The sequence below is a fragment of the Pinus tabuliformis genome, chromosome 4_2, assembly GCF_031772625.1.
Source record: "Pinus tabuliformis cultivar Carrire ecotype Pingquan chromosome 4_2, CPIR1, whole genome shotgun sequence".
NCBI lineage: Eukaryota > Viridiplantae > Streptophyta > Pinopsida > Pinales > Pinaceae > Pinus > Pinus tabuliformis.
Window position 1 is genome coordinate 445023922 of NC_142304.1, and position 72089 is coordinate 445096010.

The window sequence follows — 72089 nt, forward strand, 5'->3', positions numbered from 1 at the left end:
TAAAGGAGAATAGAGATGTCATCTCTGGTTGAGAGGGAGCAGTGTTGGACATCACATATGCATTCCCCTCTTTCAGTAATGAAGAGAGAATGGAAGAGGATTGGCTAAGCATCTGTGGTTTCCTAGAGGATATAACATGCAAGAAAGGAAAGGGACTGACACTCTATGAGGATGTGACAGGTATCCAAGATAAGAGTGATCGAAGAGGAATGATATTCTTTGAGGACTCGGGATTGGAGATCCAAGATAAGAATATTCTTAAAGGGACATACCTTGTAGACATCTGGATGGGGTATGTACCTTTTGGAGGTAGTGCGGTATCACACGTAAAGCCTCCCAATGGTCTTGATTAAAGAAGAGATTGTCTAGTTAGGCCTCAGGGATAATGTTGGTCATGATGATGATACTTATAATATGGCTTATTAAACCGAACCTTCTTGTGAGAAATATTCAGTTTGAGATTTGATGTTGTACTAGTTGTAAAATTATGAATACCTCCCTAGTTAAGAAGGAGTGCTGAGAAATGTAACTAATTTCGGTCTTCATAATTGTTGTACTAATTTCAATTTGTATCATATGTAACAAAAAAATAAAAATAAAGAAAAGGTTATTATTATTATTATAGCATGGGATTCATGCTCATTATTAATGGTCTTCTAGGTAAAATCATGTTCTTCGTGCTTCTAGGTTTTGTTAGGTCTTAGGATTTATTGTCATGAGTCAAAGACAAAAACATGTTTATAATACCCTTTTGGGAAATTTTTAATTGTCAATTTTTATTTTCATTTTTGAGTCTAGAAAGTCTTGGAAGCTCCAGAAGTACATGACAATGCTGGGAACATCAAGTCCACCTAAAGGATGGAATTTTACCCCTTGAGAAGGTTATATAAGGAAGCAATTCGACTTCATTTGGGACACATTCAATTCACAAGTTCGATCTATCAAGAAAGAGTTTGATCTATAGCTGGGAAGCTATTAGAAGAAGAGAAAAGGTTTAAGAGAAGAAAGAAGGACATAATTTATTAGTTTTGGGATCCATTTCTCTCACACGTGTGAAGATCTAGCGTTTATGGTGTTACATAAGGAGGCCAAAATTGTAGGTCGAAGTGCAGAATCTTGTAGCTGGAAGGGAGAAAACCCTATATTGACCTCATTGACCTCGGGAGAGTTATCTTTCTCTTGAAAGGACTCAATAGGAGGTTGGATTAGGGTTTCCATAAGAAGCTACAAGGTCAAAATTGTAGGGTCAAAGTTGCACATCAAGTTGAAGTATTGAAGTTGGTAGGTCAAAGTTGCATGATTAAAGTTGGTTGGTGTAGAATTAGGGAAGGATGTGAGGAAGGGATGGCTTGGTACTAGGAGAAGGACTTGGTTTAGGGTTTGGGTGTTTGTATCTCATTTGAATAATATTCTAAGAAGAGAAGAGTTTTCGGGTTTTCCCCTTGGAGGGGTTTTTCCTTGGTTGAGAGCCTAATATCCGCATCATCTATTGTTGCAGTTTATGTTCTTAATATTTGTTTAATGAAAGATCTAACTAAAATAATACAAGAAATATAGTAAGTTCACAAGCAAATATTAAAGCTAAGGAAAATTAGATTAATAATTGCCACTTTCCATTTTCCAACATCTTCCACTAGTTGTAAGGCTTTTTTATAACTATTTTACATCAAAAAAATATACAATATATGTAGGTGGATACACCAATTGTAGAGGAGAAACTACTTCTATTGCATCATATAATTTGACCTTAATTTCCTATGCACTTTCATTAATATCACTTTTAAGGGGGGACCAATAAGGTCAAGCAGGTGGTAGTTGACCATCTCTAAAGAAATCCTTTTGATATGTAATATTTCTCACATTAGATGAATAATTTCTTGATTAAAACTTAAAATTTGTTACCATCTAGTGGTGCAAAGTGTACAACCTCTCCTTGCATAAAATTTGAAATTATTGGTCACATAAAATACGGATACTGGTGTGTGTAGCTATGATAGCTACAGTGAGCTCAGATTCCACAAAAATATGTTACCACAGTAAGCTTAGATTCCATAGACAGACAACACAAAATCTTGGCCTTCTCTTCTAGCTTGAGCTAGGTCATACAAATCTCTCCTTGTTCTTTTGTAATTTTGTATTATTCTTTCCTTAAATACTTCGTAGATTACATATATGAATGAATTTTATGTTACGTGTGTGAATTCCCTTGAGGAGGAATGAATGTATTCTTTATATAGTCATAAATGGAGCCGACTTACCTTTAGGAGGGTAAAATTGGCCAACATGGAGATACAAATATAATATAAAAGTTTGATTTTCCTTTTTCTTTTCAATTTCCAAATGGGACATGATAAAAATAATTTTCTTTTGATTCAAAAATGAATTCTTCTAGCATGATGAACATACTTTAGCATAATAAAATCAATATAGATTATGAAGACCGAACCTAGTTACAAATTCCAATAAATGGGCCATCGATTACTATTTTCCATATCGATTGTTTCTCTCAATTGGAAGCCTTTTTGTAGGTTGATACACCAATTGTAGAGTAGAAAATGCTTCTATTGCATCATATAATTTGACCTTAATTTCCTATGCACTTTCATCAATATCAATTTTAAGGGGGTATCAATAAGGTCAAGCAGGTGGTATCTGACCATATCTAAAGAAAGTCTTTTGATATGTAATATTTCTCACTGTTGGACACCTAATCCTTAATGGCTTAGTGTGGAAGCCGAATGGACAAAAGGAGTCCAAGAGACCTTGGGATGTGAAACCCAACAGTCACATATTGTACTATAAATGTATATCTCTTGTTAATAAAAATTGTACTCTCATGATTTATCTTTCATATTGTTCTTGCTACCCATGTGTGTTTAACATGGTATCAAAGCAGGCGTATTCCTGCCCTGCATAATTATTTTGAGCCATTTGTTTTATGGCCTTTATGTGCAGATCATTTCATGAATATTTTCTCAGCTAAATTTTAGCTGCAACCTGTCATTTCTCCAACGCCATTTTTGGCCTCTCTCTGCCATTCTGAATCTGCTCAGTTGTAATAATCTGCTCTCTGTGTGATAATGGGTAACGCTTGGTATTCCCACCGAATACCTACCCCTACAGTGCTGTGAGCGCTCCATTGCCAGCATTCCTACAGTGCTGCTAACGTTTCTGTGCAGCGTGAGATTTGACAACGGAAATCTGGTATTACACTGCCCCCAGCCTGTCTGTCAATTTGAATAATTAAATTCCGTCTCTGCCTCAGAAACGCCAGTCGACCTCTGCGCATTCCCGATCTCTTTTATTTCGGAGAACTCACCGGGATTTATAAAACGCTCCACCATTCAGCCGTTATTCCAGAGGAAATTCACAGTGTTCATGTGCATTGTATGCGAGGAATTGAATTGGGTATATATGATTATTCGTGGTGTATCGTGACCTGCCCGATCTAGCTATCCAGACAATCTTGTTCACCTTGTGTTTCCCATAGCTCCAGAGTTCTATCCTGCATGTTGCATTTATGATTTGGGTTTTTCAGTCAGCTTAATTTGGGTACAGCTGGGTCTATTTGTGGGTGTAGTGGGCATCATTTTATGATCAAAACCTCTGAATTGCTGGGTACTTTTCCTTTTGGGCTTCAGTCTGATTCTGCTATCTGGTCGAGTTCTGGCTGGGTATTTTTTCAATCTGCAATCTGGTCGGATATTTTTAACTATTTGCCAATTTCCCACAAATTTGTTTTGGATCTAATACCTGACTATGCTGAGGAAAGGAGAATGACAAAGCGTTGTTGCTGAAGAAGACCTCCACGCAGCGTAACCATGGTGCCTCAACTATTGGGAAGCCAAGCCAAGTGAAGGGAGCCCGAGCCCGTGCGTTGATTAAATATTAGAATCCTTGAGCTGATATAGTCCTGTGGATTGAAGTCAAATGCTGCATTGAAGATCGATAATACGCTGGTGTGTTACTGTTTTGAACGGGCTTGTATTACCTCTCTGCTGCGCTGACTATGGTCGTGGGGTTTATCCCATACTCCGCATGATATACAACTGCAAAAAAAAGCTTAAGCACTTCTCCAAATTAAGGTATATAAGCAGTTGAACGCTGCTTCGATTAAGGTATATGAACGTTGTTCCATATACGCAGTCCAGAACCTGTTAACATATATACGCAGTCCAGAAGTTGTTCCTGGTACTCGCTCAGAGAATGTCGGTTTATCTAGATTGACAGTCATTGTGTGAATATGGCAAGCTGGCTAAACAAATCAGAAGGAAGTGCGGTTCTATTTTAAGCTCATTATGACCGTATAATATATGCTATTGTGCCTGAAGATAAGTAACATATTTTAAAGGATCTGGTTATATTTGGATCCAAAACTCTTGTCCCAGAAAGATGCCTTTATGGGTTTTAGGCATGAAAATTAGCATTGTATTCAAATTAAATCTTACAAAGAGAGATAATATGAAATGTGAAGCTACATGAGTGATTCTATCAGCGGGGTATAGATCCAATCAGTTTGATAATAGATCTTGTCCATAGTAGGTTTGATCAAGTGGGTGCATCGTGACATGGTGCATGCAAATTGCTTTCGTTGAGACATAGAGGAAAAGGCGTTATGAAAAAGAGGCAAATAAGAGGGAATGTAGCCGAGACAAAGCCTGCCAGCTTTTGATTGTTGAAGCATGGGCCTTTTGCTACACTGCTTTACTTGAAACTTGCTTTCAGCTTAGCTTTTCCTTTAATCACTAGTTCTTGTACTACAGTTTTAGCCGGCAAGGATATTTGCTATCCTCTCGACAGAACAAGAGGTTGTTTATGACGTTCATTAGATGAATAATTTTTTTGTATGATTGCTGTTGTGTACTTATAGATGGAATTTTATTAGCATTGTATTTTGTCTTGCTCAACTTCAAATGGAGCAAACCTGCTCTTCTTTCTAAAGTTATTTACAATAACAACCATTTTTAGATTGCTAGAAGTTAGTCTTTTGGTGGCCTATGGTAGTCTTTTCTCTCTGTATAAGTCCACATCATATACCACAGTTAACACTGTCTCATGTGACTTTAAGTAACGCTACCTCCATATCACGTTGTGAGTTTCCACCTAACAGTGTCACGGTAAAGGGTCCTCACATTATGGTGTGTTTTTAATTATGATTGCTTCGATACGCCATTAACGAGGAGAAACAAAAAGGATGTATTATTTGGATTTGGCAACTTGAGCTTGGAAACAAGAGCTTCCTTAATTCAAGCTATTCGGTTGATGAAATTTTCTGACGGAGGCTACACAAAATTTTGGAGCTCTACAAGTCGGATCTCTAGTTTGGTACGAAAGTAGGAGGCGTGGTTATATATATTTGAGTTATACCAACCTCTCAAATACTTATGTTTAAAAGCAGTCAATTGTTCAGAAGATTCTGTGCTGTCATTAATTCTGCAGGCTGCTGAAGCAACTCAGAGTCAAAATCGTCTGACGGTGTTACTAAGGGCGATGCAACTTTTGGTTGGGTCAATTTGTTACTGTGCTTCAAGAGATGCACTCACCGAAAATTCTTTGACAGATAATATTTCCTCACTTCTTGAACATGTATCAATCAGAGTCTAATTTTCTGGGATGTATTTAGGTATTCCTTGCTATCAGCAGAGTTAGCTGCTCGCTCATCAAAGTCGGATGCAATTGCAAGAGGCTGATGTGTTAAGGAAGGCCACAAGCTTGGCAATTGTAAGGTATTATTATTGATATTCATTGCAACAACAGGTATGAATATTGAATAATATAATGAAAATCTGAGTATTAATAGTTGAATAGACCATTGTGAGTGAGCGATAGTGGCAACAAGAATATTTTTTACCTCTTAGTATGAATAGTGTTGGAGGCTAGAAATCCTTCCAGCTCGAGGACCAGTGAATCAGGGAGCGAGGTGTTGAAAGGATCAACGAGCTTAGTGAAAGGACATTGGGTGGAGAAGGAGTGAAAAATTTATATGGTGTATGGTTGATAAAATATAGAAGCTAATCTCATTTCTGTTGGGGTCTTGTCATTGCTGGAAAAGAAGAGCTTGTGGGCTGCAAACCTGTCAATCTGAAAATTATGTTAAGGCAGTAATATCGGGCTTGCTGTGTAGAAATTGAGGCACAAGACATTGTGAAGTGAGAACATGAGCAGACATAGTGCAAATTAATTCTTGTTGAGAAGTTGGCAAATTAATTTTCTAAAACCATTATTGTTTCTACAAGTACATTTTTGGTCATTTATTGATTTGATTGTTTGAATAATGGAGAAAAATCATGGATTATTAGAGTTATTAAGCACTCTAATCTTATCTACTGATGGAAGTACAGTTGAAGTCAACAAAAACACTCTCAAAGATATTCAAACATCTTTACAACTTGCACAAGAAACCATTGAATTTTTGCAGCTTGAATCTCAGCTACAGCAAGAAGAATTAAAACAGAGGAGTCATCACTCTGAACCTGTTTCTGTTCAGAACAATGAAACAGACTCCCATAAACAGCAAGACAATATTGTTAAAGTTCATTCAGATCCAGTGCCCAATAAAGTAGCAGTTGTACATGCAGATGCAGAAACTCAGTCTACACTTCCCAAGCCCATCATCAGACCTTGGGAACAGCTTGTCCACAACAAGCACAAAACTGGTCTTGGATATGACAAGGACTTGTCCTTTCATATTCTAGACTACTCAAAGCCCATTTAGTTTCAGAGTGTTGGATTCATTCATGACAGTTCACCTGTTCTTCATGACAGTTCACCTCCAGCTGTTCCAGATTTTGTTCCTCTTCCGCAACAACAACAACAACAGATTATAAAATGCCAACACTGTGACCGAGTTGGCCATATGAAAGATCACTGTTTTGATCTTCATCCATGTAAGCACTGTCATAAAACCAGTCATTCTTCAAACAAATGCTTCAGAAACAAACGTCCTGCAAGAACAAAGATTCATCTTGAATGGATCGCTTCTTGGCAATGGGCATCAACAGCCAAGAAGATATTCCAAACACATGTCAGAACTTGTTCCAGAGTATTGAACAGTCTTGCAGTTGAGTTTTCTCCATCATCTCACCTTGTATCTGACAGGAGGGGAAATGATGGTCATCTACAAGCTTCAAAGTCACATCAAGCGAACCTGAGACACAACCTGCTACACCAGTTTCAGAGTTGTAGCCAGAGAAAAATATGCCCGTGAACATGCCTTCAGTTGGCAATCTGGGACACTTCCTCTAGCAGAAGACTTCAGCTTCTTGCCAGCTTCGGCAGAATTCTAGGAACAAAATGGGGGACACTTCCTCTAGTAGAAGACTTCAGCTTCTTGCCAGTTTTGGAAGAGTTCTAGGAATTGCATTAAGCATTCCAGAGTTGTTGGTCATCCTTAAACCATCACAAGTTGAGACTTCCCTTTTCAGGTTGAAGTTCTCCGTTTTATGCAAGGTGAGACCTCCCTTTCATGGTTGAAGGTTTCCCTCTTCAAAAAAATAGGAGAACTTCCTCTAGCAGAAGACTTCATCTTATTTCCAGTTTTGGAAGAGTTCCGGGAACTGCACTAAGCGTTCCAATGTTGGTGGTCATCCTTAAACCACCATTTTTTATACCAACATTTCAGAGAGCACATTCAGCCTAGTGCTGCCATGCATTTTTGCACATTTTGTATTACAACGCTCTTCTTGGACTCATACATAACCCTTCGGATTAAGGGGGGGAATGTTGGACACCTAATCCTCAATGGGTTAGTGTGGAAGGCGAATGGACAAAATGAGTCCAAGAGACCTTGGGATGTGAAACCACATATTGTACTATAAAAGTATATCTCTTGTTAATAAAAATCGTACTCTCATGATTTATCTTTCATATTGTTCTTGCTACCCATGTGTGTTTAACACTCACATTGGATTAATACTTTCTTGATTAAAACTTAAAATTTGTTACCATCTAGTGGTGCAAAGTGCAAAACCTCTCCTTGCATAACATTTGAAATTCTTGGTCACATAAAATAAGGCTATTGGTGTGTGTAGCTTTGATAGCCACAATGAGCTCAGATTCCACAGAAATATGTTACCATAATAGGCTTGTATTCCATAGACATAGATGAATCCCATAAAAAAGAACCTGGAGTTAGGGGCAAGCATGGTTCTCTTTTGCATCCCAACTAGAATATATCAATATAGGATCATCTTTCTGATCATCCTTTCACTTCCAAATTGAGTACTCTATCATGTTTCCTTGCATTCATTAGCAAAGAGTAACTAAAAGTCAACTTTGCTTCTCTAAATTCTAAAGTATTTGAGTCTGGAAACCCTACTCAAATCACTCTCTTCAAACCCTAAAAGAAACGAGATATGCTAAGAGACCTAGGGATGAATCTAGGGTTTCATGCCTAGGGCTATCCAACTCTCTCAAACTAGCCAATAAATATCAACCCTTTTCAAGGGAAATTATTGGCTAGGGAAGGTTGAATTTGGGGCTAATGCACCTCTTGCTTACTTTTAGAAAATTATCATTCTTTTTTGTACACAATTAGTGGAACACTGAACAACACAAAAAACACATCAAAATATGATAATCAACTATTTATCTACTCTAAATATTAAATGGTTAGAGAGATTGTCAACACAAAAAATCAAACAAGTTGAATTAAGATGTTTTAGCTAGGATGTGAATTTCTTATTGACTAAAGGATTGAAGGGAACTCATCACATACATAATTTGAGGCAAAAATTACTTTGGACTGATTATTCAATCATTTTTACCAGATTTATTTTCTTTAATTTCACTATTTTGAGGAATGTTTATGACAGGAAAAGAAAATGTTTTATTTCGTTGAAGATATATTTCATAAATATTGGAAAGGGTTGAAAAGAAGGTAGGAGATTATTTGTTTAAATAATTGAAATAACTTAATGTGAAATTGATTATTTATTTAAATAATTGAAATATATTTTATTTTGTTGAAATATGTAGTATGGGGGACATGACCACGATGCTCTTGATTAGTTTGATGACAATGAGTTATTCATTTCTACCAACCCAATCATAACAATAAATGAGCTTGTGGTTAGAATGAACAAAGAACTTGTTCATTTGATTCACATTAGAGATAAAAATATTTAGATTAAAGATAGGATCAAAATATTGAACTAAGATCTTTAGAGATATCAAGTAATAACCATATTTTACAGTGATTTTTTTATGTCATAAGTTGAATTTGAAAGTTTGTTTTTTAACTTTTACATTATCTAATCGATTTATTTTTTTCATATATATGATTTTTTGGCAGAGACACCACATCATTCGGCCACCATGAGCCAACTTTCAATGGCAGAGCATGTCATACATGAGAATCCTCTAGCAGAAGAGGAGCTCAGGGTAACCATTCCAACGATGTCAACTAGTGCACGAGGTAAAAAATTATATTTCTAAGGTTTTTTTTAGTATTAATGAACTACATCAATGATATTGCCTTTGAATGAGTTCTTTGAATTTTTGGGTAGCCTCACCTTTTCTTCATGTAGAAAGAGAATAACGGCAACCTCGATGACGTCAGAAGTACATGAGTAGGTCATAAATGGGAGCTACAGAGGCCATGAGAACCGAAGTGGAAGAAGGAATTGATGAATTCAATTCTAGATTATGTTCAAAAATAAAGAAAAGAAAAGAAATGATTGTACTAGTCATATCATTAGAAACATTGCATACTATATTATGAAAACATATTTTTGATGATAAAATTTATTGATATGAAGTATTTTGTTTCTATGATTAATGAATGAATGAATGAATGTTATATGTTATTAACTGATTTCTATATGTTTCTTAATGTACAAAACCACATATGTTTTGCTAGCATGTATGCATGAGACTTAATGTGTTGCTATCAACTTTTTTTTATAGTAGATAGATTGGGTACTGGGGAATGGAGCGTGATGTTGGTGGCGGGGGGGGGGGAGGAAGGATTGGCCATAAGCTCTTCCACGTTCACCTGGTTAGCCATTTTCAGTAGAGAATAATTTATGATTTGGATAGTCTTGGAGAAAATCTCCCTCGTTCCAACAAATGAACAACTAAGTCAACATCGACTTCACTATTGTGTCAAATTGAGGAATGTTTTCTCCAAGATTAGAATACTCAAATAAATTATTTTTGCAACCAAGAGAAGCTCATTTAGGTATTCATGCACCTCAGTCGTGTCTAATTTTTATTTAGTCATAAATATGTTTCTTAATTTTTATTTTTTTTTGCTTATTCTTTATCTACCTTTAACACATTTTATGTTCATTGCAAGTATTCTTATTCCAGAAAGTTGGTGTCCACAAATGTAACATGGTTGAAAAGCAAGTGGATGAATTTCTCCTCTTGAGCATCCATTCCCTATCAGGTGTGACCCTACCTTTTGTGTTTCATAAAATATATCCAAATATTGTTTATAACGTGTGATTGTCCTATTGTTATTTTTATGTTTAAGATTTTGTTATTATTGTTGTTCTTGCACAAGTTTAAAAAAATCTTGAAATATTCAAGAACTACATCTTGTTGTTGAAATTCTAGTGCAAGATAGAATTAATTATCATGATAATTACTTTTGACATATATGTGTATATTTTTCTCTTAGTATTCATTTCATTTAGTTAAGTCATCAAACAATTATACATTAATAAATTAGTCGTTCAAATAGAAATCACAATGCATAAGAAATCAACGACAAGAGACACCAAAAATCAGGCTAGAAGCTAGGGCAAAACCCAAAAGGGGAAAACCTAGAAACCCTTTCCTTATAGAATTTTTTGTCAACGAGAGAAATCCAAGCCATATACAAACTAACCAGTAGAATTCAAATTTTATTCTCCAAAGTTTCTAGTCACCACTTGAAATTGTGACTTGATTCTAGTATTGCTTGTAAAGGAATGAATTTGCATGCCTTCCTCTAGGGATGCCAACCCAGTACATGTTTAACAAAAGTCGACAAAAATAAGCTAGATTTGATAACTTTTTTTTTCCGTCACACAGATTCTGTCATCACTGTGGTTTTCATTTTACAACATCGTTAACATGTGCATCGTTCCAATAATACATCCCACATGCAGTGGAGTGCATCATCTAGAATTTCGGTCCCCAAGGTTGGTGGTAAATCTATCCTTGTAGCTTCCCACAAGTTGGATGTGCTACTTGTCAAACCTGGTGCAACACTCTCAGGATCAGAATTTGAATCATATGCTATGCACTTAAGTAGTTATGGTCCTTGGTTTAATCATCAATAAGTCTTGTCACCTTATTCTCCATGTGTCCCAAGGTTCTAACACCTTATACACTTAGCTCTCATGCCAACTCTCCTAAAATTTCCATGGTGGCCTCCTCAAGGATTTTGGATCCCAAGTGGTGTAGCTTCTTGGAATCTCATAATGCATCCACATGACCTACACTAATGCTAGACCAAATCACTTGATCCTTCAAAGGATTCTTAGTGAGGTTGACAACTTCCTCCTAATTCCCCATGATGTATTCCACATGTTCTAAGTCTAGCATCAATGGTGGCAATTTCACCCTACATCCACCTTGGCTACTCCTATAGAAAACCTGCTATGGAAACCCCATCCTCTCATCACAATCCACAAACATTCATTTATATTGTTGTATTCATTTACTCAAATAGAATATTCTCTAAGAATGCCTAAATTGACAAGGAAATCTTCTTACTTTAAAAAAGTATGGTTTCCCACAGATTTCTAGTGAGTTAATTGGGCCTTACAATCCTCATTTTGAGATCCATGTGTTATTTATGTTGATTTTGGGTAGCATCATACGTGATATAGCCATGAAATTTGTTGGAGAAGCTAAGGCACATGAGATCTCGAAGACCCAAAAATCGTTTGGAGAAATTCCACCCAGAAGTGTATTAATATAAAATGGGTGAGAAAGTTCTAAGTAATGATGATCAAGCTAGATCTAATATTAGCCATTGATTAGGGACTTAATCTTGGCCGTTGAATCATCAACAAGAAAAGTATAAGAGGAGGCTTAAGGGTCAGTTGGAGACATGCCAAGAGAGATCAAGAATTCGATTTTCTGGGGCTGTGTTTGCTGAGGAAATCGAGTTAGAGATCAATTGAAGTGAGGGGTAGTTCAACAAGGGATTTCGATCCAAGGCTGAAGAATACATAACAGAGAGGCAGTGAAGTGCCAAAAGAGGCAGCGCATGCCCAAGAGGGGCTAACGCAGAGGCTTGAGGAGCCAGTGCAAAGGACGCATAGGGGCTGTAGGGGCTGACGTAGAAGCCATAGAGGCTAACGCAGAGGGTGTATAGGGCTTCAGAGGCAGCATTGGGAGATTATGTGGGGAAAACCGGGAGATGATCAACAGATCCCGAGCTGGGAGAGGGTGACATAGTTCCAGAGTAGTGCTTGGAGAAGCTTTTATTATCCAACACAAGGAACAATCAAAGTCACTATGGGATTGACCATCCGGTTGCTAATTTTCCAGAATATCTATCTCCAGAGAGATGTACTATTGCCAAGGATATTCTCTAAAGGGTGAGCCATTTCTGGCACCTTAGTTGTATTCATAAATCTACTTAATAATAAGACCCTCTATATGCTGCACTGATTTTCCCACATTGGATTTTTTCGGGGACAATTGTCCAAAATTAATGGTATCCCTTGTGTGATTGTCTCAGTTTATTTCAGTGCATGACATGTATATTTGTGAAGGCTTCATTTGTGTTTAATTCAATGCTTATGCAATTAAATAACTTGTTAATGTAAATAACAAGTAGGAGATAATAAATCAGAAATTGCAGATCGGGTTTTTGATTTGTTAGATTCAGGAATTTTCACATGGTATCAAAGTGAATGCAGATCAGAGGCGACTGAAAACACCAACCAAGAAATCTAAGAGTTTGCAGTAGAGAAGCAGTTGTCCCAAGAGACAGTGTTGTTCCAGAGAGAGATACACAAAAGGAGGAGAGACGTAGCGCGGAGAAGGTGACCCAGAGGCTCACGTAGTTCCTGCGCCAACATTCTAAGCCAAGAGAGGAAGACATGTAAATGGGAGGAGCCTACGTAGTAGCTTCATCAGCCGTCCAGGCCAACGCAGAGGTAGAAGGAGGGAAGATCAGGCCTACACAGTGCCAAGTCATCTTTCTCAGCCAGGAAGGATTAACGTTGTGGCTAGGAGGAAATGATCCAGCTCTCACTGTGATTGTGCAGAGCCAGAAGGGCTCAGATTCTTCGAGTTTTCAGGGCTAAGGGAGCTATGCATATTGTGATTTGAAGAGATGGCGGGAAATTGTTTCTGTCAATACATAACACTGCCTAAAGAGACTGGACCAAGGTAGATGGAAGCACTACCTCGACAGATTTCTAGCCAAGAAATCTAGATCGAGGTTATAGCAACAAAGGAGGATTGGAGAGGAGTGATTTGATAGTTGGCTGGAGGATTTCTGAGAGGGAAATCAGGACTCTGAGGTAGTCTAGAGAAGAGGAGTAGAGATGGCAGTGGACGGATTGAGGGATCGAGATAGATTGGATGGGGCTTCTAATTTTGTCACCTGGAAGGCCAGGATCCTGAAAATCCTGGATAAACATCACATTAAGGACTATCCCTTGAGAACAGTAGTTGTCCTAGTTGACCTTGATGAAAATTAGAAGTATGAGGAAGCCCAAGCGAAGGTGAAATGCATGATCCTAGACGGGGTTAAGGATCATGTAATACCACATATCGTTGAGAAGAACATAACAAGGGAGATGTGCAAGACCCTGACCACCTTATACCAGGGATCTTCCGTGCAACGTAAAATGTTGTTAGAAAATCATATGAGGTCATAGCATATGCAGAAAGGAGAGGATATAGATCCCTTCCTTCTCAAGTTGTAAGGGATTCGCGACCAGCTTACTTATGTTGGGTCTACACCGGATCTCGAGTTCATGGTCAAGATTGGCCTGAATGTAGTCTCCGAGGAGTGGGATACATTTGTCCAAAGCATTTTGGGCAGAGCGACTCTACCCAGTTGGGAGATGTGGGAAGCTCTTCGATAGGAAGAGATCATGAGAATGACCCAGGTGGGGAGTAGTGGTAGGGGAGTTCGAATCAAGAAGGAGGAGGAAGAGGATGCAGCTCCAAAAACTGCGGGACAACAAGGGGTTTAGAAGAGGAAGAAGAAAGAAATATCCAAGGTCAAGTTCTTCAACTGTGGGGAGCTGGGACATTATGCATCTCAGTGCCCCAGGAAGAAAGGCAAGGGAGAAGCTTCTTACTCAAAGGTTTCTCCAGCAAAGGTGGAGAAGGATTTCAAGACTAATGATGATTGTGTCATGAGTGCTCATGCGCCTCTAGAGAAGAGGTGGGGAGACATAGAGTTGTAGTCAAGAGGACTACATGCACGAGAAGGATACTTGAGGTGCCAAAAATCATGGATCACATTTGGATATGGGAGCCCTTAACGACAGTAGCATGATGACAAGTATCAAGTGGAGCAAGGTGTGATGGAGCGGCAAGGGAGTGCTAGAGTGCAGAAATCTATAGCAGCGCAGTGGAAGTTGCAACAGTGTGAGAGGCACAAAGGTTTTTGCAGCAATGCAGTGGTAGTAGAGGGAGCACAGGATAGCAGCAGAGGTAGCTTCAGAATCACGAGGCTTCCAAACTAACCAGGATGTCATTGATTGGGTGAATTTAGTTACTTACTTCTTGGTAACTGAGTTGCAGTGCAATAGTTAGCAGTGGTAGTGTTATGGGCAGCATGAGGCATCATTTTGAGAGGGAGTTGTAGTACATATGTAGCAGTGGCAATGGCAATGTCATGGGAAACAATAAAAGAAGTAATAATGTAGTGGATGTGGGGTAGCTGGCCAAGCATCAACATAGAGGACCGATGTGGAGGATCAATGTGATGATTCTATGGTGAGGCATTACTAGAGCACATTCCTCACTAAGAGGGAGTGTTGATTATGGGTAGCATCAGATGTTCTCTAGCCATGAAATTTGGTGGAGATGCTAAGGAATATGAGATCTCCAAGACCCAAAAATCATTTGGAGAAATTCCACCCGGATGAAGAGATATTAAAATAATTAATATTTTTAATGGGTCCCTAATTCTAAACTTAGGAAAATAAAACTATTAATGTGTATTAATATAAAATGGGTGAGAAAGTTCTAAGTAATGAGGATCAAGCCAAATATAATCTTAGCTGTTGATTAGGGAGTCAATCTCGGCTGTTAATAATCAACAAGAAAAGTACAAGAGGAGACTTGAGGGTTAGTTGGAGACACACCAAGAGAGATCAATAATTCGATTTTCTGTGGTTGGGTTTGTTGAGGAAATCGAGTTAGAGATCAGTTGTAGTGAGGGGAAGTTCAACAAGGGATTTTGTTCCAAGGATGAAAAATACATAACAGAGAGGTAGTGAAGTTCTGAAAGAGGCAATGCAGGCCCAAGAAGGGATGACGTAGAGGCCTAAGGAGCTAGTGGAGAGGACGCAGAGGGGCCGTAGGGGTTGACGCAAAAGTCGTAGAGGCTGATGTAGAGGATGCATAGGGGTTCAGAGGTAGTGCTGAGAGATTCTGTGGGGCATACTAGGATCTGATGAATAGATCCTGAGTCGGGAGAGGGTTATGCAGTTCCAAAGAGGGTGACGCATTTCTAGAGTAGTGCTTGGAGAATCTTTTGCTATCCAGCACAAGGAACAATCAAAGTCACTGTGGGGTTGATCACCTGGTTCTTGATTTTCCGGAATATCTGTCTCTAGAGAGAGGTACTAATGCCAAGGATATTCTCTGAAGGGTGAGCCATTTCTGGCACCCTAGTTGTATTTAGAAATTTGCTTAATCATAAAACCCTCTATATGCTGCACTAATTTTCCTGCATTGGGTTTTTTGGGGGACGATTGTCCAAAAATAACAGTGTCCCTTGTGTGATTGTCTCAGTTTATTTCATTGCATGATTTGCATATTTGTGAAGGCTACATTTGGGTTTACTTCGATGTTTATGCAATTAAATAACTTGTTAATGTAAAGAACAAGTAGGAGATAGCAAACCAGAAATTGCAGTAGGGGTTTTTGATGTGTTAGATTCAGGAATTTTCACACTTTAATCCACAATTTAGAGCCATGAGCTCTTGGTATTTAAGAATGAGGAAATCTATGTTGGATTTCTATTATACAAGCCAAAGTGTGTGATGAAATAGGAAAGTGAGTAGTCAACTCAATCAAAATCTAGACTGAAGAATCTACAAGTGCAATACCAAGAGCTTGTCTTCTACTTGATCAACATATGTGAGTTGTTAACCTAGTAGCAGAAGAGTACTACTATAGTGACCCATTTTATCTAATTACTATGAAAAAAAACTTATTATTTGAGGGTGATGGTTTATAAATGACCTAGTTTTGTGTTTGTTATTATGATGATAAAACCCAATATTTTATTTTATGATGAGTATTTGATGATAATTTAATGGTTTAATTATTAGTTTATGTGATACTTAGATAACATATGATGAATTAACCTAGTGGATTCAATGATCATGATTTTATTTTCTTTATGATTTTAATGAGATGTGGACATATCAATATTTAATATTTTCCTAGTGGGAAGGAAAATGACAAGAGTGCATTGAAGTGAAAGTTTGTCAATGAGTTTTGGACTCTAGATTGAATTAGGAATAATAATTATTTTGGTGAATGTCTTTTATATATTTGATTGGATTATGAAAAGTATTGATGAAATGAAGTAGGGAATATAGGAATATGGAACATGCTTTCCTTCTTTTTCTTCCTTCAAATATGGTGTCGAATCACAATTTCTTCAAGCTTCTCCAAAGAGACATAGATCAACTCCTTGCAATGTAGGATTTTATACTATAATTATAATGTCATAGATTCATATCATTCTTTAGATTTCAAATAGAAATAACTTATGCTCAGATCTCAATAGTAGGGTTTATCATCCACGATTTACTAGCAATAGTAGACCCCCTATTCAAGCTTGGATCCTGTCATAACTTCAGTTACAGATCAATGCGATGGACCAGTCATAGATTTATATCCCAATACAATCATCACATATTCATAGGTTGGTCCATCTTGGTCAACATAGATAGGTTGGTAGATCATCACTTTGGTCCATATAGATAGAGAGACAGGTAGGGTTAGGCTATACACCAGGGACATGAGGCTTAATAACCCCAGTTCACTAACCCCAAATACAAAGAGGGTATAGAATACCATATATATATATATATATATATATATATATATTCTAGGAGAAACCAAAACACATGGTTAAAAATTTGATAAATTCATGGTATAAGTAAATTAACTCTGTTAGGAACACCAAGAGCCTATAATCAGATTCTCATGTTAAAATAAGCCTTGACACAATCCATTCCCATGATAAGTCAAGAATCTACTGCTTTTTATCCCTATCCCACTCCACCATACACTCCCACACCCCTAATTTAGGTGCTACCTACTCTTGCTTCAATGCCTACATACTTAGATGGTCAGGTAGTAACCCATAATGTCTTTAGCTACACCACTCACACAACTCCCATAGGAAATCCTAAAGTGGTGCCCCCATTTATTAATGCTAATATTTTTGTGGGTACTCCTTAGGAACAACAAAATATAACCCAAATCCATACTCCTAATCCTAAACGGGATAATATGCAGAAAATGGTACATAAATGAAGTAATGAAATGCTAAACAAAGGAAAGTTCCTCATAAACAACCTCAACATACTACCACCAATCAAAACTGGAACTTCCACATCTAGAGGACAAATTAACAGTGGAATGCTAGACCTAATAATTGTGGTAAAATATTTAAAGAAAGAATGAGATGGGATTAGAAATGACTAATAAAATAATATATAGAAAAATAAACTGAAATATGATATAAACTGATTCCTACTTAATAACCCAGGTATTGATATATTGCAGTGAACAGAATGATAATGAATAACATGAAAATGTAGATCTCCAAATTATATCGTTGATTATAACAGTTAAAAGATAATTAATTCAATTAAATAGTTAATTGAATTAATTATAAGCACATTCACATACAATTTTCGTAAAACTTATACTCATAATCAACAAAAGAAATACATCAAAAGTGATAAAATTTCATTTGATAATCATGAGCACAAGTAATAAAACATAAGATCAGTTTCCAGATATAGATCAAAGGAAAACAGATGATAAAAGTACCACTTCTTCTCTCTTCGTAGATTTTGGAATCAAAAGATGATTCAACTTATATTAAAGAAAGGGTTGTGTTAAAAAATGTAACAGAGTGTTTCTTGCAAAAATTTAGAACCCTTTAACCTGAGCTCAGGAGGCTCTTAAATAGTTTTTCAAAATAATAGAGATAATAATTAAGCCTCTGCTATTCTCTCAACCAAAGTGAAACAACTTAGAATAAAATATATATTAGTTACAAATTAAAAGTAAAATGATCAATTCGATTGATCTGTTGTAGATGAGGAGGAAGTAGGCACTTGCCATTGATGATGAACTTCTAGACTCGATGCTATCTTGGGAGGAGAATGAGGTTTTATGTTAATTTGACAACAGAAATCATGAGTTTTCAAGGGTGGTAACAACTGAGCTGCTTGTTAAATAGTTTTGGTTACTTGCAAGTAACCATGTGGTTTAATCAAAAATTTCCAATTCAATTCAAAATCCACTTTTACCAACTACTCGATTCTTTTACTGCATTCTTCCCTATTGCTTAGCCACCTTTGTTGTAATACAACTGCCCTTGGAAAAACATCCTCTTCATCTCTTGATAACAAATTTTCTTCCATGAGTGATTGGGTGATAGATTGAATGATTGAACTTGAAAGCTCTTGAGCATCATTAACCAATCTCTTGACCAAATATATTTTGTCTTTCCATGCATGAAGAGCTATGGATTTTTGCATCTCAATGATCCTCAACAAGTTGGGATAGAATCTCTTAGAATCTGCCTACCATTCTAAGAGTTCACTAAGATTACATTTGGAATCATCATATTGACTCTCAATATCAACCATTTCATTGACCAATGCATCAACAAGCTTTTTTTGATCCTGTATCAGACCTAGCTTACTGTAGAGAAGTTGTTGTTAATGTTGAAGTTGAAGATTTAGCTCATTGGCTTCATGTTTGAATTTAGCAAGGTCAAAAGAACTTGAGTTAACTTTTTCTACCTTCTGCTTCAATTCATTTATTTTATCATCCCTCTGCTTAATTTCAAAGTCATGCTAAATTTTGACCAAGGCAACCTGTACTTGTAATTGTGACTGAAACTATGAAACCTCTTGTTCTAAATGTTGAATTCTCTCCTATCTTTCTTTTATGAATTATTTAAGTCAACATGTTTTATCTATACTAGATGAAGCACAATCCCCTACATATTGGGCTAATTCTTCAAATTTTTCATGAGGAGTGGTTGATGCATCTTTCCAAATCATTTCTAATGAAGTAGCTTGCAATGTAGTGCTTGTTGTAGAAACCTATGTATCAAAAACTTTCCTCTTCTTTTTTTTCTTTAAAATAACTTTATGTTTAGGACTATAAAATACTTCAATAGGTGGAATTTCCTAAACATTCAATTGGATTTCCATGGTTGGATGTGCTGGAATTGTTTCTACATTGAGCCGAGTATTGAAAGCTGTTTTTGAAATAACACTAGATTGTGCAAGGGCAGACTTTGAAGTATCTAGAGAAATGGTAATTGTTTATTGCAATATGTTATCAACTCTATCTAATTCAGGTGTTTGTGTTTCTTTCCCTAACTGTACTAGTATTGAATTAATCTCCAATAAATGTTTTCCATTCTTTGGCATGTGATTTGTGTGGAAGAACTAGAAGTATTTTCCATGATACCATCACCTACAGATAATTTGAGTAAATGGAGTGGCAGGGTTGACCTCTGGGTATATCTAAATACAAGGAAATGTTGGTAGTCATCTAGAGATAATTGCTTTGCTTTATTGCAAACTGAAATATAAGAAGAATCTCTGCAAAAAAAATCGTTATAGTTGTTTATTTCATGGACATAACGTTTAATATGTGCCTCTTTAGCTAAATTTTCCACTACTTTAGAAGGGTCATGAGGTTTGCAGGGAATAGTAGCAAGCTTCATTTTGTGCAGACACTGAATTTCCTTCTCAACAAGCTGATAATTATGGAGAGTGAATAAACCAACTTGTAAAGTGAAGGGTGGCCAAATCTTCTTGGAATTTTTCTTGAGCTCAAGGGTTAGACCGGTCTCGACAATTTGATAAGAAATTTTTCTGGATACTAGCTTGTCTGGTACATAAAGGGTTAAAACATGTGGGCGACCTTTGCTTCCCAAAACCCTAATGTAAGTAAAAATATCCTCAACATAATAATTCCCAATTCTAGTCAAACAATCCATGACAGCGGGAGACATTCTTGGAAGCTTAGAACTGAAAATGGTTTGGTATAAAGGAATCATCACAAGGTGACAAATGCAGTAGAAATGATCAAAATAGTTTTCCTCCCAAAGTATACTATGATAAACATGGATGGGAAGAGGGTCGGAAAGTGTCCATTTCCATCCCATGCATGGGAAGTCCAAATAAAAACAAATGGCATCCATCACATAAGTGGACATGAAGAATGGTGGGTTGTGAGTGGTTGTTTGTTTAGAGAAAAAATTAACAATATGCTTAGCCAAGTTATCAAACAAGATTTGGGCCCAATTAAGAACATAACCATCAGTGGCTTTGTCAATGAGAGGGACCCAGTCTATAGGAAATTGTGAGACATTTTGTAAGGCAAACAATCGACAAAGCATGGAAACAACGAAACAATAAGGAGAGGCTAAAGAGTGGATGACATATAGGCTAGAGGATTTCTGTTTAAACTTATTCAAGTCACTTTTCTATTCCTTTATCAATTTGGGAAGTGCTTCTCATTTACCCTCACATTCCTTTTTAACAAAATTATCCAAAAAATTGAGAATTATACACTATATGTAGCTTGGTCAAATGATACATACCCTGAATGTGTTTAGCCTTACAAGAACTAATAATTATTCCCTGCGGGGTGAAAAATTGCCTTTCACTAATATTAACATTCTCCACTTCCCAACGTATCGTATTTGTATAAGGATGAAGCCTTGGATGTGTGAAAATTATGTGAAGGCGAGATTTAGAGGCGTCCCTAACTATTTCTTTAGAGGATTTGTTGCCACCCTAGTCTCTAGCTGCTTCATTGGCGGCTAGTCATCTTCCACTGGAAATCATTCCTCAAACATTTCATAAATGGCATTCCATGATGAATGACCAAAGTCCCTTGTACATACAGTATCAGAGAAGAGAAAAGTATCTGGAACATGGTGGTTTGTTATGGAGGTGTCTTTTTCTTCCCCTTCACCATTCTTATAGTTAGAATAGAGTTTGTTGCAGTAACTGGTTATTATAGGAAAAAATGAGAATTAGAGGGTTTTACAATATAAACACAGCTAAATAATGACAAATAACTGCATAAAATGATAAGTTAAATCATTCACCACAAGAATAAAGATTCAATAACGTAGTAATAAATCAAATTAAACAATGGTAAGTGAAAAATTAAAAATAGGAGCAACTTTCAGTTATCTGTATTAGGGTGATGATGTTTTAAGGACAACAATTGGCATGGATTTATTGATCAAAAGGATGATTTGATAGATGACATGGGAGGTTACATCATCCCACAGGTTAAATCCCGGAAGGAACATAATAGGTGTTGTTGGGAATGCCTGAGATGACTAAGGTCTGGGCCGACGTGTAATAGGAGACATCATGTTCCAATGGGAAGTCATTTGAGCATTGAATGGGTGCATCATGTTGGGAAATCTATACGGCTATAGTTAGGATGATTTCTCTTAAACTTGAAAACTGCTTGTGATGTAATTTTACTTCTTATCATCAAACAACTACCAAAACAAGAAGATCAACAATACACAAGAACATAGGATATAAGTTGCAAGCCAGGGCCAAAACCTCTTAGAGGAAAACTTTCAAATCTCTTCTCTTCTTACAGATACTTCAAATGACGAATTCCAAGATCTTATAGACCAAGATCAGTACCCTTCCAAGACCAAGTAAAACCTTCTTGATGATGTTTTATGGCAGGTTTGAAATTTTTGGCCCCTGCAACAACTACTTCTTTCACACGTGTTAGAAAATCTACGACTTCCAAGGCTTCCATTAAAATTCGCTTGAGATTCTGTTTCTTATAGAACTTGAGGATGACCTAATATTCCTTTCTTCAACTTTCTTTCTGCAACTTCTCCAAGCTTGATTTTGCAGCAGCAAAACCATAGCCTCCTTCCTTCGCACATGTGAAAAGAGAGAGAGAGAAAATGAACCAAACTCTTGTCCTTTGTCGCTCTTCCTTCTTTGATAATATGCTTCTTCTTCTCCTTCACTTGAATGATGAGAGAATGAATCATATCCATAGGAGGTTGAGTTCCCTCCTATATATGGGCATCCAATGTGAACAAAATGCTCTAATTGAGGTCGACTTCTTAGCTACCAAGCCAAGCTTGGTCTTGGGGGGCATTTTAACACTTTTAAATACAAAAATAATTCTTTTAACACTTTTAAATACAAAAATAATTCTTTTTACAAGTTACAATTTTTCCAATGGGTTCTTCTTCGTACGAAAATTACTCTTTTGACTTCTTGACCCTAGGACAAACCCTAGAAGTTCTCAATGGGTGCTTGACCTCTAAATAAAAGACCATGAGCATGAAACCTATGCTACAAAAATAATAATAGGAATTTTTTCTTTCATTTTACAATATATAAGAATCAAAAGTACATTTCATCTTTATGAAGACCGAACCTAGTTACACATTTTTCAACACTCCCTCTTAACTAGGGAGGTATTCATAAATGGTACATGGACATTCTCAAACTGAAGAGATCTCATAAGAAGAGTCAGATTGGTAAGCCATCTCTTTGCATCATACCAACCAACATTGTCACATAGCAAGGCCTTGACTAACAACATAAAATGATTAGTTAAATCATTCACCACAAGCATAAAGATTCAATAACACGCCAATAAATAGAATTAAACAAAGGTAAGTGCAAAATTAAATATAGGACAAACTTTCAATTATCCATATTTGGGTGATGACGTTTTAAGGATGGAATTTGGCATGGATTTATTGATAAAAAGGATGAGTTGACAAGTAACGTGGGAGGTTACGTCACCCCACAGGTTAAATCATAGAAGGAAAATAATAAGTATTGTTGGGAATTCCCGAGTTGAATAATCTCAGGGCCACATGTAATGGGAGCCATCATGTTCCAGTGGGAAGTCATTTGAGCATTGAAGGGGTGCATCGTGTTGAGAAATATATAGGGATATAGTTAGGATGATTTATCTTAAACTTGATAACTTCTTGTAATGTATTTTTAATTTTCTTACTTATTAACTTCTTCTCATATTATTATGTTCCTATTATAATCAAACAACTACCAAAACAATAAGATCAACAAAACACAAAAACACAGGATATAGGCTGCAAGCTAGGGCCACAACCTCTCCACTTGAGAGGAAAAATCGCAAATCTCTTCTCTTCTTATAGATTCTTCAAATGACGAATTCCAAGACCTTCTAGACCAAGACCAATACCATTCTAAGACCAAGTTACATCTTCTTGATTATGTGCTCCTTCTATCTAAGTCAAACCCAGTCAAATCTCTTCTAGTTGCACAATGTCAACCCCTAGCTACAGAATTTTGGCCTCTATTGTAGGTCTGAGATTTTTGGTCCCTGCAATCGCTGATGCTTCCACACATGTGATAAAACATAGGGCTTCCAAGGCTTCCCTTGACCTTTTCTTTAGTTTCTCTTTCTTCTAGGACTTGAGGATGACCTAATAGACCTTCTTTCGACCTTGTTTATGCAATTTCTCCAAGTTCAATTTTGTAGCAGCAAAACCCTTGCCTCCTTCCTTCACACGTGTGAAAAGAGAGAGAGAAAATAACCCAAACACTTGTCCTTCAACCTTATTCCTTCTTTGCTAGCCTTATTCTTCTTCTCCTTAGCCTGAATGATGATAGAATGAATGATATCCATAGGAGGTCAAGTTCCCTCCTATATATAGGCTTCCAAGGTGAACGAAATGACCTAATTGAGGATGACTTCTTAGTTACTAGGCTAACTTGGTATTGGAGGGTATTTTGACACTTTTAAATACAAAAACAATTATTTTTACAAGTTACAATGTGCCCGATGGGGTCATCTTCATATGACAATGACTCTTTTGACTTCTTGACCCTAGGAGAAACCCTAGAAGCACTCAATGGGTGCTTGACCTCTAAATAAAAGACCTTGAGCATGAAACCTGTTATCACCCCAAGAAACTCTCTTAGGTTGTATCTTAGAGATGCTCGGGAACATTATAAACTCAACAAAAATGTTGGAAATAGGTGGATGAATGGAATAAATGATGCATATTCAAGCTAGATAACCACTTCTACTATGCTTAACCCCAGACATGAGTGAACACCCCTAGACTACAAGGCTTTAGACCACCAATTACTCACAGTTTGAGAATAAGGTGAACATGTTGAATACTGACCACACCGGCAGATGCACAAGACCATGTGATGGCCGACTGCAACCAGTAAAGAGGTCTGCAAATCTATTTTCTAATTCACAGACAGGATGACAGCTCTCTGGCATTAAAACAACAGAAACCTGCATACACATTCAATAATACTTACTAGATTCTAACACAGAGGTGGGATGACAGCCCCTCTAATGCTAAACATCAAGAGCACATAAAAATGCATAACAAGCACAGCCTGTAACAAAGAAGAAGTGGAAAGTGAACAATTAACATTAAAAGAAGCTTGTATTAGTTGAAAATGAAGGGTAGACACTGCAGGTATCACAGTAGTTACAGTCTCCAGAAGTTGAACTTTACATCAAAACAATATCCATCAACCCTCATTACATCTTGTTTTTGGGTATATATGGAGGTTAATTACAAAAATATCTGCTATCCTATGCATGTAGGGGTCATAATGGACCACCAACCACCTTAACTTTTTGATATGGGTCTCTGCTACAATCTAATTGTTTTAATGAACAAAATGACCCTTTTTGGTACTCTGTTGTACTTCACGAACCAGTGGAGTGCTATATTGAAGGAGTTCCATAACTGATAAACGCCATAATCTGCTCGAGGCACGTCCTTTTGGTCCTTCTGGCCATAATTCTCTTGAATTCAGTAGGTGAAGAATAAATGCACAGGGTACTGGTAGATGGACACCATTATCCTTCGGAAGAACAGCTCAGTCAAAGGTGGCGAAGACTTCATGGCGGATGTACGAGTGGACGGAGGACGAACATCAACCGTTGGATCACGCAAATGGACAACAGAGATTGATTTGCAGGCGTTATCGGGAGATATGGGATCGGAATAAACAAGGGCCATCAGACTGTGGTCAGGTAGATCCAACGGCTGACGAGCGGCTAACAAGAGCGGGCGATAGCGAGCGGGGACAAGCGAGACGGGCGGTAAGTGGTTTTCCCTGCACCGCTTACGGGAATGGGTGGTAAACGTACAGTGGGGGTGCGACTCCATTCAAGTGATGACATGTGGTGGATGTGACTCGCGAGAAACTGCTTTCCCCGCGGGCTAACGGGTGTGCAGGTTTCGGTAGCGGGGAAAGCAAACAATGTCAGATCTCGTGGGAAATGATCGGACGACTAGGGTTAAAAGCACGTGTTTTTGATTGATGTGACGGGGAAAAGACCCTGCGGGTAGTGCTTTTTGCAAGGCACGCGGCTATATGGGTTTAACACCATTAGCACCCGAGGCTAAACTGAAATGGGGCTCTGATGGATTTCGGGGGTTTTGAATGGGGAAAGGTGAGGTTTAGGAAGGAAAGAGACAGCGGGGCTAGGGAAGTATAAGGGGAAAGAAGAAGGAGAAAGCTGAGGCAGTGGGGTGAAAGGGAATAGGCAACTGACGTGAGCTTTCTTTAAGCACAAACAACATGGGCAAGTTATCTTTGACCCAACAAATGCCGAAATATGTAGCAGAGCTAACAAAACCCATGCTACAAAAATAAAAATATTAATTTTTTTCTTTCATTTTACAATATAGAAGAATCAAAAGTACATTTCATATTTATGAAGACCACGCCTAGTTAAACATTTTTCAACACTCCCTCTTAACTAGGGAGGTATTCATAAGTGGGACATGGACATTCTCAAATTGAAGAGATCTCATAAGAAGAGTCAGATTGGTAAGCCATCTCTTTGCATCATACCAACCAACATTGTCACATATAAATCCTTAACTAACAACATAAAATGATAAGTTAAATAAATCACCACAAGCATAAAGATTAAATGACACAACAATAAATCAAATTAAACAATGATAAGTGCAAAATTAAATATATGAGAAACTTTAAATTATCCGTATTAGGGTGACGAAATTTTAAGGATAGAAGTTGGCATGGATTTATTAATCAAAAGGATGAATTGGCAAGTGACGTAGGAGGTTACGTCATCCCGCAGGTTAAATCCCGAAAGGAACATAATAAGTGTTGATGGGAATGCTCAAGCTGACAAAGCTTCAAGCCGACATGTAATGGGAGCCATCATGGTCCAATGGGAAGTCATTTGAGCGTTGAATGGGTGCATCGTGTTGAGAAATATATAGGGCTATAGTTAGGATGTTTTCTCGTTGTTGGAATAAGGATTTATTGAGAGGGGGGTGAATCAGTAATTGTGAGGTTCTTTAAAATTTTAAGTATAAGTCTATGATTATTTTCACTATGGTCAGTTACTTGTGAGAGCTTTCATACAAAATACAAATGAATAGAAAGATAATGTATTCATATGTACATACAATCCATCACATGAGCGACATACACATTTGACATAGGTATTTTTACATGGTAACCCAAAGGAAAAAACCACCAATTTGTTTGGTGTTACGGTGTAAATTAAGCACCTACTTAATTACGTCAATTTTTTTGTGAGCACTAGTCACAAGAGGCACCCACCTCTTAATAATGCAGGCCACTACCTACTATAGCCACTGTTCTATTTTTCATACAATTTTAAAACTGAAAATAGAGGTGAATGAACATACATAGAAAACCAAATCTGGTTTGCTCCAGTATCAGTTCCCTTCCTTGAGCTCCCCATTTATCCTTCGAACTGTACTCTCTGCTGGCTCAATCAACTAAGTTCTCAACCCTGTGATACACCTTTACTCAGTGATACTTAGCTCAGTCACACACCCACTACATTGCACTCTTTCTCACTCAATCATTATGCATTCCCCCACTTTTCATAACTGCTCTCCACTGTTTTTATCCTCTCCTGCACTATGATCGATGTTGTCTCTGCAACACAATGCCTGGAACTGTACTTCTACATCGCTATCCATGTCGGTGTTCCATCAAGACCACTTCTATTACATTAATCACATAGAATGAGGTCCAACTATAGTTGCATTACAATTAATGCAAAAAATGAACCCAAAAAAACAAGGCTCTTTCATGTTGTTTTAGCTTGTGTTCTCAGTCACGCCAAATGATTTGATGTAGAGGATGGGAATTTGACGTCAATTTTGTAGGTAGGCTTAGTTCACTCAATGTCTGTGGTTCTTTAGTGAGGCTCACTTTGTGATTCATTCTGCCCGAGTGCATACTCCTGAAAGGATATCCATTCTCCCGTTACATCCCAACACCTATCCACTATAACTATATTAAAGTTGAAAATGGGCTTTAGCAATTCTACCATGCTGAGAAATAATTCTCATTCCACCTACACACTCAAAGATATCCTCCATTTAAAGTTCTTTTGTACAAATGAAATGGATTTCTTGAGCTTAGTCCAATCTCCATTATTCTCATTTATCTCTTCACGGTGTGAGGAAAACTTCAGGTTTGACTGTGCCAGATGACATTAATATGCGACAGGTCAAGGTCTTTGTTTCCTTATATGTCAGTTTTCCTGTATACGACATTTCATTCAATGTAATATACTTCAGGTATTTAACACACAAAAACTCTGCATAACCATGTCTTGGGCATGCCTTCCAATGTAGGTCGGGAGGTCAGGAGTCGTTCCCACTCTATTTTATTATGTACTTGCATTTTCCTTGACCCTCGACTTGCTTATAGGCCCTACTTAAGGCCTTTTCCACTGCTCTAGGCCCATTTTATTGATTTCAGTTCCAGAGACCAAACACACAGGAAAATATTAAAAAACATCCCCTTGGCGCAAACTTCAAGTTTCTGCCATATCATCATGTTATGTCCTACTGACATCATCTAGGCCACGTGGCACCTTCTATCTAGTGACACGTGTCACCTAAATTTGGCCCACTAGGTTACCCAAGAATGTCGAATCTGCCTACCATGTGTCATGCTGACATCATCTGTCACGCTACCTATCCCAGGTACCACATAGGTCGAGGGTTAGGAGTCAGAGTGTTCTCTTACCAATTCTTCTATATGACCCCAACCTCCAATTAGGCTCGACTTACAACTTACATATGGTCCCACATAGGTAGGGGGTCGAGGGGTCGGGATGTTCTCCTTCCAGCTCTACTACGCGGCCCTGACCTCTATCTTGGCTCGACTTCTGACTAGGATCGACCTAGTTCAAAATCTTCCCAAGTCCCGAGGAATAAGTTTTTATATCTGCAAACTTCAACTACCTGTAACTCATGATCCAGAATGCCTTTTCTAAACTTCAACATACCATTGAAAAGCTCTTCTAGAACATTGTCCAATGAAGTCATTTCTAGATACATCTGAGATAGTCTGCTAAGACATAATCTCCTCCAAACTCTAGGACTTTCAACCATCGTAATCATATTTTTATGGCTTCTCCACTAAGCCTACTACTAAGGTGACAATAGGCTAAGTATCCATTTATTTCCCTTGGACTTGCATTTTCCCTTTAGGTCCCCTACTAGTTTGAGTGGTAACAAGCACCATAAGTAGTCTATGGTACTATAAAAGCTGTAATAAAAGTTGATGTATTTACAGAGAGTGATATGCACATGGCAAGTTATATTGGGTTTGTCTGTAGTGTATATTTTCTACAGTCTTATATGTTGTCTTAAATTCTATATAAATTACTTCGTAATTCATAATTGTAAATCAGAATTTGGGGAAATAGACTTGAAATTCAAATTAACATGCATGAGAGAAATAGGAATGGGTTGTATGCTTATAAGTCACTATGATTGATACATCTTGGTTGACGTTGGCCTCAAGTTTCCAGACTTCGATGCACATGGGGTGCATAAAGTATTACATGATATAGTTGTTATTCAATGATGGAGGAACACGACCGAATCAATTGCTAATACATAAGGGCATGAGGATCACAACAGAACCTTGCCTGGGATACAAGAACTTTCTCAACATCATTCATGATGGAACTCATCAAATGATGCTTAAAGGATTTCTATATTCATGTTGATGCTAGGTTTAACATCATTAATATAAGTAGGAAGTTCTAGGTTGGACCATTCAAGATAGAATCTACTCGGATTACACATTTCATTCTAGATTATCATGGGTATTATTTCTGTGATTGTTTCAGACTCAACAAGGAATCATTTTTCCAATCACTATTATGGAATTAAATCTTAGACGAGCATTGGCCTTGATGTTTAACCAAATTTTCATTTTGAAGAAAGGAGTATTATTAGGACTATCTCAAAAAAATGGTGTGCACATTCCAAAATCATTTTGGATCATTGTAACAGTATGGAAAGAAACACATTCTTTTTGTTGCAAATGATTGCAATTAAGGCATGACCCATAATACCATGACAGTGTTACCGACCAAGAAAAATTGATCATGGGTGGTATTGTTGAATCCCAAATCTCTCGTTAAGGTTGTATTTCACTTTTGAGAAGGAAGTTTAGGTAGAAGCCTCTTGAACCTGATACCCAAGAAGAGCCTTCCACATAATAAGATGGGAGTGGGGCCATGTTTTCCATCAGGTGGCTTAGCCGCATTAATGAGCATGCTACTTGCGGCCTGATATACCCTCCTCACCTTTGATTTCCCCAAAACCTTCTCTTTGTTGATCGTTGCATGAATTATCATGTGGAGGTGTGTGTTACGCTTATGCTTGGTCATAATCATGGGTCTACGACCCTTTTAATCACTATCATTGGTTTATGCAAGCGAGTTTACATGGAAAATGTGTGTTTTCTTAATAAATGAGTACCAGAGAAGAGCAAACATGATATTAGTACTGAGATATAAGCCTTCATGCTTAATAATAATAATAATACTAATACTAATAATAATATAGCAAAAAGTGATAGTGGTGATTGTGAGGAAGATTGTATTTATACATGCAAATAAAAATGGATACCACCATTAAAAAAGAAAATTCAAATCCCAATACCAATGTTAGTACTTTTCTGCATGACATTAGAACAGTCTGTAAACAGGGTCGTTTGAACTGGGCCCCCACATTCCCATAGACTTATCTACGCATGATTATGTTCATATGTTGTGCAGACTAATTAGGAAGAAAGCCTCAACAGATGGTAAATGAGTCCAAAAACATATCAATCAAAGTGGATTTGTATTTACAATAAACAAGATTTTACACAACACACTTGTTAGCTTGAATATCAAGTGTGGGAGTCTAGTGGTTGCTAACAAAGTTTTTAACCAAATTCTTGAGCGAGACATGTGTTCATGGATGGTGATGATTGTAGTTTATGCGAGACCAAGGTTCTATCGGGAAGCACTGGAACTCTTTCACCAAATGCAATAGGTCGACATTGAACCCAATAAATTAATTCACTCTTGGTAGTGAATAGTTGAATTACTATTGTTAGTTTGCAATTATCCGGGTTCAAATCATGAAGATGTTCTCAAAATATTGGCAGATTGTATATATGACATTATTTCGATTTCCATGAAGTATTGCGTGAAGATTCAGCAAAACACAAAAAGGAGCTATGCGTAGCCTTGGACTTCAATTTCTATTATTATAATACCCTCGGACAAATGAAATCTTCTTCACAAATCTCAACATAAGTTTGCGACTGGAATATTGCTTGACACGATTCATGGTTTTGTTTCGTCATAATTAGTGTCATTATGTTTAAATGTAATGACCAAGAAATGAATGTTAAGGTGAAGAGGTTTCTATCGGAGAAGATAAACCAATTTCAATATCAATACCAGTTACATGTACAAGGGTTCAAGTCTTTATGGACTAGTTATAGAACATATTAGAAAAGTACGATACATGTTATCTTGAAATCCTACCTGAAGTCTTCAAAGTTGGATTTCCATTGAAAGAGCAAGGCATGATTCTATCTCATTGTACACATGTTGGAGGATTTCTTACGAGAAGATACATTAGGACTTGACAAGATGTGATATTTCCCTTGTTGTAACGAACATTGCTAGACTAGAAGAAGGCTGAATTTGTGGAAGTTACCTAGAATTCTAATAGTTAGTTTATTGAAGATAATTTTATACAAACGAGTAAAGAAACATAAACTGGAAACGATTTTCAATTGTCCTGTTCACAACTTTGACCAAGCAGGATATGCCCCAAGGAGGAATGGACTTCAGCGGCATCTTTATAAACATATATGAATGTAAAAATGTGTGCATATTACTGATCGTTAGATTTTGAAATAGATTACATGAACCTCATCTTTTGACACTCATACATGATAAGATTCCTCCATAAGTCACTTGAGAACATAAATACAAATATGTTAAATGGTTCTAGGAGATTTTTTTAACAACCCATGATTCAGGTATTGTAACTTGAATATAAAAGGAACATAATTCAACTGTAACATGTTATAATCAATTTATCACCGGTTGGTGGAAAAATTTAATGCAAGTTTGTATACATGCTATCATAGGTTGGTGGTAAGTTAAGATAGATGTTTCAGCAGGATCATATACATGTTTTGTTATAGGGATACATGTATCATAACCAAGATACAGGTAGTATAACATGATTCCTACAGGGAGTAAGAAGTAAGTGATAGGTATATTATAGGTTATAAGAAGTGTCATAGGTAAGTGGTAAGGTTATAACAAGTATAACAAATTACTACAGGTAGATTAGTCACAAGTGGGTGACCAATCCTTTACAATAGTATGATAGAATTTTCATCAATGGGTAACTAGTTTACTATAGGCTTTATAACAAGGTTAAATAAAAATTGTCACAGGTTATTCACAAGTTAGTGGCAGGGTAATGATTGATTTATACAAGACCCATAGCAGGACCGTGGTAGGTTATAACACATTTATAACAAGTTATAACAGGTCTTGCGGTTGATATAATACAGGATGATAACAGGTTGTAGCAGGTCTACAACATGCTTTTAACAAGTTTTACGTATAGGAAGTGACAAGTCTTTTGACATAGTCTTGATAGGTCATGAGACCATGCAGGTGTATGAAAAAATTTATGATAAGTTGTGGCAAGGTTATGCAACAGGACATAACATGTTTGGTATAGCTTTGGCAATGCATTTGATTAAATTTCGACTAGAAGTTCAAGCTCTAACTAATCATCATAAAGAAGGAAATAACCAGCTTAGTAGGGATTTGGAGAGGCAAATGCTTGAACTTGAATAGAAATTCCAAAGAATTAGAGAAAGGAGAAGCTTGAGATGGTTCTCACAGATTGCAAATGCTTTAGAAACCCATTGGCAGGAAAAAAACTCTACAATAGTTTTGTTAATTGAGTGGATTAACTTATCATTGTATGCAGGAATTGTATACAACAAAAGCAGTAAGTAAGACTGCAGGGGGATTATATGCAGGAGTACATACAGAAATTGTATACAAGTATGGTATCCAGTGTTGGCATTGCAGGAACAATGATTCTTGGTTGAGGCACAACAATGCCAACATGGCATGATTTTTGCATCATTGCCACACTTTAAGAAAATTGTAGAATTATGTTGCATATTTCACTGAATCCTTGCATGCATATGAGTGATGTAGTTCTTCCTGAAATTATGAACATGTGTATATGAATCAAGGTTAATTGTTGCTTATGCTACTTCTATTTTGATGTCCTCTACGTATAATGTTGGTGGTGCTGGAAGTGCACACTCCTCATCATGGGGCATGGACCTCTAGATCGTGCGTGTGTGTGGCCGGTATCAGACGTGTGGAGGGTGCTCCAGGCTGCAACCATGTACGAATACATGGACTTGCAACTACAGAGTGGGAGCTCAAGTCATTTTCCATCAACAAAATTAGATTGTGGATATATCATGCATTGAGGATAGTGCATAAAATAAGGGGGGAGGAATGTAAAACCCCCACTGTTTATCAGTAATTAAATGTTATTATTTAGGTTGCTAATTCATAACGATGTTATGAGGCTTGTGTGCCCATGTAACCAAATTAAATAGATTGTGGGGCCAACATGCCTGGATGGATGTGCATATAAATGTTGTGAAGCCTTAAGGCCTGGATTTGCAATTAGGTCATAATTAAATATTATAATAACATTAAAACAAGGTTGGCCACAATGCCCACTCCATGAAAAGAGTGTGTTGGAGGGGGAGGGGGGGGGGGTGGGGTAAAACTCTAGAGAAAAAGGCAATAGTTGGGTTATTTTGGGGAAAGTGCACCCTGGGGCCCACATGGCTGTAGTAAGTGCCACTTTGCTAATAAGGTTCATGCAGTTATAAATGGCTATGTTTTTCCTGTAAATAGGATTCATTCAGCCAAGGATGGTTGGAGGGGGGGATTTTGTTAGTGAGTCCTCATGTTGGATTCTGGATTGGCCAAGGCACGATTTTTAAGTTAATTGTGTCGTATGGATGCATCTTATTTATGATGTGAGCCCCTATGTTGGCTTCGTGGGCTTGGTGCTCTGAGGCTTTTTTGACACTGTTTATGGCTTGATGTCCATGGAGTTTTGGTGAGAACTCAGTGTCATTTTATGGCCTGGAGGGTGCCTAGAGCCCTAGAGCAACATGATTATTGGGTTGGCACCTTGGCCATGAATATGTGGTATTTTGCGGTTATTGTTTCCAATGGAGTTGCCACCTCAGCTCAAGGGTGACTTATGGCTGAATTAATGAGCCACATGGTTACAGCTGGGAGGAACATGGATAACACATAGCTAGTTAGTCTGTTATGTACAGATAAGTATCTTTGTTTTCCCTGTATTTGTTTATATATTATGATGATATTGTTAAGTTGAATTATGTGGAAACCCTAGTTCTAGGGTTTCATGGTAAAATGCCTGTTATGAATTGACATTCCATTGTGCATATGTATATTATTGCACATCCCATGTTTAGCTGATATTTTTATGCTAAAACCCTATCCAGTATTTGGTGCTTAGAGTTTAAAGTTCCACTCTGGTTAATGTGAATTTGTTATGCTCAATGTTGCGAATTGGATTAATTATATATGTGGTGGATATGTCTTATTTACTCCACTATGGACACATATTTATAGTTAATGTGATGTTAAATTCATGTATATGGTGTACACTCTTGTATGTTTAATAAATGTAATTGCCTAGGAGTGAGAGAATTATGGAAGATTTAAGCATAATTGCTTCTGCGATTATCGTTAAAGGATTTTAAGTGGTGTTGGTTGGATAGTGTTGCTCGGTTGGGGGCTGGGGACATTACAACATATATGAGGTTGCAAAAGGAGTTGGGGAATAAATTTTGGGGTGATTCTTGGAGTCTAAAGGTGGAAGTAAAAATGTGATTTATGGAGTGAAGAAATCATTTTGGCATTTTCTCTATATCTGTTCACTTGTGATGTTTTAGACCATGATACTTGAAGGAGATATAGAGAATATCTTCGTGTACCTATGGTTCAATTTTTAGACCATTATTCACTGTAATTTTGGAGATATGGTTGAACGACATTAGGATTCTTGAATGCTCCTTAAATCTTCTTCAAATACGTTAGTTGGGCATTTTCGCCATAACTTTTGTTTTGTGATGTTTCAAACCATGAAAATTGGATTATCTATAGAGTACTATATATTCATGTACATGTAGTTCATGTTTCAAACCTTGGTTCGCTATAATTTCATAGATATGGCCAAAGGAAGTTAGGATTCCTTAATGCTCCTAAAATCTTCTTCAAACATGGCAGTTAGGCATTTTCACTATAACTTTTGTTCTAGGACGTTTCGCATTGTGAAACTTGGAGGACATAGATAGAATATCTTCATGTACATGTGGTTCAATTTTCAGACCTTGATCATCTATAATTTCGAATATATGGTCGAAGAAAGCTAGGCTTCCCAAATGCTCTTGAAATCTTCTCCAAATAGCCAAAAGAAACAAGTTTTGGTAGAAATAGACTTGGTGAAAGAAGAAACAACAAGTAGATGTGGTGGAGAAAGAAGCAACTAATAGAGCTAGTGAAGACAAAAGCAATAAGTAGGCTTGGTGAAAGTAGAAGCAATAATAGACATTGTGAAGAAACAAGCAAATTAGTTCCAATAGATCTTGTAGCAGAGGGGATTGGTGTCTCTTGTAGGTTGGTGCCTATAAAGCAACAAAGGGGATTGGTAGCTTTTGTAGGTTGGTGCCTACAAAGAAACATAGCGGATTGGTGTCCCTTGTGGGTTGATGCCTACAAAGTAATAAAGGGGATTGGTATCTCTTCTAGGTTGGTGCCTATTAAAAAACATAGGGGATTGGTGATTCCTATAGGTTGGTGCCTGCAAAGTACTTGTAGCTTGATGCCTACAAAGTAGCAGAGGGGATTGGTGTCTCTTGTAGGTACAAAGTAGTAGAGGGGATTGTTGTCTCTTATAGGTTCGTGTCTACAAAGTAGTAGATGGGATTGGTGTCTCTTATAGGTTAGTACCTAGAAATTGATGTAATAGTAGGTTGGTTCATACAAGATCTTTCGTATTAAGAAGTTTTGTGGTTTTCTCTCGTAAGAGTTTCCACATATATCTTGTGTTACTTGTTCAATTTATGAGATTGATGTTATATGATGTTTGAATGGAGTTAAATAAGTAAAAAATTTCATTATACTGATTCACCCCTCCTTCTCAGTATAATTGTGGATTCCAACATTAGGTATTTCATGTGTTATCGAAAGTACACCTTTTCTTGCTCCTTTGGCTATAATTTGGCAAAATAAATTCATCCATACTTTGATCAAGCTAGTAGTAAACACACCTTTTGAGGTCACAAATTGATTCATAGATGCCCAAAACTCACATGGAACTCAAGGACAATGAACAGATCATAATCGTGAAGGGGAACTTTGATTAGTAGTCATAATTAAGTGAGAAACAATTGAAATTTTGTGTTTTGGATAAACCTGATCATACCTAATTTTAGACTAATATAGATCATGCAAGCACACGAGTCTAGTATGGGGATTATAGTGGCAATTCATATCCATGATTTAAAGTCCTTATCAAATCTATATCTGTTTATATGATTCACTATTAATTTCTTTGATAGAAGTCATGTCACAACTTCGACAACTTTATAAAACTTGATTTTGAAAGCGAGTTTTTTTGAAATGTAGCTTTATCCTTGATAGCTCCATTCACAATGTAAATTTTCTAAACAGTAATGAAGAAGCTCCATACTTTGTTTGTGGTGCTACAGAGAAATCAATCTTTAAAATGTACTATGGACTCTTTTCTTGATTTTGAAAGCGAGTTTTTTTGAAATGTAGCTTTATCCTTGATAGCTCCATTTAAAATGTAAATTTTCTAAACATTGATGAAGAAGCTCCATACTTTGTTTGTGGCGCCACAGATAAATCAATCATAAAAATGTACTATAGACTCTTTTCTAATGTTATAATCACAAAGTACCAGAAATGGAATCACAACCCATTTTGTCCATCATACAACAACAAAATTTTCAAACTCATATCACTTCCTTTGTAAAGACTGCTTGAACAATTATTGAAGTTGTGAAGACTCACACAATTTCGATTTGAAATTCCTACCTTATAAAGCACTCACTATTACATGTGAGAAGCAATTACTTCTAATCCGTGAGATTCCCATCATTGATTTGAAGCTTTCTTTAAATCCATAGTTTTCACATAGCTTTCGCTTACAAAATCAAAGGCTTCTTTGCTACAAATATCCCAAATAAAAATTCAATCTTCCAACCAAATGTGTACATTGGGACTTTTGTAAATCAAATTGCCAACGTTCTTTTGTGTTCGGCACTGTTCGAACCAATTAGTTTCAAAGTCCCCTTGGATGTGGATACTGATTACTCCTCTGCCTTCGAACCCATGGGGTATTTGGGAAGGTTTAGCTGCCTCTATCTGCAACATTATGAAACCCTTGAGCATCCCCCAGACTTCCATTGCGAGGTCGTGTTGTCATGTGCTCTGCGCACTGTCGCTTCCTATTGCAGGAGTCTCCCTTGCCGCCTCCTCCATCTCCATCGTCTGTCGATGATCTGTTGCTTTACTTTAAACCCATCCACGCGATGATCACGGTGTTGTACGGCAGGAAAAATATATTTTCCCTGTTTCCCAATGCAGAGGAAATTTGTTAATGCTGGATTGCATTTTGCTCTTCGGAATTATGTGGAATTATGTTGTTCGGAGTTATTGCATTGTGTTCTTCCATTTTTGGCATTCATGATTAGGCAACCTTCTAGCCCGTCATGTGGAATTCGGCAATAGTAAATACATACCTTCTTCTTGCACTTCGGTGGGTAAATGATGAACTGCTACAGACTTTCATTATACTTTCATAATTCTGAAAACGAAGACCTTGAAGCTTATGAACTCATTTGGGTGATCTAAATCATTCTGGTCTCGATAGTACGTACAACGGTTTTCCTAAATGAAGAGAAACAAAAAGAATTTCTGAAAACAAAAGAAACTCTACTGTACTGCGAAAATGATATTCGATCCTCCTCCTCAGATCAATTACTGAAAAAAATGTCTAAAAGACGATTGACCCACAGTGAGATCAACTTGGTGAAGTAATTATGCAGACCTAATTCATCATGATCAGCGCAGCCCTATGGATTTCTCTACATAAATAGTAATTTCCAGTATACTGTAAGCATAACTGAAGATGATTAAAACACAACTATTGTCAAAACGCCATTGCAAAATTCAAACTATCACAAGTAGACTTTATGTTTGTACAAATCCTTCCGGTTCTTTGGTTCAGAGCTACAGTTTCTTCAGGCTAAACTCAAGTCTTGGAAATCAACATTTGTTATGTAAAAAGAATATTTCACGATTTGCAATTTACATGAATTGATGTTACATGCCAGACAAATAAAATTCCTTAGCATATACAAATCCATCTACTTTTGTTATAACTTTTGTTACTCCAGGAAACTGCATGCTGTAAGCCAATGTACTTTGTGGTGACTGAGCTTCAAGCTGGTGTACAAGCTGAACATTGATTTTCAGTTAGACCTATACTTGAGAAGATCATATTTCCTTTCCCAATGAGTTTGGAATGCTAACCACATTTAGAAAACAGCAGTTTCTCCAGCTGAAGGATATCTTCTGAGTTTTTTTTATAAATGTGTTTTTTCTGTTCTAATTCTAAACGGTCATCTAGATCTCAATAAAGTGCAAAAATAATCATCTTTATATCAATTGCAAATTCCAAAATTTTAACGGACATGAGCTTATTCAACTGTTTGAAAACTCTTAATTAAATACACCTGCAAGTGCATACGGAGTATAAAATCTGTCTAAAACTGCTCATCAAAATATTCATGACAGAGTATTCTTCTTAGAATAGAAAAAACAATCCTATTATCAGTCGTGTATTCCCATACCAAATGCAGCATAAATGTCATTAGATTCCTATGTTCTTAATGACATGGTAATTGCTTTCGTTCTACTTCACCAATGAACATATGTTCAGAATTTCCAGTTCCTCTTATAGTCAAACTGAGTGTGATGATTTCTTCCTGCATTTGAAAGGTTTTATTTAGATTTCAAAAATATCCTCACATTTCTCATGAAAACAATGTACAATTTAGATGGACTACTTCCACAAACCATACCAAACGCGCAAAAACCCCAGAGATAAAACTGCTGCATTTCGCTGTCTCAATTCACAACACGATTGGCCCTCGATACATTCTTATCAAGATTGAACATGGTTCCATCTTGCATTAATAAAGATGAAGAGACCAGAGTAAGTTGCAACAAAACATTGACCATATCAAAACTGCAAAGGAGCTATCTTCTTGTTGGGCAGGGTATTAGCATTTTCTCATGACAAAAAATTGGTTTCAATAGTTCTTTCAAGGCCAGATCACAAAAGCTAAAACTGAGTGTGATACCTCAGGGATAAAACTGTTTACTTCACTGTCCTAATACATTCTTATCAGGATTGAACATGGTTCCATCTTGCATCAATAATAATGAAGACCTAAAGCTGAGTGTGATACCTGAGAGATAAAACTGCTGCACTTCACGGTCTCAATCCACATTTACAATTGGCACTCATTCTTATCAGGATTGAACATGGTTCTATAATCAATCTTGCATTTATAATCATGAACAAACCAGAGTCAATTGCAGCAAAACATGCACTATATCAAACCTGCAAAGAAGTATCTTCTTCTTGCGGCATGATATTGACATTTTCTCGTCATGGAAATTTGGTGTGAATACTCCACTCATGGCCAAATTACAAAAGCTAAAACTGAGTGTAACACCTCAGAGATAAAACTGATCACGGTTGAACATGGTTTCATCTTGCAGTATTAAGGCCAAATCACGAAAGCTGAATCTGAGCGTGAAGATATAAAACTGATCAGGATTGAACATGGCTGCACGTTGCATTAATAATGAAGTAGCAGAAAAAACAGGGAGAAGGTTGTCAGGAGCAGAAAAACATGGGAAATTTCGTTTGCATAGCAGAAAAATAGGGAGAAGGTTGTCAGTAGCCCCAAAACATGGGGAAATTTGGTTTGCATAGTCCTTTCATGACTAGATCACAAAAAGCTAAAACTGAGTGTGATACATCAGAAACAAAACTGATTAAGATTGAACAGGGCTCCATCTTGCATTAACAATGAAGAGATAAAACTGATCAGGATTGAACAAAGCTCCATTTTGAATTAACAATGAAGTAGTAGGAATGAACAGGGCTCCATCTTCAGTAACAACTGATCAGGATTGAACAAGGCTCCGTCCTGTATTAACATGAATTAACAATGAAGTAGCAGAAAAACATATACAAGGTATTAAGTAGATTGAACATGGCTTCATCTTGCATTAAATAATGACACGAGAGGAAAACAGTGACAAGGTAATAGCAAAATATGAGAAAAACAGTGACAAAGCAGTAGCAAAGTATGAGAAAAACAATGGCAAGAGAGATGGGGGCAAGTGATAAAAACAATGGCAAGAGAGATGGGGCAAGTGATAAGGTAAAAGCAAAATATGGACAAGAGAGAGGAGCAAGTGACAATGTAGAAGCAAAATGTGGATAAGAGAGAGGAAACAATAAATCGGCATAGATCCATTTTAATATGAGAAAAGCAGTGACAAGAGGGGCAAGTGACAAGGTAGCAAAATATGAGAAAAAAAATGACAAGAGAGGGGGCCAAGTGACAAGGTGAAAGAAAAATATGGAAAAGAGAGAGGAGCAAGTGACAAGGTAGAAGCAAAATGTGGACAAGAGAGAGGAAATAATAAACCGACATAGATCCATCTTAATATGAGAAAAGCAGTGACAAGAGGTACAAGTGACAAGGTAGAAGCAAAATATGGGCAAGAGACCAATAGAAACAAAATCTGGACAAATGACAAGGTACAAGCAAAATTAGAGGAAACAATAAACCGGCATAGATCCATCTTAATATGAGAAAAGCAGTGACAAGAGATACAGTTAGATCCATCTTAATATGAGAAAAACAGTGACAAGAGATACAGTGAGAAGGTAGAAGCAAAATATGGGTAAGAGAGAGACAAGAAACCCATAAAAACAAAATTTAGGCAACTGACAAAGTACCAGCGAAATGTTAACAAAATGTGGACAAGAGAAAAGAAACAATATAGGAAGATAGGAAACAATATACCAACATAGATTCATTTAAACTCTAGAAAAATCATCTATGTAATTAACATCCAATTCAATTCAATCCAATCCTCTCCTCTCCTCTCCCTCTTGCCTCTCAACCATTCTGTGTGTTGTTGTTCTGTACTATTAAAATTTTGGAGTTATTTAGCTCAAACGATGTGGGATTAAGACTGCATCGCATCATTTAATTATTTTCCCATTGCTTAGTTTAGGAGTTCACTTTCACATTCGAAGCATAACTAGCTAATGTAAGGTGTTAGCGTTTTCTGCTCCAAGATTGGGTCGCATAACATTTGCGGAACGTCTAGCTGCATCTTTAGCTGCATCTTCAAAGGATGCGATATTTCCCAATATCATTATTTCTCATATCTATTGGTCTCTTTGATATATTTGATTTGTTTTAATTTTTCCAAAAACCCAAACCTCAATTTCATGGAGTGCATATTGTTGTAAATTTTTAAGTGATTTTTTCCGTGGTTGGTTTTTGTTCTAATTCATATTTTTTCATTGTAATTTAATTAAAGTTAAAATATTAGACTTATATTATAATCTAGATTAACATATAGTATATCTAAATATTGTGTTGTGAGCGGTTAAATTAATATAACAAGATATGGATGTGTGACTTTAAGTTAGGTTGTTTTTCAGTTTAAGGTTTCTGGGATAAATCTTGTGTATAACAAGTGTGACTATGCTATTGTTTCTTTTTGTTCTAAGATTTTGTGAACATTTCTTTTCTTGAATAGGTTCTTCAAACTCTACATTTGGTATTGGAGCTAGGTTATTGGTTTCAAGGGGACAAATTTGTTGCAATGATTTAGCTTATTCCATGAAGAACAAGAGTATCTTCGGTTTGCAATTAACTTGTTCTTAAGTGAAGCTTTGTGTGGTTGTATCTTATGTAAATATTAATGACAAACCACTAAAGAATAGAAAAAGAGAAATTTTAACAACTAGAGATTTGAGTTATAGAAGATGCAGATGGAAGATCTTTTTGTGGATAGAGATTAGTGTGTTGCAATGTCTTGAAATAAACCTACATGTATGGCAGATGAAGACTATAATTCACTTTGCCTTCTAGATTCATTGTTTTTAAAAGTTTTAGAAGAAGGCAAATTAAGGATTTCTAGGATAAGTTAAGGGTTTTGTATTGGTCTAAGTCCTTAGGAAACAAACTATTCTTTCAAAATAAATTGGATCAACATAAGATGAATAATGGTGAGTCCACGACAAAGAAAATCATGTGTTTAACACTCTAGTAAGTCAATTAGACACCATAGCTTTTAAAATATGTAGAGAATATAAGTGTGGTATGTTGTTATGTTCTTTGCCAGATTCATGGGATAGTTTGGTTGTGCCCATTGGTAGCACTATTTTGACTACATTAAAGTTTGAGGATGTAATTTCATCATTGTTATCAAATAAGATAAGGAAACAATCCATGGATAGTTTTTCCAAGAATGCCTTATTTGTAAGAGGTCATCCCCAAAATAGAAATAAAAACAAGTCTTCAAGGGGTAGATCTATATCAATAGGGTAATCTATAAGGAAATGTTGGAAACGTGAGAAAGATTGCAGATAAACAATGTTGATAAAAATAAGGGATACGAGGGTACCCATAGAAATAAAAACTTGCACGAAAGAAGGAGGTGATGTATACTTGACATCTACAAGTACATATTGAAATCATGATGTATATTTGATCAACTTGAGTGCTTCATTTCATATGACTCTTCATAGGGGCAGTTCTACGAGTATGAAAATTACAATGGAGGTGATGTTTCCCTAGGGGAAAACAATTAGCATCATACAATGTGGAAGGGTCAAGCTATTTCTCATAGATGGAAGGATGATTAGAACTCTCCTTGGTGTTTTGCACATTCAAGAGCTAGCCAAAACCCTAATATCGATTAGTAATATGAGAAATGCAAGTATGTAGTACTTGAAAAGGGAACATCTAAGATAGTTCAAGGAGAAATGGTGTGGTTGTGGGGACTTTGGTTGGAACTTTGTACACATTATTGGGAAATTGCTACTAATGTGTGTAACCATTTTGTTGTTTTTTGAGGGTAACAATGGAGAAGATAGGACCTTTACTATCCATGGAAAGAAGAAAATGTTTTGGCATCAAAGAATAAGACATATTGGAGAGAAGGGTCTTCGAGCATTTCACATTAAAGGTATGTTTGATTCTTCACTAGATTATAGTTTTTATGAACATTGTATATTGTAAATTGAATTGAGTAAGATTTTTTTAATCCCTATATAAGCCCTTATTAAGCCCTAGATATTAAGTGATTATATGTTTGTTGCTATATTGTTATGTAGGCTAAAACCTTTCATGGTCCCATTAATTATAGCTTTTGTCTCTTATATATACACTAAGGAGACCTAATTTTAGGATCATAAAGTATTGTCTTGTACATTGTATTCATTGTAAAAGGAGGTTTCACCCTCGAAGAGGACTTTAACTATTGGTTTCTTATCATTTTTATAGCACAAGGTGTTAGAAAATCAGAAAGGCAAAAATATTTTCTTATATAGATAATTACTTGTGATTCTTTTAGCTCCAAGGGTTAGCTTAGTTGGTCAAAATCAATGCCTTGCCATCGAGAGGTCACAGGGTCCATTCTCCCCGAATCCATTGGGGTTAGGCCTTGCTAGTGGGCCGCGGGGCTAGATTCACTTCGGGGTCGGTCAAACCGGATTTTTCTATGGACGTAGCGCCACCCGTTGACCAGGGTGTCCATTATCCACAGCCAAAAAAATAAATACTTGTGATTCTTATATCTTTATTTTCTTCTTTTATCTTTTATTTGATCAAACAATTACCAAAACAAGAGCACAAAGACACCATATGTAGGCAGATAGCTAGGGAAAACCCCCTATCTAGGGGAAAACCCAATCAAGATTCTTCCTTCAATAGTTTCACGAGATAATCCAAGGCTCTTGACCTAGACAAGGACTTCTTCCACACCAAGTCAGCCCTTTCCTCCTTCCTGCAAATGATAACCCATAAATAAAAACTTCGACCTAGCAGCAACAACTTGCAATAGAAGATTCAACCCAACAACTAGTAGCAACAACAAAAACAACTTCGACTAGACAAGAAAACTTTTATCTTCCTAGATACTCCACTCGAGTGAGAGATAGATGGCCCAAAACTTCGATTTTGATGTCTTCTTCCTTCCTTCCAAATTTCGCACCCTTTTCCAACTCTTTTCCATCTCTTTTCCAACTTCGCACTTCCCAGCTTCTTTCTTCTGGATATCAAACTTATGAGAGAGAGAGAGTGAATACTCCAAATGAATTTGAACTACCCTGTATATATAACCTTCTAGTGAGGTCGAATTTCCCATCTTGAAGCCGACTTGATCTCCTTGAGGCTGACTTGGTGTGAAGGTGACAAATAGGTTATTTGACTCAAATTAATTATTTTTACATGATTTAAAAGCCCAAGAAGGGTCTCTTTAACTGGACAATGATTCTAATGACAGAATAAATCCTAGAAGTCCTCAATGGGGACCTTGACCTAAAACATAATGACCCACACATGAAATCCATGATTTAATAAGTCATAATAATAATAATAATAATAATAATAATAATAATAATAAGATTTTCTTCATTCTTTTGATAAATACATTTCATTATGACTCAAATACATTTATGAAGACCGAACTTAGTTACATATTTCAACACTCCCTCTTAACTAGGTAGGTATTCTTAAGTACAAGGAAGATATCAAAACACATGAACCATGAAGAATTTAGGCACCGCAATGCCATGGACTAGATTCCTAACCAGGGAAATCTATCCAGGGTCCTCCAATAGTTTAGACACTCATGATGCCATGGACTAGATTCCTGACTAGGGCAATCTATCCAAGTGGGACTAGGATGGACTAAAGCTTTAAACTTCTCTAGGTACCATAAGGCTTACTTGCTAACCATGAACCCATGGATCTAGGTGTGTATCCGAGGTCAAAGCTCTATGACCAACACCACCCTCTTTACTTTGGGATCTAGACATTAACACAAAGTGTTCGCCAGATGTCTTCCCAGGCATTGTATCTTCACACAAAGCCTCAACACTCTCAATTATTCTAATCGGTAGCAAATCCTCCACGATCAAACATATCAGTAACAAATCTCTCTTTTGTAACTGATCTATTTTTGTATGATTAGTTTTGTTGTGCTAATAACAATTATAGATTTCTAAACATGTGCTTGCTTATTGCTTCTTGTATTGTGGTTTCCTTAGTTGTTTGTGCATACAATAAGGTAAATTTCCATAAGTTTAAAATGACATTCATGAGAAAAATAGCTTCAAAAACAAATATTGAACAAAAGACATTGAAAGTACAACAAACCATCAAAGAGACACTTTAACATAGTGTTTTGACGAAGGAGTTCACCCCTCTTGGGCTACATCTCCTTGGTCCAGTTTCCATGGCTTGGGCCTCTGTACTAGCTCAATGTGGAAATGATGTTTTACAAAGCTCTATGGTTCTTGATACCTGCACCAATTTGTTCAAAATGTCCAAATTAGCTAAGAAAACCTCTTTTTGAGCTAAATTTGGTCGAAAATTGACTTCTCTATGGCTCAGTCAGTCTTTTCCTAGAAATGCTTCACTAAATTTGGAATGACTCTAGTTAGCGTGCCAATTTTGGAGGTAGGCCCGAATTTGGGGGTACTGCTAGATTAACTTGTGGTTAATTGAGGCTAAACTGCAATTAATTAATATTAAAAAATGGATTAGCGCAAACCGAAATCTAAACTTCCAGCAATTTTTTTGGCCTGGTCACATGCGGAGTTACTGTCGCATTAACTGCCGTGGTTATGGTCCTTCGGAAGGTTGACCATAACAATAACCGCAACCTTGTTCACATGATAACTGTCGCGGTAACGTTTTTCCGGAGCCGTCGGGTTTACGTAAACTGTTGCGATTTGTAACAACGTTCACATGGTAACGCTAACCATTGGAGTTGGTGTGGTTAACTGATTGTCAGGGTAGACCCTAACCATCACCGCGTTGCATTCACATGGAGAACCGTCACAGGTTTGGTGGGTTGGAGCCACCGGTTCTTTATAACCTTTTTTGGTTTGTTATATTGTGTCCACATGGGGGGAGGCTGGCCTACGGGCTGGTCCTCCCCTAACCGCCAACCCATAATCCATTAAACTTCAAATATAATCGGATTTGTAACATAGTAAGAACCACCCAGTAGAGCAGATAGTTAAGGCGCACAGATGTTAAGCCGGAGGTCGTGTGTTCGACCCAACCTTCAACCAAAATTTTGCTCCAATATATATACCTCCAACCTGACCTTTGGGAAGTGCCACATGGCGGCTTCTGAGCTTGCCACGTTGCATTCTTCCATTGGTCCAGAAATAAACCAATAAGAATGCGTCAACACACCCCTATACAAACCAACCGAACGATGCCACTTGTCAATCCTTGATTTGTTGTTGACCAGCATTGACCACGCCTAGTCACTTGCCATGTCAGTAGTACAGACTGCTGACTGTGTAGTGACTGGGCATTGTTTTGCAAACTTTGCATGTTTAGCAAAGCGATGAGAATACAATAAATTTCTCATACGAACTCGGTTTTTGACAAAATGAGTTGTGTTAGGATCATTTTTCCGAGACAGAGGCGGTCGTTTAGGTTTTGAGCCATTCGAAGAACTTTGATTTTTGAGCTAAATACTGACCACCCGATCATTCCTCCCCACTAGAAGCATTTTGGACCCCAAAAGATACTATCAATTGTTCAGGAGGTGAGGGTACAACTTTGTCACCTTCTCGGTCTGCGACCATTTGACTTGAGAAGGATTTTGTCCCTTGAGTCCCACTCTAAGGTATTCAACATCCCCTCTCTTTGAAGTTCTGGTTCTTTTGTCAAGTATGAGATCTTGCTGAAGTTCATCAAGATATTCTGGCAAAAAATCATCTATTGATGGTAGCTAAACACACTCTCCTTGATCATCAATCAAAGGAGGCACAAACAATATCAAATTCTCAACATTAACAACAGAGTATATTTGCATATAAGGAGGCAAATCAAGCTTAAATGCATTCTTAGCAATCTTTTCTAGAATTTTAAAAGGACCATAATGGATTGGTTTAAGCTTTTTACCTTCCCCTTGAAGTCTCTCTTTGCTAATATATAACCAAACTTCATCGCCAACTTGAAATTTATGATCAACTGGTGTTTGTCATGCCTTGCGCTTTGACTTTTTTCAAGTTGTTCCTGCACTATATGATGTATCAACTTAATTTCTGTATGAACTTCCTTGCCTTATCAATGTCACTATGACCATCGATGGCAACATCTTTCTCAAAGATGAAGTCCAATGGTGATCTTGGAAAGTACCCATAACATGCTTCAAATGGCGATGTTTTTGTGGAATAATGCTTTGCCCTGTTGTATGTACATTGTATGTACTACAATTGTTCATCCCACAACTTGGGATGTTTGCTGCAATATCCTCTAAGAAGATGAATAACTATTCTATTGACCACCTTGATTTGTCCATCTGTTTGTGGATGAAAGGTTGTACTCTTATTCAACTTTTTGTCCATCATGTCCCACAAATTTGACCAAAAATTCCCAACAAATCGAGAATCTCAATCACTTAAAATAGAAGTAGGAAAACCAAAATGAACCCAAAAGTCTTGGAAGAAAAGATGAGTTATTTGTTCTACTGTAATTTGCTTTTTACATGGTGTTAGTATGCACATTTTGTTGAACCCGTCTACAACTACATACAAGTAATCATGTCCTTTCCTTGACAATGGAAGACCTCCTACAAAATCCATTGAGATACTCTCCCATGGATGTGAAGGTACCATAAGTGGAGTGTATAAACCAAGTTTCCTATTGCTAGGCTTACTTGTAGCACATAAAGAACATCCTCTTATGAAAGAAGAAAAAATATCCAACATGTGTGGCCAATAACAATACCTTTGAAGATTCGCTACTATCTTGCCTACACCAAAGTGTCCAACAATCAATGAAGTGTGTGCCTCCCTTATGATATTGTTTCTTTCTCCATGTGGAATACACAACTTGCCCAAGTGATACAACAAACTGTTATGTACATGATAATCCAACTCTTCAATTTGATTTCCTTGACTCAAGCTTGCATATACTTCTTGAAAGTCACTATCATTTGCATATTGTTCTATGTAACTTTCATGAAAAATAGAATTATGCTTGAGTATAATAGATGAATTTACAATAGGCCTTGAAAGCATATCAACTACCTTATTGTAGATTCCCTTTTTATACCTAATAACCAAATGAAATTGTTGTAGAAAACCCATCCATCTGAAATGTCATGACTGCTGCAACTTTGACTGTGACTGTAAGTATTGCAATGGTTGATGGTCGGTATGGATGATGGTCTCCTTCCCCATCAAATAGTGCTTCCATTTCTTAACACTTTGTACCAATGCATAAAGTTCTTTGTCATATGTGGGATAGTTAGTTACAACTCCATTAAATATTTCATAATGAAATGAAATGGGCTTACCATGCTGCAATAGAACTGCTCCCATGGCATAATCACTTGCATCCATTTGAATCTCGAATGGTTGTCTAAGATCTGGAAGTGCCAATATCAGTGTTGAACTTATCTTTTTCTTCAAAGAATCAAATGCTTTCTGTTGTACATCTCCCTAATGGAAGACTTTCTTGACACTTGTCAATGCATGTAATGGAGCTGCAATGGAAGAAAAAATAGCAATAAACTTTCTCCAATATTATGCTTCCATAAAAAGCTTCTTACCTCTGTAACTGTATTGGGCTTGGGCCAATTCAAAATGATCTCAACCATAGAGGGGTCTATCTTCAACTCACCTCCTCCAACAATGTGTCCCAAATACACTAAAGAAGTCTTGTGAAATTCACACTTTGACATATTTAAAAACAATTGTTCTTTTCTCAAGACATCAAGTACTTTGTTTACATGCATGACATGTTCATCTCTTGACTTGCTGAATATGAGGATATAATCTAAGTAGACAATGAAAAAATCATCTAGAAATGGTCTCAATACATCATTCATTACCCTCATGAAAGTAGCTGGAGCATTTGTAAGACCGAAAGGCATAACAAGCCACTCAAACAATCCTTGTTTAGTTTTAAATGCGGTTTTCCAAATGTCTTCTTCAACTATCCTAACTTGATGATAACCACTTCGTAAGTCTAACTTAGTGAAATACTTTGCATACCTTGACTAATCAAGAAAATCATCAATTCTTGGGAGTGGATAACAATTCTTTACCATGATTTTGTTCAGTGCACAGAAATCCAAACACATGCACCAAGTTCCATCGTTCTTTGGCACCAAGACAATGGACGAACCACATGGCGATGTAGATAAGCATATGATACCTTTGCTCAACAATTCTTGAATTTGATTTTTGATTTCCAAGCATTCCGTAATTGACATGCGATACATGCCTATGTTCGGAAGTGGAACATCCTGTTGCAACTGAATCTCATGTTGAATTCCCCTCTTGGGAGGTAACCTTTTTGGTTCCTGAAACATATCACCATGCTTTCTTACCACATCAAACAAATCAGATTTCAATTTATCTTCACAACCTTCAAAATATTCATAATCAAAATCATTCTTTTTCTTGATCATGAGAAGCACAAAATTTGTACTTGCATTTACTAGTCTCTTCATCTGCCCTACATTAACCAAAGAAATGTTCATCTTTTTGCGATGGGCTCTCGCTATGTAATCCACCCCATTATTGAGAAATATGTATTTGTTGTCATGGCGATAAAATATTGCTTTTCTATCATACAAATAAGGACTACCCAAAATGATTCATGATATGTCAAGTGGAACTACCTCTAACTCAACTTCATCAACGAACTTTTTAGTAATGCCAAACTTGAATAAAAACTTCCTTGTAACCTGTAAGTTTTCATTGTTAACTATCCAACCCAATGGATATGGTTTATGATGAGGTACAATTTCAAGGTTTAGTTTTTTAACCAAGTCTTTTGAAATCAAGTTTGATTGTGACCCACTATCAAATAATGCATCAATCTTTGTATGATTTGAAATCACTCTTACATGAAACAAATCTATTATTGACTCTTCATTTGGAGTGTTGTTTTGACTATGTGATGAACTAGTGCTTGCAACAATTTCTTTTCCTTTTGTAACCATGGCTGAAATCTTGGTCTTATCACTAGAATTTGAACCAAGGTCATGTTGTGTGGTAACAGTCATCTTTTGTTTTCCCTTATTGTTTTGTTTCTTAGGCCTCAATTTGGGATGCAATTTCCAGCAGTGGGCTTCATCATGCCCCTGTTTGGAATAGTGTTTGCATGTGATTTTCTCCCCTTCTCTCTTCACACTTGCATTCTTCTTTCCCTTCCATTTGCCACCCTTTTCTTTCTCCTTACCCTTGAACATCTTCCTCTTACTACCCTCTTCGTGAATGTTCTTTCCTCTAAATTAATGCGCGTGGCTTGCACACATACCTCATCTAAGTTATTGGGATTGAACATAAGAATAATATGTTTCAGATAGGAATGTAAACCCCCAATATATTTCAACAGTGTATCTTGGGAATTCAAATTCACTCCTAATAACAAAGTTCTTTTCCTAAACTCCCGTGTATAATATTGGACTGTTTGGCCTTTAAGCTGCCTAAAATTCTACCAACTCATAATGGATTTTTGCATATAAGCTAAAGGATAAAACTATCTTTTAATTTCAGAAACAAATTCAACCCAAGTAATGGATATCTTACCATGGATTCTCATTTCCTCTTGAGTCTTTGCTTCCCACCAAACTAGTGCAGCTCCTTCTAGCCTCAGTGAAGCCAATTGGATATTTATGTCATCTTATTGAAAGTTCTAAATTCTACAATATACCTCCAACTGTCGAATTCAATTGTCCAACTTTTCTGCATTCACCTCTCCATTGTACATGGGAAGTTCAAATTTTATGTCCAATTTACCTAATGGAGTCTTTTCTTTCGGGGTTTTTGAATGAGTATGTGAAGTTTCAGTGGTGGTAGTGGAAGATGATGTTGTGTGAGATGGTGAATATGATGAGGAAGATGATGAGGATGGTGGAGATGAAGGTGGATTTCCACCATTCCCTTTGGAATCCTTCTTCTCATCTTTCTTTTCCTCTGAGATTCCTTCTTCATGTGGAGGTTTAGAACTGTCTCCAACCATTCTAGTGTTTGTCTCTTCATAGAGGACTTTAACCATCTCAGTCAATGTATAGAAATATTTCTTGAATTCTTCCTCTTCTAAAGAGGGACCTCCAGGTTCTCTTTCTCCAGACATAATGGTTGTGGATTTGGGCTTAGAAATTGGTACTTCTTGTACCTCTTCAATCTCAATTGAAGGGAAAACTTGAGGAGTTTCCAATGCAGTTAGAATTGGAACTTTGGGTGGTGGAGATTGTGGCCTTGTGTCTCTCCTTCTTCTAGGCATTACCTCAGGAGTTGCAACCAATAGCTTCCCTTCTCCTTTTTGAAGCTTTAACCTTGTAAGCATCACAATTTTACAACCATTAAAACCCTAATTGCACAAACTCAAGCAATCAAGCAATTCAACCTTTGCTCTGATACCAAATTGATCTGTTTTTGTATGATTATTTTTGTCGTGCTAATAACAAGTACATATTTATAAACATGTGCTTTCTTATTGCCTCTTGTATAGTGGTTTCCTTAGTTGTTTGTGCATACAATAAAGTAAATTTCCTTAAGTTTAAAATGACATTCATGGGAAAAATAGCTTCAAAAACAAATACTGAACAACATACATTCAAAGTACAACAAACCATAAAAGAGACACTTTAACGCAGTTTTTTTTATGAAGGAGTTCACCCCTCCTGGGCTACATCTCCTTGGTCTAGCTTCCATGGCTTGGGTCTCTATATTAGCTCAATGTGGCAAAATGTTATTTTACAAAGCTCTATGGCTCTTGATACTTGCACCAATGTGTTCAAAATGTCCAAATTAGCTAAGAAAACCTCTTTCTGAGCTTAATTTGGTCAAAATTGACTTCTCTATGGCTCAATCAGTCTTTTCCTAGAAAAGCTCTCCTAAATCTAGAATGGCACTAGTTAGTGTGCTAATTTTGGAGGTAGGCCTCAATTTGGGGGCATTGCCAAACTTACCGCCAGATTAACTCGTAGTTAATTAAGGCTAAAATGCACTTAATTAATATTAAAAAACAGATTAGCACAAATCAAAATCTTAACATCCGATGGTTTTGTTGGCCTGGTCACACGCGGAGTTAATGTCATATTAACTGTCCTGGTTATGGTCTATCAGAAGGATGGCCATAACACTAACAACAAACTTGTTCACATGTTAAATTTCATGATAACGTTTTTATGGAGCCATCGGGTTAACACAAACTATTGTGGTTTTTAACAACGTTAACATGGTAACACTAACCGTCGAAGTTGGTGTGTTAACTGACCGCCGAGGTAGACCCTAACCATCATTGTATTGTGTTCACATGGGAACCTTCACAGGTTTGGTGGGTTGGAGCTGCTGGTTCTTTATAATTGTTTGTGATTTTTTATGTTGTGTTCACAAGGTGGGAGGGTTGGACTGGCAGGCTGGCACTCCCCTAACTGCCAACCCATAATCCATTAAACTTCAAATACAATCGGAGTGGTAACATGGTAAGAACCACCTGGTAGAGTAGATGGTTAAGGCATGCGGACAGTAGGCCGAAGGTCGCAAGTTCGACCCGACCTCCAACCAAATTTTTGCTCCAATATATATACCTCCAACCCAACCTTTGGGAGATGCCATGTGGCAGTCTCTGGGATTTCCATGTGGCATTCTTCCATTGGTTTAGAAATGAACCAATAAGAATGCGCCAACACACCCTTGTACAAACCAACCAAACGATGCCACTTGTCCATCCCTGATTTGTTATCGACCAACATTGACCATGCCTAGTCACCTGCCACATCAGTAGTATAGAATGCTGACTGTGCAGTGACTCGACATTTTTTTTGCAAATTTCCCCTTTTTAGCAAAGCGATTAGAACACAATAACTTTCTCATACGAAACTCATTTTTCAACGAAACGAATTGCATTAGGATCGTTTTTGCGAGACATATGCGATCATTTAGGTTTCGAGCCATTATGAGAACTTTTATTTTTGAGCTAAATACTGACCACATGATCAGTAACTAGCATGCAGTCAAACTTCTAAGAGATTTACCTATACAAACGCAACCCCAATCAGTAACAAACTTTCAAATGTACATAAGTAAACACAAACCTCTGGGGTCTTTCAGACAACTAGATTTTGCTTCTAAATTTATCATAGTAAGGCTTCCAAACGAATCTTGACATAATATTCCTTAATCATATATATTCCTTTCCTTCTTCATATGCAACAATATTTTCTACAAACATAACATGCTTTTCTTATCTTAGCAGCTCCTCAAAATGCATTCTCTAATTTCTTCTTTCAAGGTGTCCATCATGATAATCATATGCCCTCCCTCTCAACTAGGAAGATTCCTTTCATCCAAGCTCCCTCTTAACTTAGGGAGCTCAACTTCTTTTCTACGATGTCGGAGAATATTTCATGGCTTCCATCCTTCTTATGACCATCACCATTCATATAAATTTCTTCATCATGCTTATATCACAAGCATCTTCGCTATCTTGAAGATATGCACCTGTACAACTTAGATAGCAAGTACAACCAAGTCTATATAGGATCATGAATTTAACTATATCAGAATATAATAATGGAAGCATTCAACATTAGACATCAAATACCTAAACTTAGTTAGGTTCACAAAAAGAAACACATACTTTTATACTTCAACTATATGCCAGGGTTTTGTCATAAACCCTAGATTTCATCATCAAGACTTCGAGTACCTTAATCAAGATAACAACCTTCATTATATCTAAGGCTTCAATATTTCTTCCAGAGGTATGACATACCCTACTACAAAATATTGCAAACCCTAGAAGAAATTCAAATAAATATAGTTCTACAATGCATCTAACAACTTTAGAACTCATATGTTAGATTTCCACTAGGATTTAGTGCAAGATCCTAGATTTCATACATGAGCCATTAAGCTCCAAAAATCAAAACCAATCACAGCTCAGATTCAGATTTCAACAATCTTTCATAAATCTCAAATTATCACACTTTTTATCACATATTATAGAATTGGACTTCTACTAAGATTTAGTTACAAAACCCTAGAATTCATAAATACTATCATCCTAGAGAATCAAACTTTGACTAGGGCTTAGTTCTAAACCCTAGGACTTAGGACCATCAACAATTAGGTCAACACATATATTTAGGATTCCATCATCATGCACTATCATATCATAACATGTGTTAGTCAAACCCAATGACACAAATATCAATATATTAAAAGTTAGACATATAACAAACTTGATCAGACTAGGGTTTGATCGGACAAACACACATATACCTAGGATTTCATTTCTAGGACATCAATAAGGATCTTGATTATAAACCCTACAAAGCCCTAATGATCTAGGGTTTCAATACAAAACATAACAAACTCTAATTTATCAATACTTCCAAGGTTTGGGATTTTAGACATCACCATACAACCCTTAATAAGTTAGGGTTTTACAAAGAACCTTTATAGGGTTCCCCAAGTGTAACCAAAGATACAGGAAGGGTAGATTTATATAATGATGAATCACGCAATCAAGAATCTTTATGATTCAAGAGAGCTAGACACAATAATATTATTAATAGTTTATCAAGAATGAATATCATGAGGAGAGAAAAACTTAAAGTCTAAGGAATAAATTTTGTTTAACAAACCTTGTAATTCTAGTGCTTGGTCTTGAGAGGCATTCTTCCATAATCCTTGAGTATTAAACAATATTTTCCTAAACAAGGAAAATATGAATAGAAATGTGATTAGTATTTAATGCAAGAAAAATTAGATAAGTAAGGAAAACTAAAAATGAAAAGGTAACAAAATAATTATCTTTGGACGTTGGTGAGGTCTCCCTCCAAGCTTGAGGGATACCTATAACCTTATAAAAACAAATAAAAAATGTTTTTCCAAAATATGTTAAACCTACAAATACTAGAAATAAAAAATGAAACAAGCTTATCTTGACTTAGTAGTGTAAGTCCCTTATATCCAGTTTTTCGACTTTATTATTCTTTGGAGATCCTTCTTTAGAAACATTAGTTTGGTCCCCGTTCCTTTTCTTGTTCTTAGGATTGTCGAGATAAACACTTTTATAGTGACCCATTTTATGACATTGGTAGCATTCTATTTGGACATGTCTACCTTCCTTCTTGGCCCTTTTGACTTCTTGAAGTTTCCTTTCTTGCCATAAGTGGAGTATGCATTTGAAATCTTATCTTCTTCATTGTTAGATACTAATGAGATTCTCATCTCTTCTTGGCTACAAGAATTCCATAATTGTTTGAATTTAGGAGTTTCTTTCTAGTTATTGAGTCCTGAAGCAAAAGCACTCCAAGTAGGTGGCAATCCCAATAATGCAATAATTATTAGCTCTTTTTCCAGTACAATTTCATCTATGGATTGAAGGTCATATCTAATTCTGGATATACTTACAAATAAGGAAGCCACAGTGTCATCTTTTGTCATTTTTTTGGTACTCATTTCATTCTTTAGACTTGCTACTTGACCAATGTTCTTGATAGTAAACAATTTTTATAAGGCTTCATACATTTCTTGAGCATGGTCTATGCTGGAAATGTATGGGACAATATTTCCCTTTATACTTTATACCATTAGTCTCATAACCAATATCGTTGACTCTCTAAACTTCACTTTATCTGCATCACTAGACCCTTCGATAGGTTTCTTCACTTTTCCTTTGACCAATTCCAAGATTTTGTTCTTTTCAAGAATGAGGTCAATTATGTTCTTCCATGCCCTATAATTTGATGCTCCTTCCAATTTGTTCTGACCCTTTATTGCGTTAGAATTTGTACTTGAAGGTAGTAAGCTTCTTACCTATAATATATCCTTATATGATCCCTTGTTCAATCCTTTTGAGATTTCTTAGACTCCTTTCAGTAGATCTTCAAACTACCCTTTTCCTTCTTCACCTTAGCTTTAATACCATGTTAAAAATTCAAAAAGGCAGCAACATTTTCTTATATAGATAATTACTTGTGATTCTTTTATCTTTATGTTCTTCTTTTATCTTTTAGTTCATTAACCAATTACCAAAACAATAGCACAAATACACCAGATGTAGGCAGAAATCCAAGGAAAAGCCCTTATCTAGGGGAAAACCTAGTCAACAATTCTTCCTTCAATAGTTTCGCGAGATAATCCAAGACTCTTGACCTAGATAAAGACTTCCTCCACACTAAGTCAAACCTTTCCTCCTCCTTTTAGATGATAACCCTTTAATAGCAGCTTCGACCTAGTAGCAACAACTTGCAATAACATCTTTGACCCAACAACTAGTAGCAGAAACAACAACAACTTCGAGTAGACAAGAAAACTTCGATATTCCTAGATACTCCACTCGAGTGAGAGATAGATGGCCCAAAACTTTGATTTTGATGTCTTCTTCCTTCCTTCCAAATTTCGCACCCTTTTCCAGCTCTTTTCCAACTTCACACTTCCCATCTTCTTTCTTCTGGATATCGAACTTATGAGAGAGAGAGTGAATGTTCCAAATGAATTCAAACTACCCTGTATATATAGCCTCCAAATGCGGTCAAATTTCCTTGCTTGAAGCTGACTTGATCTCCTTTAGGTCGACTTGGTGCGAAGGTGAAAAATAGCTTATTTGACTCAATATTAATTCTTTTTACATGATTCAAACACCCAAGAAAGGTCTCTTTAAATGTACAATCACTCTAATGACTCAGAATAAATCCTAGAAGTCCTCAATCAGGACTTTGACCTAAACCATGATGACCCAAACATGAAACCCATGCTTTAATAAGTCATAATAATAATAATAATAATAATAATAATAATTTCTTCATTCTTTTGATAAATACATTTCATTATGACTCAAATACATTTATGAAGATAAAACCTAGTTACATAGTTCAACACAAGGTTCATAACATTTGGAATTAGAGATCACGATCCTAGGGTTTTTCTGCTTCAAATACGTTATTGTGTAATTTTTGATATATATATATATATATATATATATATATATATATATATATATATATATATATATATATATATATATATATATATATATATATATATATATATATATATATATATATATATATATTTAGGAAGTTTTAGATTGTGAAACTTGGACCATATTAAGGGGAAATCACAAGGAACATCTAGTTCAAATTTTAGATCTTGGTTCACTATATGTTTGGAGATATGCCCTAAGGAAGTGATAGTTCCTGAATGCTCCTGAACTTAGTTTCAAACATGTTAGTTTGGAATTTTTGCTATAACTTTTTTTTCTAGGAGGTTTTAAACATTAAAACTTGGATCATATTCAAGAGAAAATTTGGGAATGTTTGGTTCAAATTCAAAATCTTTGTTCCCTATAATTTTGGAGATTTTATCTAAAGAAGTTATGGTTTTTTATTTCTCTTGAAATTAGTTGCCAACATGCAAGTTTGGAATTTTTGTTATTTTTTTTTTATGATGTTTTAGGTTGTGAAATTTGGATATACTGAAAAATTTTGGGAACATATTTTTTAAATTTCATTGTTTGGTTTGTTATAATTTCGGCGATATAATTTGTGCAAGTTAGGGCTTATGGAAAATTATGAAATCAACTTCAAACAGATCGGCTTGGTATTTTTGTTGTAAACTACGTTTTGGGACTTTGCAAACTGTGAAATATTCAGGGATGTTAGGAGACATACAAAAGTACCTCACGTACAAATTTTAGAATTATATTTGAATAATTGGACTCATGGCATGCTATACAAGTTTGCTCATGGTCATAGGCCAAACATCAACAAGTTTTGGGAAAGTTACTATAACTTTCACCTGGCACATAAAATTCAAATCAAACCTATGGATTTGTAGAGAAGACATAACAGAGTATTATAAACCAAAATTTCAGATTCATAAGGGCTCAAATCTCAGTTATGTATCAAGAAAAAGTTCACACATTCAAATACTCTCCAAATTAATGTTTTAAAGTTACATAACTTTCAAGTGACCTAACTTTTAATTAAGAAGATCCATTTTTTTGGGGGATTGAACTTGTGATAAAGAGGAATACTATTATTATTTTCCCACACGGCTCCAAAGAAAGATCCAAAATATAATACACCAATTAAACATCCTAAGGCTCACCTAGGGCTTATGAATAAAGTAAAGGTTTGGAATGTAGGTACTCCCAATTAGACAAAAAATTCAATGAAATGGACAGTTGTATGTTAAAAAAGGTGGATTTATCAGGTTCTCAAGAAAACCTTAAAGAATAAATGATAGATGGAATAAAAAACAAGATGATTGAAATGATGAATAAATGTAAAATGTCAAGGGAGATATACAAAAATCCATTAGGAAAGAAATAAAATAAGTATAAAAATTCTACTAAAAGATATCCTTAAAAGGGATGTAGACATCCAAGTAAATCATGAACATAAGAAGACGCATGTTGTTGAGACTCAACCTCATATGGGGAGTATGTTATCACAACTAGAGACCAAAAATATTGAATTGCATAAATATAATCATGAATTTTCAATCCAAGATCCACATTATCAGGGCTTCAAGTCAGTAACATGGATATTTTCATACGAGCAATACTTTGATTTACAGCAAGTGACATCCTTACAAAAGGTAAATATTGTATCTGTGTTTTTAGAACAAGACCAACATGTATGTTATCAATGGATTTGTGAAAGGAAAAATGATTCTATTATGTCTTGGTCCATTTTTATAGAGGAATCGATAAGACATTATGGGGATATTAAGAGAAATAAATTATTTAGTCAATTGGTAAGTATTCGACAAAAGTTCATGTTACAGAGTACATACAACAATTCCAAAAGTTGAGTCTTAGAGTAAATAATATTTCAAAATATAGTTTGTTAGAATTATTTATGGGAATATTAAAGGAAAATATCCAACATGAGGTGTGCCTCTTTGAACCTAAATCTATAGAGAACACTTTCAATCTAGCAAGGAAATTTGAAAGTAAAAATATGGCCACTAGAAATTTGGTCACTAATAATTATGGAGAAAATCACGCTCCCTTTCCTAAACTTAAAAGGTTGACTCCTAAGAAATGGATGAAAGAATAAAAAAGGGAATATATTTGAATTGTGCCAGTAAGTATAGTAAGGGGCATAAATGTAATGAGAAGAAATTATTCTACATAAATTGGTAAGGTGAAGAAGATCAAGAAGTGGAAACTTCAAAATATCTAGAGCTAGAAGAGACTACTATAACAATCTCTTGTCAGGCATTGGCTAGCATCAATACTCCACAAACCCTTACATATATATATATATATATATATATATATATATATATATATATATATTGAAACACTTCTTACATTGCTTGGTGTATCTAGCACCATAAATTTAAGTAATGATTGTAGATGGAGTTACCATAAATTGTTAAGATAAGTGCCATAATAGTAATTTGAATATGGGGGAGTATTGTTGGTGAATCTCATGATTGCAATCAAAATGGGTGATGTTGATGTTGTATGAGGGGTTCAATGGTTACAATCATTGGGAACAATGGCCCTTAATTTTCAAGATATTTTTCTTAGAAGGAAGGGAAATTGATATTAGAGATATCCAAGGGAAACCTAGTAATCTCATAAGCTCTAATAGCATGACAAAATTGCAAAAAATAGGACTGCATCAACATATAATTGCACAATTATGCTCATTAGATATTAAAACATCTATATCCTCTGCTCCACTGGATCTCCAAAAAGTTATCAACAATGATTCTAAGGTATTTGGAGAAATTCCTAAGGGTCTTCCACCTACCCAATATCATAACCATAATATTCATTTGTAACATAGAAGTATACCACCTAATGTTAGGCCTTACAGGATACATGCATGGAAGAGTAAGATTGAGCATATGGTTCAAGAAATGTTTGAGGCTGTAAAACTTCAACCTGGCCAGAGCACTTTCTCTTCACCAATGGTGATGGTTATCAAAAAGGATGGTTCATGGTGTATGTTTCTATATTACAGACAGCTCAAAAAAATGATACCCAAATATATGTTTCCGATTCCTATTATTGATGAATTATTAGATGAGTTCCATGGAGAAATTTTCTTTAGTAAGTTGAATATTTGTTCTGGATATCATCAAATCAAAATGAGGCGAGAAGACATTCCCAAAACAAGATTTAGAATACATGAATGCCATTATGGGTTTTTGGTTATGCCACTTTGACCTACAAACACACCTTTAACACTTCAAAGCTTGTTGAATTCTATTTTCAAATCCTTAGAAAATTTATGTTAGTATTTTTTGATGAAATACTAATCTACAAAAAATCTTGGGAAGAGCATGTAAAACATGTTGGAAAGGTCTTAATACTATTGTAAAGCAACAACTATATGCAAATCCTTCCATGTGTGCTTTTGGGTTCAAGAAGTGGAAAACTTGGTTTATATTATATCACATGAGGGTGTCAAGGTGGAAACTATCAAAATCAAAGCTATGAGGGGATGGGAAATCCCTAATACCTTGAAGAAACTCAGAGTATTCTTAATATTGACAAGATATTACCAAAATTTTGTTAAGAATTATGGTGAAATAGTAGCACCTCTAACAAAATTATTGAAGAAGGAAGCATTTTATTGCACAAAAGAATAAACCCAATCTTTAGAAGAACTTAAAGAGGCTATGTATACAACTCTTGTCTTGGTGACACCACTTTCATTATGAAGTGTGATGCTTCATGTATGGCATTGATGTAATTTTAATACGAAGGAAGGCCCCTTGCCTTTGAAAGTAATAAAATTAAAGGAAATAACTTGCTTAAACCCATCAATGAAAAATAAATGTTTTCCATATTGCATGCAGTTAAGAAATGGTGTTCATACCTAATAGGAAGACACTTCAAAGTCAAAATCAACCATAATAGTCTGAAGTACTTCTTGGAGAAAAGATTATCTTTAGATAAGCAAAAAAATGCATCACAATGATGTTGGATTATGACTTTGAAATTATCTACGAAAATGGAAAACAAAATGTTTTGTGGTAGATGCACTCTCAAAGAAAAAGGAAGAAAAAAATGGTTTATCATGTGTTATTTAAATTATATAATCTAAATAGGTGGAAGAAGCAAAGATAGAATGGAAAAAACATGAGAAGATATGCAAGATAATTCAACAGCTACAGGAGGTCCCCGATTAAGTAGTAAAATTTAAGTGGAAAAATGATTTGTTCTGGTATCAAGATCTAGCTTGTAATTATGTAAGAATTATAAAATCAAGCAAAAGATCCTTTTGGAATTACCGTGATTTTCCTGTAGGAGGACATTCGAGATTTTTGAGGACTACCATAGGATCAAGAAATCTTTTTTTGGGAATGTCTTAAAGCACATGTGAAAAATTTTGTGGCAAAATGTGTGGTATGCCAACAAAATAAGGGAGAGACAACCAAGACCCCAAGGCTCCTCCATCCATTATCCACACCAAACCAACATTGGGAAGAAGTTTCAATGGATTTTATTACAAGTTTAGCAAAATTTAAAGGAAAGAGTGTCAATATGGTAGTGGTAGATCAAATGAAAAAGTAGGCCCATGTTTCCTCTCTTTCTCATCCTTTTAAAGAAAGTATAGTAACATAAGAATTCATGGAAATAGTCCCGTTGATGGTGCTAGACTTGCCAACATTCATGGATCTCCCCGTTATGAAGTCCCAACTAGACCTCATGCCATTTGGTGTAGGAGTCCCATCTAGTATGATAGCTCAGTTTCCATTATCTTAAGGATATGTCATAGCTCTTTCTTTTCAACACGTAAGAGTGGTCTACTTTGTCTTCAAACAACAAGGTCTGCGTGCCTGGTGATTGTTGAGTGTTACTTGTGTCAAGGTTCTTTTTCCACAAAGGGAGAGGGTGGAAGTGAGTCTCTAGTCGAAAGAGAAGAGTACCAAATCTGTCAGAGACACACAACACAACAGGACATATGCAACTTCTGGTGGAGTATTCCACACAGATGTGGCAGTCAAAAACACACAATGAATGGATGACATGTACAACACTCAGCAGAGTAGTCCACACGAGTGCGACGGTCATTATAACAAGTTTATGGGAATGGTTCTGTCCAGTTTCTGGCGAGGCATCCCACATGGGAAAGACAATGTTAACAACTTCTACAAAACATTTTCATAAACATATGTATTAGAAAAACCGAAATAGTTCAACTGTCTTAACACAGGTTAAAGAAAAATGCATTACAAGTGTCCAAAGAATAGTCTTACAAACAATTAAAACACATGTGTGAAACATGCTGGCCTCTTAACAAGCTTCTGAATGAAGCAAAAGTTCCAAGACATGTTGGTACACCATACATCACTAACCCTATAAGTGGGGCATTGGAGCCATTGCTTGCTCCTCAAAAAAAATATTACAAACTCTCAAGGCTATGTGGGAGGAGCCAAGGCGAAAAGTCTTTTGCATGTACAAATGAGGGGTATTTATAGACAAGGGTAAAATTGGCCCTTGTGACTGTTCGACTTCCCTCATGACTGTTTGAATTACATGACTCTTCAGATTTACATGTGGGTCTCTTGGACTTCCATGTTACATTACATTGATTACAATAGTATGGCCCACAATAGTGATGTGGCCGAGATGACTCATGACACGACTCGATACGACAGTGCTGGTATGTTCATGTTGTTGGTGGTGTCCATGTCGAGCTGCAGTGCTGCTGAGTGATGGATGTGCTCTTGGTGTATCATAGCTTCATCTCCGCATGGCAAGGTGTGCAAAGTATTCGATGGTCTTGGTGTTTGCTTGATGTTTGCACGTTCATGTTCCTCCTTCACTTGTACTTTGAAATGCTTCATGTGTCAATTCATTCGTGAAAAAATCTCCTTGCATACATTCCTTGTTCATCCTTTCATGAAACAATCTCCTCGCATGCATTCCTTGTTTGTCCCTTCATGAAATAATCTCCTTGCATGTGCTCTCCTTGTTCATCCCATTTGTCGTCGCATCACGTCTCATCCATGTACCTATATCTGTAATCATTCATGACGAGACGACACCAAATCTAGAAATATCCTAGCCTACCATGATGCATGTTGTTCTCTTTCAGATGCAAGTGACTGGGAGAGAGTACAAGGCTTTGAAACTGCGCAAGGCATATTTCAAGCCAGGATGTGGGCTTCGGGCATTGTTGGTGAAAATTGCGCAAAGGTCATTGGGAGGCTGAGATGGACAATCTGGATCAACAATGATTATTTGCAGGATCTAGCTTGGCTGGAGGGCAGATCTGCGCAATTTTTTCAGGGGAAGCAGTGTAGGCAGTAGAGGAGGAATGGAAACAAAAACTACACAATTTCTCCGAGGAGCTGGCAGCAAGCTGTAGGAGGCTTTCTTGGAAAAATTGTGCAATTTTTCTCGGGAACTAGCTGCGGGCTGCGGGAGTCTACTAGAAAAAACCACACATTTTCTGGGAGGTTGGCTCGTTGAACATCCCATCATAGTTTCTGAGTTGAGAGAGATGCTGGGAAGTTGGGAGACTGCTCATGAAAACTACACAATTTTCCGGGTGAGCAGCAGGATGGATAACTGGGTGACTGGATAAAAGAAATGCACAATTTTTGAGGGAGACAGTGATGGAAACAGGGTGGTTGTCCAGCATCTCTGCACATTTTATTCAATCAGCAGAGCGGGAAAGCTTTACAGCTTTTGTGAAAAAATTTCGGGGAGTGAGTCTTGGGGTCACTACCTGGTCAAACTCTCCGGTTGACAAGCTGGAGGCTTGGTTGATGTGCTTGCGAGCAATGCAGATTGAAATGGCTTGCTGAGTAACTTCTACATTGTTCTAGGTGACAGTCGATTGAGTCGATTCCAATGTTGCGTAGTGAAAACTTCCTGGGAGGCAGCCTCAAGTTCTGCGCAATTCTGGGTAGCAGTACATAATCGTTGAGAGCTAAAACTGCACAATACAGCTAAATGGATGTCTGACTGTTGGAGGATTGTCTGGTCGACAAAACTTCAACAAAATGGCCAAGCGTGTGAGAGAGTGAACTTATGCATGCGCAACCTTGCGAACACTCTCAACATGACTTGATGACAAGACACCTCGAACCGTCAAGACAAAAACACTTAGTGTGATTGACCGAAGGTGTGAGCAACAAGCGTGACACTTGTGATAGATCATTGAATGACCGTGACGACGCCTGTGCGACAATGCATATAATGTCATGTGTGAGTGCGATAGATGTGTAAATGGAGAACACAACTCAAACACAACCTTCGACATCACTAGGAGGAGGTTGCAAGCATGACATAGAAATCAACATGCCGAAGATGACAATTGGTCGAACAAGTGAAGAGGAAGAAAGACATGTAGAAGAAATATGTAAGATGACTTTTGGCATTTGTGCACATGCATGTTACTGAGGACAGGATGATATGACAATGAAAAGCAATCCTGCAAACTAAAAAATGAGGTTTACTTCAAAAGATGTTCTTTACTTACCATACTTACCATCAAGATGATCATACATCCAATGAAGTTTGCATGTGGTCCTGATCTTTTCCATTACTTAGTTCCTTGGTCCTTCCCCTCAACTCCTTGGAAGTGATTTCAGCATGTCACCTTTTCCTATAGTCACTAAGAGGTAGATCTGCGTAATTTCTGAGTGTAGTGCAGCTCGACTGTTCTACATATTTTTGGAGAGCAATGCTGGTTGGGGTATTTGCAGGCTGTGGGGTTTCAATAGGCAAGGGAGGTTAGTTTCTCTGCACACTACGGGGTTTCAACAGGAAAGGGAGGAAGCTTGATGGTTGTAGAAGAAAAGCGCCTAGTTCTGAGAAGCTGGATGAGGCTAGGTTGCTTGGAAAAATGGCTAAGTGTAAGATCAGAGAAACATATGTAAACAGTGATAGGACTCGACTATGATCGCACACAGACACTTAGTGACACACGTAGACCATCCAAAATGCATAAGACATACTTTTCTTGATGCAACAACCTTCATGACAAGAGTGGGTGAGGTGAGTGTGAAACATGTCTATGTGATGACGACCACTCATACGCACACAATTCCCTTAAATCAAGACAAAATTCCCTTTGCATGACAAACAACAACCCTTACGCCCAAAAATGATACATGTTGCATAAATATGAGAATGCGAACAACTCTTAGGGTCAAGGAGGGGAGCTTGATATCACCATCTTACCAATAAGTGACCAAGGATTATCGATCGCAGGATCCAAGGTAGGCTCTAAAATTCGCATGTGAGCCAAAATTTTGGAGGGTGGTTGTAGCCACTACAACACTTGGCGACACACTGGTAGAACTCCAATCCTTAGTATGGACCTTGTTTTTTGAAAAGCGAGTCTAACCCTTCTGGAAGTATTGCTCGATTCTTCGATTGTTATGGCTTTTGTGCAGGCTTGTGTGAAAGATGTAGTCCCTACCATTCTCTTGATTGGTCAGCACACATTCCAAGCAAACTCAACTTAGGTGTTTCGATTGGGGATGAGGGGTATATTGGTGCACAAGAATATATCGCTCCACTGCCAGCGAGCCTGATCAATACCCTGGTGGAGTTACTTGTATCACCTCTTTGCACGGGAAGCCTTTTCTTCTTTCACCTTATTCATTTTTCACTTTCATTTTTATTTTTTTTAAGAACTGTTCATAGGCACTTATTTATTTCAGAGGCAGAAGAGGGATCCCGACTTATTAAGAGAAGAATAGGTTGTTCCTTCAGAGAAGTATGTTATGTATACCTCTGACATACTTGTTAAGGTTTTCCCCCTCACCTTACTCTACTTGACTGAGCTGACAAGGGTTAAGCCAAAAGAACTGATTAGAGTAGGTGGTACTAGTTAGAGCACAAGCATTGTGTTTTCACCAAGACTCACTCTGAACGGAACATATCTTCCATCAAGGCATCATTGACTGAAGATAATAACATCTTCATAAAGAGAGAGGAAAACATATAACCAAATGTTTATATATGTACAAATCCTCTTAGATTCGTCTGACTTGTCTCAAGAGCTAAACACAGTTTCACGAGAGGCTAACCTATGGGTACAAGCAAGCAAAGAAAGAAAAATGAAAAAAGCAGAAGTAAAGCGAGAGAAAAACAAGTAACAAAAGTAAGCAAGCAAGCAAGAAAACCAAACCAAGTAAGCAAACAAAAAAACATGCAAACCAGAAAGAAAAGAAAAATAATAAGCAAAGACTACTCCTACTCCTACGCTAAATAGTGCATGGGCCTACTTATGTGAAGTGATATTTCCAATGCAGCCATTGGCGCATTGGCTAGCCCATGCTGGTGAAGGCATGGTTAACAAGAAATATATGCATGTAAACTAGTGAACAAGAAATATAGATCAACGAAGACCAACATGCTTTGAGTTCTAAAACATCCATAGAATAGGAAAGAGTGCATGCACAAGACAGACACTCTGTGGACTTACCATGGTGTTGTGGTACACTGTGTGCAGACATTAAACATACACACTCTTTGGATTGTGACATATGTGTGAACATGAGAAACATCAACGACTTATGATTTGCAAGCATGCTCGTTGTGAAAGATTCCTCCAAATCTTGAGCGATGGGATCATGTGTTTCCAGTGGAGGAAGAGAAATATGTGTGTTGGATTGATCTTATGTGCATACATATGAGTGATGAGGAGCCTTGGGTGTTTTGAAAATTTTCTGATCGGAAGTGGAACCAACCTTAGGATAGCGAGGGCCTGACATAACCATCAGCCGAGGCTAAAGTCCCTCGACAGCCTGCGGGGTTTCCATTCTGTCAATAGGTAGATCATCGAAGACCAATGGCTTAGGCAGATTAACAGTGAGTGAATCAACATTGTGATCAAATGAAGAAGTACGGGGATCACGAAAACCATGATCAGAAAATTCGGGATGTTCATTGGCATCCTCATGATTTGATGAATCATATAGAGGGGTATATGAGAAGTAAGAATGTCCACCCTCTGCATTTCTGGAAAAGGTATATGAAATGTCAATTGGATTCTTGATGAAAGATTTGTCCTCTCCACTATCTAATGATAAACTGACATTGGGTGTGTTCTACGAATGATCGGAACTAGGTGCATTCGTAGACGAATTTTCACAAGGGAAATTAGAGATAGCAGAATCACCATAGATGTCAGGAAAAAGAGGAGGAGGCATGGACAGAAGGAGGCCATCCTTTACTGCGGGTTCATGTCCAGATTTCCGCACACACTCATCTTGAATGATAACACAGGTTGGCTGTACAACATCAACTCCATTGATAACTTGATCCTCGTTCACAACACGTGTGGAGTTCGGAATGAAAGAACACAAGACAGTACAATCCGGGGGATCAATGGAATGCAGGGACGGAGGTTAAGGGAACAAATCCATGTGACAACCAACAGGGTTGCAAGCAAAATCTTCACAGATATCAAGAGCAGGTGGGGTAGGAGGATGAGACAGTTGAATAGACGTGTTTGCACATTCTTCCACATCACTCTGCGGGGGTGAAGCTATTTGATGAGGGGAAGGCGGATAGTCACTTCTGATAGCGATTATGTCCGCTTGTGATTGTGCAACTCCATCACCGAAGTATGTTGAGTGGAGTTTGAACCTTTTCTTTTCATTGGGATAGATTTATTTGTGAAGGAAAATATTAAAATATATCCATGAGATATTAGAATTTCATCTGACTTTTCGGAGCTTAAAAAATGAATAAACGGAAGCTTGTGAAAAATCCATAGGCAATTCATGCAGGGCCTTCTACTGTTTCAATAATTTTTTATCAAGTGCTTTGGGATCAAAATGGTGAAAAACAGATTCAATTAGATCACTGAATTTCTTGAATTTGTTCATGGAGATATGAGGCAATATGCTACACCATCATAATGGGTGGTCGCGAAGTGTGTGTGCGAGCATTGAACAAACCTCCGTTTCATTAAAACCTTCCACGTTCTCCATGAGCGAATGGAAGTCATCTAGGTGCTTAGACCAGGCCAATTCACTTTCACCATCATATGTGATTTGTGATAAATCATCCCAAAGCTCCCTCTCAATGTGAAAGATATGTCCATTGGACAGACATTTCGGAGGGTCAACTATAACAAAATCCATGATAGATGTGTGAAGATTCAAAACTGATTGTGAGGACTTAGATTGCCATATGGCCCTCCTTCTAGCGCCAGAAATGTTGACGGTGCTCAACCCACCAACATTTAGGGGATCTCCCCGGTATGAAGTCCCAACTGAAACTCACACCTTTTGGTGTAGGAGTCCCTTCCGGTATGATGGCCCGATTGCCATTATCTTAAAGATATGCCTTAGCTCTTGCTTGTCAACATGTGAGTTTGGTCTACTTTGTCTTCGAACAACGAGGTCCATGTGCCTGGTGAGTGCTGAGTGTTACTTGTGTCAAGGTTCTTTTGCCATAGAGGGAGAGGGTCGAAGTGAGTCTCTAGTCGAAAGGGAGGAATCCCAACTCTATTAGAGACAAAAAACACAACAGGACATGAGCAGTTTCCGGTGGAGTAGTCCACACAAATGCGACAGTCATAAACAGACAATGAAGGGATAACACGTACAACACTCAGTAGAGTAGTCCATGTGAGTGCGAGGGTTGTTATAACAAGTTTATGGGAATGGCTTTGTCTAGTGTCCGGTGAGGAAGCTCACATGGGAAAGACAAAGTTAACAACTTATACAACACATTTTCATAAACATATTTATTAGAACAACTGAAATAGTTCAACTATCTTAACACAGGCTAAAGCAACATGCATTACTAGTGTCCAAAGAATAGTCTTACAAACAATTACAATACATGTGTGAAAGCGTGTTGGCCCGTTAATAGACTTCTGAATTAACTTAAAGTTCCAAGACACTATTGGAAATACTGAGGGGGGGTGAATCAGTATTTCTTTTTCCAACTATTGTTTTACCAGTTAAAACATTTATATTCAAAACACAAGATGAACAACAAGAATAAATGCTTTTATTAATATAATCTTTGCAATAAAATAGATACAATGGTGAATCAGTATTTCTTTTTCCAACTATTTTTTTACCAGTTAAAACATTTATATTCAGAACACAAGATGAACAACAAGAAAAAATTCTTTTATTAATATAATCTTTGCAATAAAATAGATACAATACATAAGTGGTTGCAATCAGTTGCCAAGCACCAACTTGGAATTTTGTGAGGCTCCAAGCTCTAGAGCTCCAACTCTATTTCGCTAAGGCAATAATCTTGGACTTAGGAGCACCAACTCCGAAGGACTTCAATCCTTCCAATTCCTAAGACACCAGTCCCAAGGACACCAATCCTTCTTACTTCTAAGGCACCAATCCAAAGGACTCCAATCCTTCTTACTTCTGAGGCACCAACCCCCAAGGACTCCAATCCTACTTACTTTTAAGGCACCAGCCCCAAGGGTTCCGACCCAATCTTGTCAAGGCACATTTGATAGTAATGTTATGCTCTCAGAACTCTTCATTACTGAGTTCTGTCTGTATACAGCTTCATTGTAGTCTCCATGCTACAACATCAATGACAACCAATCTTCTTATGAAGGAGTCTTTACAACTCTTCATACTGTCCACACAGAGTCTCCAATAGCCTTCGTGCTCTCTGATAATGTCTTCACACAGCTTTAGTCAGTCTACTGTTAGCTGCACTAAGCTCTACATAAAGAACAACCTTTTTTTCAAGCATCTGTTCTAATGTCACAGTGAATGCTTCAGCATGACTGCTTCTCTACTGGCTACTTCTCCCTTCAAACAATGTTAGACAAAACTTTATTCACTACATCACAGAGTTATTCTTCACACTCCATTGTATACCTGATTAGTTCATCATAGGTTTGAGTCTTTCACAGGGTGATACGATCAACAAAGATTCTCTTCCATTGAGTGCCTCCTGCCCTATTGGTACTTCGACCATTTCCTGTTCTGCTAGACCTTACCCTAGCTGCCTCTATTTCCTCCAACTATTTCAACAACGTTCAACAACTCTTTTTTCTCTGTTTTTCCTATTTTTTATGCATTCCTCATGCCTCTGTCTATCGGTTTCCTCTTTTTTCTGGATCTTTGGCTTCCTCCTCGGTCTCTGTAGTTTCCTCTGCATTTCTTGATCCTTCGGCTTCCCTCCTTGTTCTTTGTGGCTTCCTTTGTCTCTTCGTGCTCACCAACACTCCTGAGACACGTTGATTCAACAGCGAGGACCGGATGATAAATAGAGAACACATATTCCAAGTTAAAACTGTAACATCGTTCCTTTTTTCAATCATCATGGACATACATAGGACTTTACAGTTTAACAGAGATGCCACGTCCCAATCTCAATCACAATCACCATGATTCAGCCTATTGAACTATCGTTCATGCCTCTTGAACTATCGTGTGTGTTTCATATGCCTCTTTGGCCTAAAAACCCCGCACAATACAAAAAATTGAATATATAGAGTTATATGAAAAAAACACGACCGAACCATTTAAGGGCAGACTTCAAATTTAATTTACCTGAGTCTATAATCGCATTGGATCCAATGTGCAATCGCAGTCTGCAGTCGCGCTCATGGCATCCTGATGGCCGATGGCTGATTCTCCACTGGATGCAATATTATATTAAGTAGTAGTTGATAACTCCATCGGATCCGTGGCAAGGCCTTACACACTTGCGATATGGCAGATGTGATATCATATTGAGCCCAACTATAATGTTGCATCGGGTCCGGTCTTGCAATCGCAATCGGCACTTGTAGGAGGATAGCCCTTTGTGTATCATTGCGATGGATGGATGCGATACATTATTAACCCAGAGCACAATGTTGCAGCGGGTCCGTGTATATATGTATCACAATCAAGGGTTTGGGGAGATGGCACATAACTAAATCGCCGATTAAAATATCGTCGATATATATATATATATATATATATATATATATATATATATATATATATATATATATATATATATATATATATATATGCCCGCTCCGATAGTGTATTCCAATGCAACTGTGATTTCCGCCTCCGATAGTGTAAATGGCATATATATGTGAGTTTCGCCTCCGATAGTGTATTCTACGCACACATATATAAACTCTGCCTTTCCGCTCCGATAGTGTATTTGCATATATGTATAGGTTTTTGCCACCGATAGTGTTAAATGCATATATCTATCTATATATATATATATATATATGTGTGTGTGTGTGTGTGTGTGTTTTCCGCCACTTTTAGTGTAAATGCATATATATAGGAGTCTTCTACCCTTGATAGTGTTAATGCATGCATATAACCATTTTGTGGCATTCTTGCTCCGATAGCTCCGTCTGCTTCCTCCGATGGCTCGAATAGCTCTGATTGCTTCCTCTAATGGCTCTATCTACTTTTTGCTCCTTCCATAGCTCTGTTTGCTCCTCTGATGGCTCTGTCTGCTTGTTGCTTCCTCTTGATTCTTCTTGGGCATGTATTACATGCAATGCTCCTCCGATATGTCTCCTCTTGTTCCAATGTCTTCCTTTGGCTTTGCAATTTCTTTCAATGACATCCTCTTGATGCCTTCATAACTTGATGGCTTTTTCCTTTTCCGACATGCCTCTCTTGCTCTGATATTCTGCAATATACCTTGATATGCCTCCTTTGTTAACTCCTCCGTTAACCGACTCTTGCTTATGGCTTGGCTATCCTGATGGCCTTACTCATGTCTCTTCATGGATCTGCTTTGCTTCCCCTTGGCTTCATATCATCATCTAGTATCTAGAATATTGCCATATTGACATCAATGACAACCTAGGTCAACAATCTCCCCCTTTGTTATTGATGGCAATATTCT